Source organism: Echinops telfairi, unplaced genomic scaffold (assembly GCF_000313985.2).
Source record: "Echinops telfairi isolate 266 unplaced genomic scaffold, ASM31398v2 ScPeMD7_25;HRSCAF=90, whole genome shotgun sequence".
In the NCBI taxonomy this organism is placed as follows: Eukaryota; Metazoa; Chordata; class Mammalia; order Afrosoricida; family Tenrecidae; genus Echinops; species Echinops telfairi.
Window position 1 is genome coordinate 30,770,774 of NW_022103922.1, and position 71,878 is coordinate 30,842,651.

Here is a 71,878-nt window from a genome sequence, read left to right on the forward strand (position 1 = left end):
CCAGATGAGTTGTGGAATGGCATGAGACATCAAACATAAAGTCATTAAAGAGACAATAAAAGACCACAAAAAGAAGAGATTCTGAAATTTGCTCTTGAATATAGAGTATCTAAAGTGAAAAAAAAAAACAACAAATGATAAAGTAAAAGAGCTGAACAAAAAATCCCAAAGGGCAGCTCGAGAAGACAAACTAAGGCATTAAAATGAAATTTGCCTGGAGTTAGAAAATCAAAAGAGAAAAATACGCTTGGTATATATCAAACTGAAAGAACTAATGGAAAATTCAACCTTCAAATTGAAATATTGAAGCATTCCTTGGACCAACTATTGAATATTGCTGTGAAAAGCATCAAAATATGATGGAGAGAAGACACAGCACCACGGTTACAAAAAGAACTGGTTGCATTCATCCATTTCAAGAGGTAGCCTATGATCAAAACCCAGAGGCATTGAAAGAAGCCCTTAAGCTTCATGGGGAATCACTAGCTAAAAACAAGGCTCCAGGAATTAATGAATACCAATTGAAACGTTTCAACGACAAACTGATGAGGCACTAGTTTCACAAGCTTATCTATACTGAGAAATCTTGGAGACAGCTACCTGCATATTTGTGTCCATCAGAAAAAAGGTGACCCAACATAATGCACAAAATATTGAAAGCTATCATCAATATTATACAACAGGAAAATTTTGCTAGAGGTTATTCAAAAATAGCTGTAGCAGAAAGATGTTTACTTAGATTGAATTGACTATGCACAGGGATTTGATTGTGTGGATCATAACCAATGATGGATGACATTGCGCCAAATGGGAATTCGAGAACACTTACCTGTGCTCATGTGAACCCTACACATAAATAAACCAGGAGGCAGTTGTTTGAACAGAACAAGGGACTACCCCCTGGTTTATAATCAGCAAAGATGTGTGTGCTAAGGCTGTACCCTTTCACTGTACTTCTTCGATCTGGATGCCGAACAAATTAACCAAGAAGCTGGACGATGTAAAGAACACAGCACTGACTCTCTTTCGCGTCCTTACTTCTGAGCTGACAAAAAGAAGGAGAAACAATGGGCATGGCAAAATAGGCCACAGCCAAGGGCAGCCTATTCGCTGCCTGAACTGCGCCTGCTGTGGGTCCAAAGACAAGGCCAGTAGAAGTTCATAATTCTAAACACAGTGGAGGCTGCAGGCATCAAAGACATTTCTAAAGCAAGTGTCTTCGATGAATACATGCTTCCCCCACTGCATCTGAAGCTACATTATTGAATGAGTTGTGCCACTCACAGCAAGATGGTCAGGAACCGGTCATGTGAAGCCCAGAATTTAGACCTGCAGGTGCTACCCCACAACTTCCTCCAAAGCCTATGTAAAGATTAGAAGCTGAAGAAAATAAAATAAAATAAAATGGAAATTGTTCTTTAAAAAACAACACAGTATCAAGGGCTCATGAGGGAGGGGAGAACAGGGAGGGAGGGGAAAAATGAGGACCTAATGCCGGGGGTTTAAGTGGAGAGGAAATGTTTTGAGAATGATGAGGGCAATGAATGTACAAATGCGCTTTACACAATTGATGTGTGTATGGATTGTGATAAGAGTTATATGAGCCCCTAATAAAATGATTAAAAAAAAGAAACAAAAAACAACAGCACCAGGATTGGAACACGGCTCATTAACAAACTATAATATGTAAATGATGCAACTTTCCTCGCTCAAGTGAAGAGAACTTGAAGCACTGATGAAGATCAATGACTACAGCCTTCAGTATGGATTATAGATAAAAGAAAACAAAAATCCCCACAATTAGATGAACAAAATGACATCATGATAAATGGCAAAAAAGACTGACATTGTCAAGGATTTCACTTTACTCAGATCCACAATCAATGCTCATGGACGCAGCAGCCAAGAAACCTAATGCTGTATTGCATTGAGCAAATATGCACAAGGCCTTCTTTCAAGTGCTGAGGAACAAAGAAGTCGCTTGAGGAGGAAGGTGCCATGGTATTTTCAATCACCTCATATGCATGTGAAAGCTGAACAATGAACAGGGGAGGCCAGAGAAGAATAGATGCAACTGAATGATGGGGTTGGCAGAGAAAAGTGTAAGTACAATGGACTACCCACCCAAGAACAGAAAATCTGTCGCAGAGGAAGACTAGTTCCTGGAAAAGGGCACCAGGCTTGGTAAAGCAAAGGGTCAAAGAAGAAGAAGAAGACCCTCCACAAGCTGGGCCAGTGGACACAGTGGCTGCATCAATGGCTAAAACAGAACGAGTGGTGTGAGGAGGGCGCAGGACCGGGCAGTGTTTTGTTCTGTAGTACCCAGGGTTGCAGTGAGCCAGAGCAGACTTGATAGCCCCGAACAACAATTCTGAAGAAGAATCCAAATGGGATATAGATCCATTGGCATAACCATCATCACCCCCTGTGGCCAAATAAGCCATCTTTGTGGCCAGTGATACCAGAGCCCATTCTGCTAGTGGTCACAAACTCCAACAGAGCTCAGTGAAGGAAAAAGCCAGACTCACACACAAGTCAGACGCAATGGAAATTCTGCAGCCAAGGCATGCAAGCTTCTCTCACCTCTGATTTAAATCATTAGATGCCCTTGCCCACCTACTCACCCAGGATGTCCAGATGGCACTGAGCCATGTCAGTGCCTTCATCTGCAACGGAGGGGGCACTCAGAATCTGGTTAGCGACATCAGATCGGAATGCGTCCACCTGGCACTTCTGTGCTGGGAGGGTCTTCCCTGTCAGAGCCAGAGGGCACAATGCAGTTACCAAAAGGTGTTATTTTACATTAGACAGCCATCAAAAAAGTAACTTTCCCCTGGATCTAAAAGTAGCTATTCATTCGGACATGCTTCTAATACAGCAGGTCCCGTGTGTGATGTTGTTGTTACATGCCGTCCCTTCAGACTCACTGCCCAGTCCTGCGCCAACCTCACAACGGTTATGATCGAGCCCATGGCTGCAGTCACTGCTTCGATCCATCTCATCAAACATCTTCCTCTTTTTCGCTGCTGCTCGATGTTACCAAGCATGGTGTCCTTTTCCAGAGACTGGTCTCTCTTGAGAACATGTCCAAATATGTGAGAAGATGTCTTTCCGTTCTTGCTTCTAAGGAACATTCTGTCTGGATTTCTTCCAAGACAGATTTGTTCATGATGCTACTATGATAAGTTGTAGATATAAATTATTTCACAAGAACCAGAGGCAAAGAGCATCCTCTTATCCCCATTACAGATACAGAGATTACTTTGTATGATATCAAACAACTTGGATTGTCACCAGGCTGCTTAGGTTCAAATCTCAACTCTGGTTGTTATAGCAAACAGATTATACCAAGACAGATAGTGACTTTTCTGCAAAAATTTCAGTGGCCAACAGTAACCTGGCTATTTGTTTAGTAGTTCAGAGCTGACCAAACATTTTCACATCTCTTTATGGAGCTTCACAAGATCCTTGTAAGTCAATGGCTTAAGTATTATAATTTCTTTTCATAGATGAGGGCCCTGATAAGCTCTTTATCAGTAGAGTCAGGTCTTGCTCTAACTTGGGCCTCAAACTTTGTGCACTAGTTCTTCGGTGCCTGTCCTCCCCACACGTCTGTTCTTTAAGAATCATTCCCTGCTATAGGCGCAGGTTTGTGATTTACCTTTGTAATTCAAAGTCATAAGTAGCATTTATAATAGATCATTTGAACAGTGCCCAGGGCCTGCCAGAACAAACAAACAGATCTGCATTTGGAAAAAAGTCCTGCCAGAATGTTCCTTAGAAGTGAGGATGGTGAGCCTTAGCTCACCCACTTTGGACATGTTATCAGGAGAGCCCAGGGCCTAGAAAAAGACATCATACTTGGTAAAGTATAAGGGCAGTGAAAAAGAGGGAACCTTTCACAAAATGGATCGACACAGTGGCCATGGCAACGAGCTCCAACTTAACAACTGTGAAGAGGCGCAGAACCAGGCGTGGTTCATTCCGTGGTAGATAGGCTTGCTATGATGCGGAACTGACTCCAGGGCACCACATGATAATTGGTGCATGAGGTCATTACTTTATTGTGCCAACCTGACCGATAAACACACATGGGGTTAATTGAAGGGCAGAGGGATAAATGGCTCCGTGAGCCTTGCCCTTCAAGTTCTCAGGTCTCTTGCTTTGGGACGGTTGGTTGGTTTTCACACAGAGAATGCTTCTTGTCTGTGGGCTGGTGGCTCTCCTCTTGTGAGACATAGTGAAGGTCTTTGAGTTTAGAGCACTTAGTGCTGAGTCCCACGGAAACATCTCTTAGTTCCTGCGGATGTTCTGTAACAAGGAGTCATTTTATAAACGGATAGCGATGACCTTTCGCTACAGTAAAAACATTTACTCTCTAAGCCTTTGCCTAAGATTTTTGAGAAATAACCTTGAAAATAGTATAACACCAATTTAAATTGGCACAATTTTTGAAGGAAGGTAATTTGGAAATATCTATCAAAATTTAAATGCACACATTCTTTGATCCTGCAATTCAACATTTAGGAATTTAAGCTATAGTTATATTTAGAAAAGCAGGGAAAATCCCTCCAAAGATGTTCACCATACTATTGTTTGCAATATACAAGAAAAGTAGAAAACCACATAAGTAGCCAACAATAGGACAACAGTTCAATAAATCAAGAGCTAAGCAATTAATGTTAATATGACTTAAAAGTAATGGGGGGAGATGTTGGACAGTGTAAGACATGACAAAATAATAATAATTTATAAATTATCAAGGGTTCATAGGGGACAGTAGGGGGGGATGAGGAGCTGATACCAAGGGCTCAAGTAGAAAGAAAATGTTTTGAGAATGACGATGGCAACATATGTACTGTATAAATGTTCTTGACAATGTATGGATTGTGATAAGAGTTGTACGAGCCCCCAATAAAATGATTTTTTAAAAAGAAGTAATCCAGAATGTTCCCTAGAACCTAGGGGACTTTTTTTCACTTAATCCACTGTGCTACCATGACTTATTTGAATATGAATAGCAATGTAACTTATCAATGTGAAGAAAATTATAAAGCATATTACAATATAATTTTAAGTATATTAAAACCTATGCTAAAATATTTTTTAAAAGTAATGGGAAATACGTGCATATGTTTGGTAAGGTAAGATCTTTTTTTTTTTTTTTTAATTTTTAATTTTATTTTTATTTTTTTTAAAACATTTTATTAGGGGCTCATACAACTGTTATCCTAATCCATACACACATCAATTGTGTAAAGCGCATTTGTACATCATTTCTCAAAACATTTTCTCTCCATTTAAACCCCCGACATTAGGTCCTCATTTTCCCCTCCCTCCCCGCTCCCCACTCCCGCATGAGCCCTTGATAGTTTATAAATGGGTATTTTGTCATTTCTTGCCCTGTCCGACGTCTCCCTTCATCCACTTTTCGGTTGTCTGTCCCCCAGGGAGGAGGTCACACACAGTTCCATGTAATCGGTTCCCTCTTTCCTACCCATTCTCCCTTTACCCTCCCTGTTTTGCCACTCACACCACTGGTCCTATAGGGCTCATCCGTCCTGGATTCCCTGTATTTTCAGTTCCTATCTGTACCAGTGTACCTCCTCTGGTCTAGCCAGACTTGCAAGATCGAATTCGAGTCATGGTAGTGGGATCGGGGAGGAAACTAGAGGAAAGTTGTATTTCTCATCATTGTTACATCGCACCCTACTGGCTCATCTCCTCCCCGAGACCCCTCTGCAAGGGGATCTCCAGTGACCTACTAATGGGCTTTGGATCTCCACTCCGCACTCCCCCCATCATTCACTATGGTAAGAGTTTTTGTTCTGATGATGCCTTACACCTGATCCCTTTGACACCTCGTGGTTGCATAGGCTGCCCCAAGATCTTTTAAGTAAGAAAAACCAAGACCCAAGGAGGATGTTCAGTCTAATCCCATCATCATCAACACAGAGTTACAAAACAACAGTGTGCTACAGTCAGCTCCTACCAGGCTCTAAGAGCTGATTTAAATGTTCAAGAACTGTGTAAGCTGGTTTTAAACACAGCCATGATTTAAATTCAATTACATGTACACTTAAAATTAAATAGCTGATATTAAAGACAAATGTAAATCAGAACCACAGTAAAATACTTCTTCATACCCACTGAGGCAGTTGTTATTGGAAAAAAACAAAAAATAACAAGTGTTGGAACGAATATGGAGGAACCAGAACTCTCGTAAATTGGTGGTGGTAATGAAAATGGTGTAGCAGCTGTTAATATGGAATGTATCATTTACAAATCTTACTGTTCTCTCGTCTTCCAAATAGGAAATGGTTCCGAGGGAGGGGAAAATGAGGACCTCATGCCGGGGGCTTAAGTGGAGAGGAAATATTTTGAGAATGATGAGGGCAATGAATGTACAAATGCGCTTTACACAATTGATGTATGGATGGATTGTGATAAGAGTTGTATGAGCCCCTAATAAAATGATTAGGAAAAAAAGGAAATGGCATAGGTATAGGAAATGAAATAGCAGAAATTTCTCATAAGTATTATCTATCACTGAGACTAATTACCCCTACCGACTATAAAGTAGGGGGACAGGGAAGGAAACGGCACCATGGCTTCAACAATGGGTTCAGGCACAGGAACACTGGTGCAACACCAGGCAGGACCATGTTTTGTTCTGTTTTGTATAAGGTCGTTATTGGTTGGAATCGACTAGATGGCACCTAACAACATTGTATCTTCTTAAACCTAGGACAACTCCCTGAGCATGACCAAATGTATGCCTATTGAATACATACAAAATGTGGAATAGATTAGATAGATAGATAGATAGATAGATAGATAGATAGATAGATAGATAGATAGATAGATAGAGCGAGACTGAGAAGGGGCTGAGTGTAGTAACTTTTGGAGTTTATTTCATAAGAACTTCCTGGAAAAGCTTCCAAGCAAATTCTTGAAGACAGCATGGAAATTGTTTTCTCGATTACCACCGTGAAGCTTCCAGTACGTGCTGTGACCAAAATGTGCCTTTCACAAGCAGCCGCATCCCTGCAGATGCAAAGTATTCAAGGACAGAGCCTTACAAATCCTGTTCTCTTCATTTTGGTCTAGCATCTGAAACTGACTATGCATGCTCTCTGAACTGCAATCATCCATTGTTCATTATGCTGGCTCCCAAAGCTCCCATTCTGAATTTGAGATAAGTTTTCTGGGAAAACAAAAAGGGATTTCACTCTGTCATATGGTCAGTCATTGAAAGATTCCAAGGATACCTTGCCCTTCCGCTTTCTTTCTAACTCTCTGGGAAGAAGATTGCCATCAATCTTCTTTTGTTAGGTGAGCACGCGAACCATTTGCACTACTCAGGGATTCCATTATCTGCTGTCTCCCCGATAATCAGGTCATAGGGGATTAGATGGCAGACAGGTGGAAATCAACTAAAAGAGCTGCTGGAATCGGACCTGAATTAAACTGTGAAAGAAAAGAAGAGCTAAACACAAAACTTCACCAGGGACATGGTGGCTCCATTCACAGGAATAAGGACGCGGGAGGAAGTCTTCCTGAGATATCTCAGATATTACAAGCACAGGGTCTCTAAACTCATCCCTTACCTGCCAAAGCCGCTCCTTGTCCTGCAACCAGGATGAACCATCGGCATACAAACAGATGCCCAAGCCAGAAACCGAGGCAGAAGTCACCTGGCTGCTTCCTCTCTCACCCACACCCAAATCCGTTTGCGGCACCTTTAACATCCCACTTCCCCTCCCTACCCCACATTCATTGCCTCTGTTTGGTTCCTCTTCACTTATTAGTATCTTTATCAATTAGTTTAAACTCTTCTGTTGCTTCCCATCACTTCTATGATGAAATTCAAAGTCAGCTTGGCCAACTAGGCTCTTCATGATCTGTCCCCACCTCTCCCCTTAACCTCCCTCCTTCCCATTACTCACCCAGTAGAGTTGTCATGAAATGCTCCCAGTTCCTAAAACCCACTATGCTCTCTCTACCTTCTGTAACTACAGTCCTTGTGTGGTGTGGTAGTTACATAATCTGGTGTCAATTGGGGACTTGAGAGGATTAAGAATGAAGGGGTGGAGTCCATCTGTCAATCAGGTTATAGCCAATGAGGCCTCTGTGTAGGCATGGCCTTCCCCTGAGGATTCTAAAAACGCCTGTATTTCCTCCTTGGAGGTGGGAGACATACTCTCTCTCTTTGCTCACTCCCTGCGAGACATTTCTGAGAAGCCACATGGCACCACGCTGATAGACCCGTGCCCTGGGAACTGGAGGAGCCACATGGAGACCCCTGCCAGCATTGAGATGCTTCTATTGCCACTGAGTCCATAAGACTTTGCACCCACTGGCCTGTGATCTTCCTGCACTTGGTGTCATTGCATGTGTTTTGTGAGTCTGAAGAGGACCTTACAGATATATCAATATACTGTATATACTCGAGTAAAAGCCAACCCGAATGTCAGCCGAGGCACCTAATTTTACCACAAAAGTTGCATTAAAAATGAGCGGGAAAAACTCAACTTATACACGAGTATATACAGTAGGCATTGGATATATGGGCTAATATCAGATTTATGGACTTGATCTGGACTGGGCTGGGATGTTTTCTCAATATTCAATTGCTCTTGCAGCTTACATATTTATCTCTCCTTAATTTGACTGGCATCTTCAAGATTTGTCTTAGATACTACCTCCTCCAGGAGGTCCATCTCTACAACTCAGTCCAGGTCAATCTACCCTGTTTCCCCAAAAGTAAGACATCCCCGAAAAATAAGGCCCCCCGAGGCTACCGAAACTCTGGACTCTGGATCGTAGTGGCGGACGCCGCCTCACAGCCAGAGCAGACAGGAAGTGTGAGGTCTCTCTCTCTCTCTGTTTTTTGTTTTTTTTTTTGGCGAGGTCTCTTTTAATAAAACAATAAATGTGTACCGTATTCTTCTTCATGGAAAAATAAGACATCCCCTAAAAATAAGACCTAGTGTATCTTTGGGAGCAAAACATAAGACACTGTCTTATTTTGGGGGAAACAGGGTAAGTTCCCAAGTGCTCCCTGGCACCCTGTGTAACTCTACCCTTCTGCATGGAAATTATTCCCATCTGATTCTTGTCTGTTTGACTATCAATGTCCTGAGTTTAGGGACTATGTCTTTAATCTTGTCATTTCCATTTCCCAGTGCCTGGCATTTATAAATTCCATTTCTAGTGCCTGGCACTATAAATATGTGGTGAATAAGCAAATAAATAGGGAAAGAATAAAGCTTGTGGGTGCACAAATTTCAAAAGAATCAAAGATCACCCCTAAATTTGACTCGAAGCCACCAGGGAAATGGTGATTCCATTCACAGTAATATGAACATCAGGATGAAGTCCATTGGGGAGGTCAAGAAAGTAATGAACTGATTTGAATATTATATTTATGAAGCAAGTATGGGTCCAGATGGATTCAATTTGGATAGAAAGGGTTGGGGGTGGGAAGCTCGATGGAATAAGGAGGACTACACTTGATCTTAGCCCAGAAGGTGAAGAAGCGATTAGAACAAGGACTTATAAAGTTCCAAGAATCCCTGATGCCATGTGGGGGTAGGTCTTTTCTCCAACAGACCCACCGGTGGGTTTGAGCAGTGCTGAGCATTGCCCCACAAGGTCATTGATAACAGTGGATGTGAACTCATTCAGGTGACGAGGGAAGAAAAGAGAGCTTACAGAAAACTCACTGCCCTCCGGTGGATTCCGCCTCAGAGCGACCCTGTCCAAGTGCAGTGCTCCACAGGGTTTCTAAGACTGTCTACCTTTAGGGGAGCAGAGGATCTCACCTCTCTCCTGTGGGTTTGAACTGCCAACCTTACAGTTAGCAGCCCCGTCAATGCCGAACCCACGGTGTCCCCAGGGCTCCTTGCTTCAAGAGAAGAGTAATATTAAATGAGCTATAAAGTTAGATGTGCCAGTGCATGTCAAATGTCTGGCTGAAGAAGTCAGTTAGGCGCTCTGCAGGGCACTCTGTAGGGCAGTTTAGAATTTCTGGGTCTATGTACAGAAGACTTGACTCCAGGAAGGGATCACATGTAAATTACTTTAAAATTAATTCTAAGTTTTTCCTCATGATTTCTTTCAAAACGCAAACCAAAAGCATGGATGCTTCATGAAGTTAGATGAAGAAAAGTTGGACCACCCATTATAGCTCCCCATGTCATTCAAAATACTTTGAGAACACGGATTTCTGCTGTTCATGTACTGGGTTTCGGACAGCCCGCCACCCATCTGCCCCTTTTGTCCTTGTGCAACTCTGAACAGAGGATGTTCCCATATAAGCATGGACACGCAAGGTTTTCGTAGACCCTTTTAACACGGGAGGGGGTCAGTGCTCCTCACAGATGGCATTACGATTGGGCTCCCCAACACCACTGGAAAGCGCTAGCAAGAGCGGCAGTTTACCACGTGACCAAACTGCATGCACCCCAACAGCCCGCAGCAGACTAATGATCCCTTCAAGGACAATGGTACACACCTGGCCACAAACATCATCATCCGAGAACATTGTAGCCTCCCCCCACCCTGCATTTGGATAAAGCGCCTTTAACATGAGTTGCCCAATCACAACCCGTTCTCGTGCTGCCCCCTTCCCACCGCCTTCATGATTTACTCCCCAAATCCCCTTTCCTCCAACTGTCCAGCCCCCACCCCTACAGGACCTTTCATTCCCCTTCCATGTTCCTTAAAACCCCTAAAAATCATTATTAATTCAAGTAATTCACAGATGTTTAATAGTTCACTCACCATGGATTCAAACACGATTCGTATTATATTGAGCATCTATGTGCCATAGATGCTCCTGTTTTCTCCTTTTCATTGCAGGCATAGTGGGCCTTGTGACGCCTCTCGAAGTTGGGATCTCCAAAAGGTTGAAACGCTGAAGGAGCAGAGATTTCTTGTCAGACATTTACACCCAGGACTTAAAACCAGAATCAGTCCAGTAGAAATCCCTCCTGGAGCGTCCTAATGCTTAATTAATCAGGAATGTAAGCAAGTCATACAGGTAAGTTAATGAACATAAAACTACTAATATTTAGGAAAATACCTTGAAAATAGCAAGTATCTTCTATATTGCTATATTTCTATATTGCTAGAGACCTGAGAAATTGAAATGAAATTCACAAAACTTCTCAAATTCAAGGCATGACTATCAAATAGTACTTTTAATGTGAATTTAGTAATTTTTATATCACTTTTCCCCCAGATTTGCCTCTTTATTACTTTTTTGAGAAATGTTGATGCCAATTTTAATAAAATTGAGATGTTCAGCAAATAAAGAGATTAAAAGCAAGAAAGCTGTAAATCTGCTAGTTGTCACGCACTCAGGCTCTGGGGTCGGAGCCTGCCGACGAGTCCAACGGTCCTGAAAGGGGGAGTGAGGATTAAGGAAAAAAAGAGAGACAAAAAGTATTGGGAGGGCAACAGTGAATACTGAAGCCCGAGTTTATTCTACATCTTCCTTTTATACATGCAGAAACAACCCGGGGTTATAATTAGTCTATTATGACAATACATCAGCAACTCTATATTCTGCCACGTCAAGCACTCTTTGATAAAAATTAAGCATTCTGTTTTCCCAGAACTTGCATATGTCCTTGTTCTTTTTCTTAGTCTCAAGGTCAAACTGCAGAAGCAAACAGCAGATATCCTGGGTCAGGATATCTCAGCTATTTCAAGGCTGAGTCTTAATGGCCTTCACCACTCTGGACATAAAATTGTATGAGAATCCTAGCTTAACAACTTACTAGTGGTGTGATCTTGGGCAAATTAGTTAGCGTCTCTAGGCCTCTGTTTCCTCATGTGTAAATGGGAATAATATTAGTGCCTTAAAATTATATTTTCTGTTTTGAGAATGATGGTGGCAACAAATGTACAAATGTGCTTGATACAATGGATGGATGTATGGATTGTGATAAGAGTTGTATGAGCCCCCAATAAAATGATGTGTAAAATTATATTTTCATGAGGATTAAATGATATATGTAAAGTACTTACATGTGCTTGGCACACAGGAACAAGTACTTAATCATTAATTATGATAAATAGTAGCAGTTATGTAAACCCCTTACCCCCCAAAAAAAACATTAGTTAATATTTTGTTAGGTTCTTACAGACCTTATGCCAATAAACCCATATTCTGAGTGGTCAGTGAATGGATCCAGCAGTTCTCAACCTGTGGGTCGCGGATCACCCGATCCATAACAGTAGCAAAATTACAGTGATGAAGTAGCAATGAAAATAATTATATGGTTGGAGGGGGGGTCACCACAACCTGAGGAACTGTAGTAAAGGGTCACGGCATTAGGAAGGTTGAGAACCACTGGATTAGACTCAAGAGACTGTGTTGGATGATGTAAAAATGGTCATGAATAAGACCTACTGAATCATAGTATACAATGAATTTTAATTCAGATACTAATTTAACAGGTAGCTCAGCAGTGACAATTCACGAAAGGAAAAAAGAATGAAAAGATTGATCAACAAACTTCAGTTGGCATGATTAGGTTTCTTGCACTGAGGGGAACAGAGAAACTGACTGAAGGGCTTGTTATATCAGACAAGGAGAGTTACCCCAGCTTTGTGACTTGCTGTGGGAAAAGAGGAGACAGATATCAAGTTTAAAAAATAAATAAATAAAGATGTCAAGTTTTCCTATAAAGCTATAGTCATTGAGACAATGTAGTGTTTGGTCTGGAATCAAGAAATTGACCAATGACTGTAACAGAGAGCCTTCTATTAGACACGTGTTTATGAACACCTGGAAAGGGTGAGTGGCAGGGGTCATATAAACAGGGTGACAAATAGGATAATGCTTAAAGCCAAACAAATCCTAATTGTTTTTACAGGCAAATTTGTATCCTTGAACCGTGGTCTGTAGCGGCAGGGAGGAGCTCTGCAAGGGAAAATGGAAGGTCTGAAAACATGTTCTCCCTCATTCCTACCTGTTTTTCACTCCCTGTTAGGCAATTTTCTCTTCAAATTCTTATGATGACATCCTTAGTCAGAGACCAAAATGAAGTGCAGTTCTGATAGGCAGGGGACTACTTGCCTACAGCAGTTTGGTTATATCTAACCTCTACAAAAAGACCAGAATAGACCGCTCTCCTGCACTAACCCAGCTTGTCCAAAGCACATGGAGAAGCAACAAGCCCACATGGAAGAAGCACACCAGCCTGTGTGATCACGTGATGCCAACAGGATCAGGTATCAGGCATCAGAAGACCCAAAACAAACAATCATATTGATGTGAACGACGGTCGGAGTGGAGACCCAAATCCCATCTGTAGACAATTGGACATCCCCTCACAGAAGGGTCACAAGGAAGGGATGAGCCAGCCAGGGTTCAGTAGAGCACTGATAAAACACACAACATTCCTCTAGTTCTCCCTTCCCCCAACTATCATGACCTCAGTTCTACCTTACAAATCGGGCTAGACCGGAGCATGTACACTGATACAGATAAGAGCTCTCAACACATGGAATCCAGGACAGATAAACCCCTCAGGACCAATAACGGGAATAGTGATACCATGAGGGTAGGGGGGAAGTGGAGGGAGAAGTGGAAGAAGGGGAACCCATTGTAATAATCAACGTATAATATGACACCCCCCCACCCCCGCCAAGACCAGGGGGATGAGCAACAGAAATGTGGGTGAAGGGAGACAACAGTGTAAGATATGAAAATAATAATAATTTATAATTTATCAAGGGGTCATGAGGGTGGAAGGGGAGGGGGGAGGGAAAAAAGAGGAGCTGATACCAAGGGTTCAAGTAGAAAGAAAATGTTTTGAAAAGGATGATGGTAACATATACACAAATGTGCTTGATAAAAGGGATGTACGGATTTTTACAAGAGCTGTAAGAAGAGGGGACTAGAACTATGTTAAGAATTAAGGTTGTAGATGGACGTTGGGCCTCGACTCAAGCACTCCCTTAACCCAAGAATACATTGTTCTACTAACCTGGCATTCTGTGATGCTCACCTTCCCGACATGATCACTGAAGACAAAATGGGTGCATAAGCAAATGTGGTGGAAAAAGCTGATGGTGCCCCGCTATTAAAAGATAGAGTGTCTGGGGTCTTAAAGGCTTGAAGATAAACAAGCAGTCATCTAACTGAGAAGCAACAAAGCCCACATGGACGAAGCACACCAGCCCATATGATCATGAAGTGTTGATGGGATCATATATCAGCCATCTAAGACCCAGAACAAAACCATACCCAAGATGAACATGGGTGGGGGCGGCATGGAGTGGAGACCCAAAGCCCATCTGTAGACATTTGGACATCCCCTCACAGAGGGGTCACAGGGAAGAGATGAGCCATTCAGGGTGCAGTATAGCACCAATGAAACATACAACTTTCCTCTAGTTCTTTGGTGCTTTCTTCCCCACACTATCATGACCTTAATTCCACTTTACAATTTGGATTAGACCAGAGCATGCACACTGCTACAGATAAAAGCCCACAACAGAGGGAATCCAGGGTAGATAAACCCCTCAGGGCCAACTAGGAGAATAGAGATACCAGGAGGATTAGGGGAGGGTGGGTGGAGAAAGGGAGAACTGATCACAAGGATCAATCTAGAACCCCCTCCCAAGGGGACGAATAACAGAAAAGTGGGTGAGGAGCGATGCAGGACTGTGTAAGATATGGAAATAATCTATAACTTATCAAGGGTTCGTGAGAGAGGGTGGGCGCGGGAGGGAGGGGGAAGATATGGGGAGCTGATATTAGGGGCTCAAGTGGGAAGAGAATGCTTTGAAAATGATGATGGCAGCATATGTGCAAATGTGCTTGACACGCTGAAGGAATGTATGGATTGTGATAAGTGATGTAAGAGCCACCAAGAAAAGTATTTAAAAAAAAAGAGCTGTAAGAGCCCCCAATAAAACAATTTATAAAAAGGCAATAATAAATAAATTGTGTTAGTCTGGGTTGATTAGAGAAACAAATCCAGGGAAACTTGTATGTGTACAAGAGAGAGCTTTATATCAAAGAGTGAGTGATTGTATATTAAGAAAACATCCCAGTCCAGATCAAGTCCATAAATCCAGTATTAGCCAATAGGTCTGATGCCGTCTATAAATTCCTCTTCAGAGTCACACAACATATGCAATAATATGCCAAATTCAGGAAGATCACAGGCTTGCGGGTGGAAAGTCTTGTGGATCCAGCCACGGTGGAAGCATCTCAGCACTGGCATGGGTTTCCATGTGGCTCCTCCAGCTCCGGGGCTCTGGCTGGGATCAGCATGGCTCCATGTGTCTTGTCAGCAGGAAGAAGCAGAGAGTGTGTCTGCCTCCAGGGAGGAGTACAGGAGTTCCCAGAATCCTCAGGAGAAGGCCATGCCTACACAAAGGTCTCACTGACAGTCTAGATTTCACCCCTTCATTTATTGATGTCAACAGATTATATAACTGCCACATAAATAAAATAAAATGTCCTTCCTTGGCTCTATTATTTCTATTTATGTAAACATCTACTTTGTCTGATATTAGGATAGCCACTACAGTTTTTTAATGCTTGCTGTTTGCATGATAGATCTTTTTCCATCCTTACAACATCCAAAAGTATTTGTATTTTTTGACCTGTTGCTGTCATTCAGTGCCATTCAGTCAATTCCGACGGGTAGGGACTCTGAGTCAGAACCAAGTGGACAGCACCCAACGACAACCGAACAAGCACTGCCCAGTGCTGCACCGTCCTCCTCGTGTTTCTTGTTGGAGCCCATTGTTGTGGGCACTGTGCCAATCCACCGTGTTGAAGCCTTCCCCCTTTTCGCTGCCATCTTTGGATCTGAAGTGTGTCAATTTCATGCATTCTAAGGATTTCCCCAAAAGCCTTCTTGCATGAGTTCACATGCTTCAGTGATCCAAGATAGTGTGGTCATTGAAATGCCATTTTATAACTTTGCTGTGGGCACAACTAGAAAAGCAGAGGTCTGTCCCTGTCACCCCCCAGCTGCCCCTTGTGGAATTCTTTCAGTCCTTACTCCACAATCTGTGGTTTGGTTTCTATAAAACCATTAATGCCCTAGTTACCTGTTTGCTTTAATGTAATTTCCCCAAACTTCCTAATACTGTATTAGAAAACATAGAGAGGCACTTGGAGACTGAAAAGAAATTGCTAGACACCCCCCACCCACACACACTAGGATTATTGGTGGTTTGGTGGTGGAGGCCCCTCTCCATGATGTGCTCTAACACAAGGTAATCAACTCCCAGATGTGATCTTCTGTGAGCAGCAAAGCAGTGTACATTAAAAATTGGTCGATCGCGCAGCAAAGTAGAACCTGGAATTGTTTGTACTGTTCTTGCTAGTTTTCTTTAAGTTTGAAGTCATTTCAAAACAAAAAGCAAAATAATTTTTAAATTAAAAATTGAGCCCATCAAACCTGCAAGTTTGCCTGCCTAAGGGTGTCAGTGAGTTCTCTATCAGCAGTGTAGAGTCAAGGAAAAGGGATCACAAAGACAAGCTAAACTCAAGTCCCTTTCTCTAAGAGGCATAGTCACTGGACAAGCACGCAAGTCCCATTTGTAAGGCCGGGCCTGTAGACATAAAGTTCTTAGACTGAGACCATGCAGTTGACTAACCACCATCCTTGATCCATGTTCACGATTTTGACTTAGCTTCCCATATCGGTGACACTGGAAATACACAGGACATAGCTACATATCCTCTTGTCTCAACGACCACATGATCATGGTAAAATAATCCATGAAGATTTCCATTGTACCTCGGTTTAGTGGGCTTCATGTTAGAAATGGAGACACCCTCTGAACTGATGAAATCACATTTTGAGCCTGTATGACAGGAAGGAACCCCCACTCCCACCGGTCTCTTCTTCCCGCCTCTCCCATCCCCCTCTTATACATTCATGCCCTTATATTCAACATCACCCCCACCAACCCCCAGCTCAAGTCATGCAAGAATTCCTCAATCCTTTCTGAACATTTTTCCAAGTCCAGAGGTGTTGTGCTGGCTTGCTCTGCCTACCCTGTGCTGGCAGGGGACTGCAGTGATTCCCGATGAAGGAACATCTAGGACTTAGTCTGTTTTCCCTAGTACACTTTGCCCACCACGACTAGAAAACAAAACAAAAAAACTCAAGTCAATTCTGACTCACAGCAACCCTGCCTCTGTGTTTCCGAAACAATCATTCTGTATGGGAGTAGAAAGGCCCATCTTTCTCTCATGAAACTGGCTGGTGGTTTCAAACTATTGACCTATGGTTAGCAGCCTATTGCATAACCACTATGCCACAGGGCTCCTAGTACTAGGTGCTGTGCTTTAGTGAGGTGGAATTTGACTAGTTGACGTGAAACAGGTCATGTGAACTGGCCTTGTGTGTGAGATGCAGGAGAGGCACTGCAGGACTGTCAGAACTTGGGCTCTGCGGCCACTCCTGTGTGGCTGCTCCCAGATCGTAAGGCCCGGTTGGCCCTCCTGAGCTGCAACCAGCTCTTTTCCTGCCATGCACTGTGAGCTTTAAACTCTTCCAGCCTTACCACTCTTCCTCCTTGGCCCTCCACCTACAGAGGCCACTATGATGAAAGCTGTGGCCTCGCATGCACTGAATGCCCAAGGTACCTGTCTGAGGTGAGTGTAGTGGTACGCTGTGGATGGGTGTCAGGATCCTGTGCCCTGTCCACCCACAGCCAAGCAGTTAAGGGATCAGGAAGTTAGTACTTCCCACATGTACACTTCCCCAATTGGGATTTTCTGTATTCTAGGAGGAGTTCAAAACATTCATGGAAAAATACCATTATCTTTTGTCTTCCACAAATTTTTTGAAGCCTCCTTGTCTAGGTCTATGATTTATATTTTTAATAGTTTTTCAAAGAGCAAATGTTTAACATTTTGTATTCCAACTTAGGAATTGTATTTGTACAACTTTATAGGGAACACTGAAGGTGTAGTGTGTTATGAGTGGACTGCTAAGTCTAACATGGGCAGTTCAAATTCACCAGCCTCGGAGGGAGAAAGATGAGGCGTCCTGATTCCCTAAAGATTTACAGCCTCAGAAACTCACAGGGGCAGTTCTACTCTGTCCTATAGGGTCACTGAGTCAGAATCAACAGTGGCAATCAGATTTTTGGTTTTAAGATCAGAGATAATGTATGATTGGACATTGCCTGAACAGATGTTAAGTGGCGCATACACTGTACCCCATTGCCTTTGACTCCAACTCAGTGACCAGCTCAGAGTTGTCATCTTTACAAGAGGAAAACCTGGTGGCATCGTGGGTTACTTACCCAAAAGTCAACAGTTGGAAACCACAGCTGCTCCATAGGAGAAATATGAGGCATTCTACTTCCATAAAGACTTTGTCCTGGAAACCCACAGGGACAGTTCTATTCTGCTGATCTTGCAGTTAACCGTTAAGGTTCGCTGATAATCATCTTACATTATTCCTGCAGAGCACCTGGTGGGTTTGAACCACCAACTGAAAGTGGTTAGCTATCAACTACTACTCCATCAGGGCTCCGCACCATTATATGCACTCTTTCCATTTAAACTCATAGTGAAGCTAGGCTGTTGTGGGGAGAGGAGGGTTCCCAACAAATCAACACAGGTCCGGTAGGTGCAACTGTACAGCGATAAGAAGTAAAGATTACAGTAAAGTCAAAGAGAGCATGAGATACAGAGGAGAGACTGAATTAATGGAGTCAGACACAATTCATGGTAGCATGCTCACCTCAGCCCCGCTTGGTGGTCCTCGTGGGGGAAGCCCGGCTGTGACTTTGCTAACCAAGGGTTATATCTCCTTCAGGGGCATCATTACAGGTAACCACACGTCACAGGAAGGGGCAGTACAATAGGCATACACATTGTAGGCAGGGGACCTATGATAGGCATAAGCGTGACAGGAAGGGGATGAGCTAGGGGTGTGCCCATAGGAATGGGAAGGTCTAGGGGTATACACGTGACGAGATGGGCGGGCCCTGGATTCATGATGGCAGCCTAACCTTGGTCATCCCAGGGCAGGTTTGACCTCTCTGGCATCTCCTACAAGGAAACAGACAACTACTATCCTATCAGAAGCGAGTGGGCCTTATTTGTTGTGGGATAAACAGTGGTGTCTGCTTGGTCTAGATGGCTGATAGCTGAGGGAGAATAACCCCTGATCTACTTCTGTTGGCCTCCAAGTCCATAGTCATTCGCAAGCAGCTAAGTTTGGCATATATTTGGGGGAGACAACTTGGGAGAAACCCTTGTTTCCCACAGGCTGTCAATCTACGGGAACAGAGAGCCTCATCTTTCTCCAGAGTGGCAGGTAGGTTTGCACTACTAACCTTGTGACTAACAGCCCAGCATATAACCCACCATGGCCCCTGGGTTCCTCTACTCCTAGGAAGGAAAAATCTTAAGATTTCACTGAGCCTTAATGAGCATGGCTGCATTTCCTTTCCACGTGTCTTAAGGCTCAAAAACCTGAAAATTGAAGTAAAATAGAACATCTTAATGGCATTGAATTCAAATGAAAAGAATTTGTTAAAAAAAAATTATAGTGGCGCTACCTGAAAACAAAAAGCAAGGTTTGGTCAATCTCTTAAATCCTTAGTACTTATTCGGCCAATGAGTGTTTTAAAACACTTCCTATGTGTAAGGGAATAGCGAATGGGGATGTTTCAGAGTACTGACTGGCCCAGAGGTGTGACGCAACTACCAGACTGGTGAGGGATATTTAATAAGCAATTCAAATTGTGCTGAGAGCGCTGAACCCCATTTTACTCAGCAACAAAAGGGGAAATAACGGAACAGGCACACAAAAACCTTGTTTAGCCAGGTGGACTTCAGTTCCCAGGAAACGTTCTGTTGATGGTTCTGTAGGAGGAAGTAGCTCCCCTGTAGCATGGCTAGAGATGGTGAGCGCTGGACTTGGTGATTTACAGACCCCATCAAGTTGCTGGATTGTGTACGTGTTTAAGATTGGGGAGAAAGGGGAAACCAACTACAAGGATCTACCCCCTCTGTGGGGGATGGTCAACAGAGTGTGAGACATGACAAAATAATTTATAAATTATCAAAGGTTCATGAGGGGGAAAAATGAGGAACTGATACCAAAGGCTCAAGGAGAAAGCAAATGTTTTGTGAATGATGACAACAAATGTACAAATGTGCTTTTCACAATGGATGGATGTATGGATTGTGATGAGCTGTACAAGCCCCCAATAAAATGATTAAAAAATAATATAAAAAGATTGGGAAGGTACTTACATATGTAAAGTCAGAAAATGAAAGGTTATCATATTTCCCAATTGTTCTTTTAAAATTTCTTCTGATTTCCTCTAAATAGGAGAAAGGGCCAGGTGTAAAGCAATGGATGTTGCCAGTCTAGCCAGGGTTACAGCAGACACAGTGAAAAGATTTAAAAACAGTGAATGGCCAGGATCTGATGACAGAATGAAGGGACTGAAGGGGAAGAGAAACAAGGCATGGACATTTTTGGTTTGAACACTTACACACTTACATGTTAAAACCTGGTCGTGGAATGAGATGGCAGTCTCAAGTTTCAATATTAAAAAAATTATAAATACATAGTATTTACACTTGATAAGTGTATTCCTTAATCAATTGCTCCTCCTACAATAGCTCAGCATCTGAGTTTACTAAAATCTTGGCTACATTTCCTATTTCCCCAAGGTATGTGCAAACACTAACCAGGGTTTACCAGTTGGTGGCACACTCCTTGTCCTTTGGCTAACTCTGCTTTCCTTTGGGTCTTTGCACATCCTCTCCTCTAGGCAGCAGCTCTACTTCTAGAAATAGCACTTTGATGTCTAGACTTTCTGAAATTTTTGGTTGATACCATTATTCTTCAGTAATGGAAGTATTGGAAACCAAGGGGAGAAATGTTTTGAGGTAGTATGAATTTTTATAGAATTGTGTAAGGGCACATGGCCTACGAGAACTCTGGTGACAGGATTGGTAGGGTGAAGCTTCTTCACATTCACAATTATAGGTCCCTGCTAGGAGCCCTGGTGACATAGTGGTTAGAGATTGGGCTAAACGCCAAGCCAGCAGCTCAAAACCACCTGTCATTCCATGGGTGAAAGATGAGGCTTTCTACTCCTGTGGAAAGCCACTGGGGCAGTTCTACCCTGTCTTGTAGGATCCTTATGAGTTGGAATACTCAATGGCAGTGAAAATGCTGGTGGGCAATTCCCTGTATTCCACAGGTCTCAAATGGTCTACTTAACTTGATTCCAAGTTCAACCATCACTTTAACTGGAGACTGAGCCAGAGTTGGCTTCATATCCTTTCTCCCCAGATACAGGAGTTATGTTTTACTCAACATCTGTAAACTCCATGAGGGCAGGGACCATAGCTACTTTGTCCTTTTAATTCTTGAAAATGTAGTATAGAACCTGCCCAATAGGCTATTCCAATATTTGAATACCACATAGATAATGGTAGTAGGTACATCAAATTAAATTTAGATTTCATTCAAGCTTGCCTGTTCACTGGTGATGTTATATCAGGGTTGACGTAACACAATTTTATCATCTCCAAGGTAAGGTAAAACATGAACACAGCCCACTTTACGTAACAGAACTACTGATGTAAAAGAAGTATAACAAGTTTTTTTGGTATGTCACTAGTTCGCCTAAAAAGAAGTATAACAAGTTTTTTTGGTATGTCACTAGTTCGCCTAACCTGCATTTTGCTAAAAAGCAAATAAGATATTCTTGCTAAGCAGACTGAAGAACTAAAACACAAAATTCAGATCACCTTAAATTCAGTATTTATGACACAACTATAGAATTTGCTATTTTCAAGGTTTTAACTTCACTAAATGTAGCTGATTACAAATTAAAAACTACATTGAAAGATTTTGGGTTCTTGTTTTAAAATGTTGCTGTTTTTATTTCTTTCTTGAAATGAGTACACATTTGTTTTACTGGCAGTCCAGATAAGCAAGTATATAAATGAAATGTTTCCTTTTTTCTTTTGGTAGATGCCACAAAAAAATGTGCAAGATTAAAATGCCTCAATTTAACCAGAAGAAATGGTTTGGGATTCATACAAAGTTTTAAGAAGAAAAATAAAGACTGTCCAAAGGGAGTCCCCAAGCTTATAACACATTTCCAGATTAACTCTCAGGAAAAAAAGAAAATTCAAAAATACTCGACTACTTGAAAAATATGTCAATACCATATGGCTTTATGAAATAACTTCTAAAATTTACATTTTTTATTTAAAAAGGAGTCCAAGTTTTAAATAAATGGCTAGCAATATCATTTTCTTCACTTAAAAGTGCTTATCTCTGAGTGGACTTACAGATCTTTCAAACAATAAGATGCTTTCTTACAAACTCTTAACAAAAAACAAAACAAAACAAACAATCCCCCCGCACACACAATATTTTAAGGAGAAAGTAGTTTTCATCAAGAGTCAATAGACTGCAGTAGATGACCCTGTTCCTTGTCTTTCCTTCGTTTGATACCATCAAGATTCTCAATGAGCTGCTTTGGCAATTTTAAGACATAGCATGTTCTCGACCGAGAGACACTGACATTAATGATGTCCGCGAAGAGGGCAGTTGCCTGGAGGGTTCAGTTGGAACAGACAGGTTACTGCGCTGGTTCTCCAAGACAGAGGCAAAAGTGCTCTCTTCTCTCACATCAAGAGTTTGTTCAGTGGAAGATACTTGTAGTGTATTATTTACAGTTTTGTTGGCATTGTCCAAGTTGTTAGTGATAATATCACAATCCTTATCCAAGGTACCAAATTCGTCTTCTACGGTAACTACATCTTTATTTTCAAATGGGTCCAAGGAGGGAGTCAAAAGCTCACTGTGTACGGAGTCCTGAGGACCACTATTGTCATAGTCTGGATCTTCCTTTACTTCAGAATCCTTATCACTATCACTGTCGATGGTAATTACAACTGGGGAACGGGAAGCATTCTCTCCATGGTGTTTTCGATGCTTCTTCTTGTGTTTCTTCTTTTTCTTTTTATGATGTCTGTTTGTATCAGTAGGTTTCCCTTCATACACTATCTCTACACTTAGACTTCGGGCCCTCCTTTTTCTCCTCTTGTGCTTTGTTTCTCTGTCTGATGATCGGCTGTCAGAAAAGCTGTCACTCTCATTTTTGTAGTTTCCATCCAATTTTGAAGATTTGGGGCAAGGACCATCCTTTACTTTAGAAGCAAATTCACGCGACGGCTGAGCCACTTCATTAGAACCCTCCAAATGGCGTGTCTTATATTTTCGTTTCCCTCCAGGCTTTTCACTTCTCCCCCGATCAGGACCTGTGGATGCAGTCCTTGATCTAGTACTAGAGAGGCTCCTTGACCTGTGCCTTTCGTAGTAGTAAAACTTCCTTTCACTGTGATTTTTTTTCCTACCATTTGTCCTTTCAGAAAAGGACTGAACTCTGAATTCTGGACTTGAAGATTGTCTTGAATAACGAGCCCTGGACAGAGTCCTTCTTCTATAAGATGATTCATAACCATCTCTTTCTTTATTTCTACTGTAGTAGGTGTATTCCCACTTATATCTTCCATAATTATTTCTTAAATAATAACGATCTCTATTTCTGCTTCGTGATCTTCTTTTACTATGATCACTGCTACGAGACCTTGATCTACTTGTGCTTTCACTACTTACAGACAAGGTTTGGCTCCTTCTCGACCAACTGCGATCTCTGGTTCCTGATCTCTTTTTGTCCCTTCTGCCTCTTGGTCTGCTACTCTCTCTGCTTCTGGACTGTTTGCTTCTCATTCTTTTCTTACCATGATGCTTTCTACGATTCTTCTGATCATGCCCACTTCTCTGAGAACATGAATCAGAACTTCTTGATCTCCCCCTTCTTCTGTGTCTGTGGTTGTGCGGGGAGCATGCTCTGTCTCCTCTCATAGATGAGGTCAGGTCTCTAGGAGATGATGATGTGGATCGTTTCTCTTCCTTCTGTGACTGGATCTTCGCATCAGAATCACAAAGACCCTTATTTGTGTGCTCATCCTTCCCCAGGACAGAGCGTGGGGATGAACATCTACTAATATCACTATCACCAGAACTGTACGAGTGCTCTGGCTCTTGTGTCTTGACTGTCTCTATTTTCTCATAAGAGCCTAACTCCTCAGAGTCAGATGATAGTTCAACAAGTTCTGGGGTCCTCTCAGCTAGGGGTTTAACAAACCCAACAATGACGCAATTGTCTGAAGAAGAATCACTGTCATTATTTAGGTCCTCATTGGTTTGTGCTCCTTGTATCTGAGGTGGGGTTCCTCTTGTTACAAGTTCGTCATCAGAACTATCAGATGTATTTAAAAGGGAAGACATGGAGGCATGTACCTGTTCTGAGCTGGAATATGATGGCCCTGGAGTTTCATCATCCCATGGTGCTTGACTAACAGTGGCTACATTAATGTCCAACTCGTGGGTCTCAGTCTCATCTGGAGATATTGTTATGACTGAAGAATCGGAATGGCTGCCTTCTTCATAGGAAGGCGCAGGGCAATCATAATTAGCATGCTGGTCAAAGGCTGCCATGTTAAATGGAGATCTAGCAAAGCTGATGAATTCGTGTATAAAATGCTCAGTCCGGTTAAGTAAAAATGGTCTTAAATCAGACACAAAGGCCTGACTTTCCAAGTCATAGCGAGTAACATTACTCATGATGATGTGCTGGACAATATTCACTAAAGATCCATGAGCTCCAAAAAGAACGGTAAGTTCACGCTTTAACCAGGGGACTAATCTGTGAAGGCAAGCTGGATTTCTGCGGAAGAATTCAGCTGAAATGTCCCTGTAGCGGCCACCATCTTCAATATTTCTAACACGAGCACCAGCACGATACAGAGTCCTTCTAAAGTTAATAATATCCTGCTCTTGAATTTTACGTAAAGATCTTTCATCTGTGGTGGCTGGCCTCCTTATTGCAATCTGCCTCATAAGTTGAGGAATTTCACTGTCTCTAGGTCTTGTTGAAATGCCCAATCCTTCAAATAGCACACCACTATCTGGTGGCGATGATGTTCTTCTGTTCACAGTACTAGTCGGTGAATAGACAGAAGTATTTCGGTCTCTTGTCATAGTTGTCCGGTAGCGGAATCGTCGAACATCAGGGGTGGAAAAATTATATGAAGGTCTTAGGACATACTCCTTGAAGTCATCTTCTGCCCTCACAGAATGGAAAATCGAATCAAAGGGCTGTTTACACAGTGGACATTCAGCTTTGTTCTTTGACCACTCCTGCACACAGCGAAAACAGAACTTATGTAGGCAGCGATCTAAGTAAGACACGTTATCAAATCTATCCAAGCATATAGGGCACTTGGAATCAGGAGATGCATCAGCTGGTACTGTCTGTTGCAATTTGCTAGTGCCTGCTTTAGGTGAAAAGTTGTCCATTTTAAATTCCTTAGCTGCTGATGCCATTATCTGTAAAAGAAAGATATATATCAGTAACCTGATCAAAGACGAACAACTATATAGCATGATAGTTTGTGAAACTTTAAAAAACCCTTAGAAAATGTACAGAAAAAATAGTAAGGGCTCAAATATAATAACCTATTATTCTTTAAAAGAATATTTTAATTAAGAAACATTACAAATACAAACATGCTCAAAAGAAAACATAGAGGTTATTCATGTCCCTACCACTCTGACTTAATGTTAGTGTTATTCTTATTTGTGATTTTATACCTTTCATACATACAAGGGGGTTTAAACTAGTAGAAAATAGAACAAAAAGATAATGGCATTTTCCCACAAACTTTTTGAAGCCCCCTTGAATATGTCCCCAACAACATAGACCACTAATGTGTTTCCTGAGATACCATTTATATACATTTAAAAGTTCACTGGTTTAATACAATGCTGTGGTTTTAATGAAAAGTGTTTTTTTCATTAAAAGATCTTAGTTAAGATTAAGTGAAATAATAAATGTAAAAGCACTCAAGCAGTAAAACTTATAGTAAAATTGCCATTGTCATTACTGTTATTATTATTATAGTATTATCAGCTCATCGCTTATTCTTTTCGGCATCCTAAGAAGACTTCCTTAGCCTTTTAAATTTATTGTCAAAAACTCAAACCATAAAACATCTTGAAATTATGATCTGTCTCCTATCTCAACACCTTAACCAATTAGGACCACAAGAGGCTAACAGTGTTCCTTTCTTTAAATTTATCAGTTTATAGGGCACAAAATGAATCTGCCAGGGCTGAAACAGAATGTGCATCAATTACATTTGAGCCTTGAGGAGTTTCTCGTTGGTACACACAATTAAGCAAATCTCAGCTGAAAAGCTGGTGGTTTAAGCCATCATCTAGGAGCACCTGACAGGTCTGGTCCCCCGTTTCTGAAAGTTTCTGAAAACCCTAAGGGGCAGTCCTAGTCTGCATGCCTAGGCAGTGGCTGGAAATGCAAAAATCATCTATGCCTTACATACCGAACAGTTCTGAAAAGCCATTTGCCACCTATCTGATTTCTATGTTTGGAGATCCCCTTGTTTCAGCGTAAAACTGTGTTCAGTAGGGGTTTCAATGGCTGTAATCTTTCAGAATCGACTACCAAGATTATAAGCATACATTACTAAAGGTTTCTGACTAACATATTTAAACTCTGAAACCTTTATATAGTGTGAAAATTTCCCAACATTATTGCCTTTCTAAATTTTCTAATCTCCTGGCTCAGTAAAAATACACATATAAATAAATACACTATTATAACATGTTTGTTGGGAAACTATAGTCAACATCCATAAAGTAGTTATCAAGAACAAAAAAGAAGTATTGGGCAAACTTGCAGCACAAGACCTTTTTTAAGTATGAAAAAGCACAGATGTCACTTTGAGCACTAAGGTGTACCTGACCCAAGCCATAGCACTTTCAATCACCCAATAGGCATGTGAAAGCTGGATAATAAAAATAAAGAAGATCAAAGAACTGATGTTTTTGAATTAGGACACTCAATGAGAGAGATTGACAATATCGTTTAAATAATGGATTCAAAAAAATAATAATGGATTCAAAAACAGGAGCGACTGCTTGAAGATTGGGCAGTACTTTCTTTTTTGGTACACAGTATCCCTGTGAGTTGGAACAACTCAACAGCACCTGACAATTGTACAAGCTTTTAGTATCAGAGATTGTGTGTGTGTGTGTGTGTGTGGTGGGAAAGGGTAAAGAGGTGGGGGGAGGAGAAAGGGAATACTGAACAATTATCAGAAGTCCTGGACTAAAGACCAGGCTTCACTTAAAACTAGCTCTGTAAACCATAAAGACTACAATTTAAAATCTTTAAGTTTCCTACTAGGTTATGTTCTTGTTAGATGCTGTTGAGTTGTTGGCGACTCACAGCGACCCTATGTATAACAGAATGAAACACTGCCAGGTGCTTTGCCATCCTCAAATCGTTATGTTTGAACCACTGTTTAGAGCCACTGTGTCAACCCTTCTTTCAAGGGGGCTTTCTCTTTTATCACTGACTCTACTAAGTGTGGTCTATTCATACAATGGAATATTATTACTATTTATCATGTTGTTGGGAGGAATCTTATTTAACAATAAAAATGAATTTACTATTACCAATTTATTTTAGGTAATTTGTTCCGTTTGTAAGGTGGTTAAATCAGGATTTGAATCCAGGTCTGCATAGCTAACTGAAAGGTTGGCGGTTCAAGTCTACCAAACGCATCTCAGAAGAAAAAGTAGCTCACCCCACCCCACCCCCCCACCCAGGCACACGGGGCTGAGGCGCTGCGGACCCGGGACCAGGAGCAGCTAGGAGGCTGTGGCTTTCTTGCTGTCTCTTGCTCTCCTGGCTGGAGTTGGCTGTGCTCCAGATGCCACATGTACTCCAGGGGCCCCACCCCGACTCGTGGATCCCGCCCTTGCTCGCTGGACCTAGTCGGGATCTGGCAGAAAGGCGTGGAGGGGCAAGTGGAGGCCCGTGTAATAGCTCTTCAGGTCTGCAATAAAAAATGGTCTCCAATAGAACTACACTGCAAAAAATGGAGAAAAAATAGAATGGAAAGAGTAAAAAAGTTGAAGAGGCTGAACCTGAAGAATTTGTGGTAGAAAAAGTACTGGACCAACGTGTTGTGGATAGAAAGGTGGAATATTTCCTAAAATGGAAAGGATTTATACAGATGCTGATAATACATGGGAACCTAAAGAAAATTTAGATAGTCCGGAATTAATTGAAGCAATTCTCAACTCTCAAAAAGCTGGTGAAGAAACAGATGGTACAAAAAGAAAGTCTTTATCTAACAGTGAATCCGACGACGACAGCAAATCAAAGCAAAGAGATGCTGCTGACAAACCAAGGGGCTTTGCCAGAGGTCTTGATCCTGAATGAATACTTGGTGTCACAGAAACATTTCATGTTTCTCATGAAATGGAAAGATTGAGATGAGGCAGACTTGGTGCTGGCAAAAGAGTCAAGCATGTAGTGCCCTCAAATTGTCATTGCGTTTTATGAAGAGAGACTAACTTTGCATTCTTGTCCAGAAGATGAAGCTCAATAACTGTTTGCATTGCTTCTGGGTCTTGGGATTTTTTGTTTGTTTTGAATTATTAGTGAGAAGAATAACTGCATTCTAATGGAAATCAAGTTTGATGTTTGTTTTATAGTAGTACTAGGGGAGTTGTTGGGGTTATTTTTTGTTGTATAAATAGCACTGGTTACTTTGAACAAATAAAGTTTTCGGTAGTTGCTTCATTTATCAGAAAAGAACATTTAATACCTTGGTATATTATTTATTCTGCATTACAAAATAGCTTTTCTAAATATTGGAAGTTCTACTTAGTTATTACTGAATCAGAAATTGTTTAACCCATAATGTACGCCTAAGGACCATTCTGGATGCTTGGATCTTTGTGTGTGTGTGTATGCATAAATATGTACGTACATTTTATTTTGTTTTACATTCACCAAAAACTGTTCTAAACAAAAATGGCATTTAACAACCATGGGTATTTCCGTGTTGTTACAGGGATAGATGCTATCCTTCTGAGAAACTCAAGTAGATCACATCAAGTAAAATGGGGGAGGGGGGAGCTTTTAAATCAAATAAATGATCCAGTAATTAAACAACTTTTAAAAATCCACACCTATAGGATCATATAAATGAAACTTTATTTTCAAAGTCCCCTGAGTGCACAAAAACTCCGGACACTACTCAAAACGTCCCCACCCAAATAAAGGCAAGACTAATATTGGTATGTCTTAAAGGTTCTTAGGCGGTATTCCTTTTAGACAACCATTGTCTTACAGAAAGCTAAAATCTGTGTTACGTAAAGGTGCTTCACAGAATGTCTTAAGACCTTGTTGGTGAAAACCTATTAAGCTGGTTAGTGATGCTGCCGCTTAAGACCTGCTGCATAAATGGGTGAACAAACTTGTCATCTCGACTCCTGACCTGCATGGTTTGTTTTACTCCCAACGTAGTCTTCACAGGGAGGTCCAACCTTCTCAGTATCAGGGTGACTCTAGCTCAGCTAAAGCCAGGAAAAACAACTTTGTAGTCTCAAAATGCTAACCCAATTGTATATTGTTTACTTTATTGTAAATACTGGTGAACTGTGATCAATAGTTTTAGATTTAAAAAAAGAAAAGAAAAAGTACCAAAACCTACAATATAAATCAACCTTTTCATTATGCTAACTGGAAGAAACCAGCCACTGAAGACCAGACTATATGTTCTCATGAATGTTCATAATAAGCAAATTTATATCCTCATCTAGGGGCCCTGGTGGTACTATTGGTTAAGCTTTAGACTGCTAACAACAAGGTCAGCAGTTCAAATACACCAGCTCCCCAGGTGACAGATGAGGCTGCCTGCTCCGGTAAAGACTTATAGCCTTAGAAATCCTACACAGAATCACTATAACTCAATTATCAACTTGATAGCAGTGGGTTGAGTTTGGTTTTTTGGTTATAGCCTTATTAGAAAGGCTACAGAAACTAGATTGATGGCTGTCCAGGGCAGACTGTCTAAGGGGTTGAAGACGAGTAAAAAGTTTCCTTCTGGGATGATGAAAGTGTTTTACATTAGATTATGCCTATAGTTTGCACAACTCTGTATATATACCTAAAACCACTAAATTATAAACCCTAAACAAGTGAACTTAATGGAATTCAAATTATATCTTGAAGCTGTTTAAAAAAACAAACAAATACATAAACACAAACTAAGGCGCAACAGGATGACTACAAATCAGATTCAGAGGAACAGTTTTGCAGGAAAGGCAGATCTGATGGTAGACAAATTTGTGCTTCAGCTTCCAGAAGAGCCTGTGATAAAGTTTCTCTAACCCATTGAATCCACAGCCAGAGTCCGTTCTGACTCAGAACAACCTTGGTAGCCTAAGAATTAAGACCACAAATTAATTTCCCTGCAGGTGAGATTAAACCATTTTTCTGATTGAATTTCTTAAAAGGGTTCCCAAGCCCTCCCTTCCCAAATCTTCATATGTGCTGGCTTACACAAGAATGAGCACCCTTCAATGCTAAGATGCAGGAGGAAATAAGGGAATCGATAAGTACATGTACCTAAGGTAAAATAGAAGGGGGAGGACAAAGGCATAAATTGGGCCTTAAGAACAAAACAGAAAAACCTTGAAAGGAAAAAACTAAAGAGTCTGATAGGAAAGATTGTCTTGCAGTCTTTTAATAAAAATTGAAAGTCATCTCCCATGGCATTCCTTAAGAGTATCATTGTGTATAAAATGTAACCACTTGACTGTATTTGGAAGGGGGAGAGGGTGTATTCATTCTAATGTCCAGCCAGAGGTGAGACTCACGAGCACTTAGTAATATGACCCGTTAGGAAATTATTTAAAGTTATTTAAATTAACCATAAAACCCTGACATTTTCTCCATTTTAAAGTGAAGCAATTAACAGTACCTACTTGAAAAAGTGGTCGTGTGAAGAGATATTCCCGTTAACAGGGAGTAGTACAGTGCCTGTGGCACAGCAAGAACTGAACCCTGGGCCCTGTGTTATGCATGCAAAAGTGAATTTTGATAGCATCCAGCACCCATACCTGAATTGATTTCATTGACTGGGCCAAGATGATAGTGCATAATAACTCAATAATCTTCGTACATTATATAGTTACTGTCATTAGTAATAGCTAGACAAAGCAGACTTAAAAAAAAGCAAATAGAGTCCAAAAGTAAATGTAACAGAAAGACACCTCCAAGTATAAAAACTAATCTGGGTCCCCTTCCAACTGCAGATTACGAATTCCAAAAGATGATATGGTTATTCAGGGGTTTGCTGCCAAATCCCAATTCCTGCAACAAAAAGAAATGTTTGGGGACCATTTCCCTCCAAAGCCATACATTCCAGATAGCATAACAGTTCTGGTTTTGCACTGATTAAAAAAAAAAAAAGGCAGCTCATCAACTGAAATCTTGGATAGCTGTTTCCTAATTTATCTTAAATAATCTTGAAAATTATCTACCATAAACTTTATATCTGGGTTTAAAGCAGTGGTTCTCAACCTTCCCTAATGCTGCGACCCTTTCATACAGTTCCGCATGTTGTGGTGACCCCCAACCATAAAATTATTTCTTGTTACTTCATCACTGTAATTTTGCTACTGTTATGAGTCGTAATGTAAACATCTGATATGCAGGATGTATTTTCATTGTTACAAATTGAACATAATTAAAGCATACTAATTCATCACAAAAATAACATAATTATATATTGTGAAATACTTATTTCGAATTACAAATAAATGAAATTTTGTCTTGGAGCATGATGTAGCATAGGTAAGTCCACGCCGGGTAGGGGTAGGCGTATGAAGGCGTGTCTGCATGTGGGCGGACCCGCCTGGAGACAGAGAGAGGAGCCGTGTCTTGGTTCCTAAGACCATCGGAAATGTGTTTTTCGATGGTCTTAGGCGACCCCTGTGAAAGGGTCTCTCGAGCCCCTCGCCCCCAAAAGGGTCGGGACCCACAGGTTGAGAACCGCTGAAAGTTTCTCATTAAACTTTAAGGGAAAAGCCATCTCAGGGTTGTCCTCTTCCGCCCACGAGGAAGGCTGCGCGGCCTAGTCAGTGGCAGGCCAGTTCGGTGAGGAATGCCCAACACTGGACAACCCAGTCGCTGAAGGGGCAGCTCCCTCTGAATGAGGCTTACCTGGGCCGACATCACAGGTAAGCACCGCTTGCATTACATAATTCACAACTCCCTGCAATACAGTTGATTCCAATGCACGCCTTACAGGGCAGAGAAGAACTGCTCCATAGGGTTCCCGAGGCTGTCAGCTTTATAGCAGCGCGCTGCCACGTCTTTCTCCCGTGGAGCAGCTGGTGGTGGGTTCGAACCACCTACCTTTCAGTCAGGGCTGGGAAACTATACTACCAGGGCTCCTGCGCATAATCACAACGAACCAAAATCGTTATCCCCATTTTACAGTCCGGTTCAGAGAGGTTGGGTGACTGGCCAAGGTCACACCCCTGTCCGTGGTGAAGTCACGAACCAGAGTCAGCGGTTATTTTCCCAGAGACCAGGATGTTTCCGGGAGCGCGTCTTTCGAAACGCAGCCCTCACCCGCCCGCCGGCCGGCCGGCACCAATCCACAGGTGCAGCGCCGAGTCGTCGCCCAGCCCCGTCACCCCCGCCCCGCCGGTCCCGGCGGCCCCTCAGGCCGAGACCACGGTCCCCAGGCCCTGGGCCTCGCTCCGGGAGGGCCCTCGGCCCGCCCAGCCCCTTCCGACCCCCGTGCCCCATTGTTTCCGACTGCATTTACCTCCGAAGATGCCGGCGCAGGCCCGTCCGGGGCGCTGGCGGTCAGCTCCCGACGGCCCAGCAAGGTGGGTCGGTGGCGGCAGGATCCGCGAAGGCGTACCCGGCGACTTCTCCGCCTACCCTCCGGAGCCAGGGCGGGCGGGGGCGCCTCACCCTCCTCGCGAGACAGCGGCGCCCCTGGCGGCTGCTGCGACCCCTGTGACGTAAAACGCCGGTCACCAATGGCAGCTTGGGGGCGGTGCCAGGAAGCAAGACCCCACCCCCAGGGCGGCAAAACACTTCCCCGCCCCCCTGACGCAGGCGCACTGGAAAGGCGCCGATACAGAGGCGGGGCTTAGCGCGCGCAGGCCAGAGACTGGGCCCTTCCCCCACTGGCTCCCCCTGGTCCTGGCTAGAGAGTAATCGACCACCCGGGACTAAATAAGTAAACAAATCACTAAGATCATCGTCTTTCTCGTTATCATTAATTGCTGAGGCAACAGCTTGTATTTGTTCCTAATTTATTGGACCCGATAACTAGACAACATTAGCTTAGTTTACTATTATCGCTATTGTACACATTGTGCTAACGTGGAAGTTAGGTGACGACCACCGGTTGCACAGGTACAAAGCAACACCAGGATTCGACAGAGATCTACAGGCGAAGTCGAGTACTGGTTCCACAAAGATCTACTGCAATGTGGCTGACAGAAGTGCCCAGACCTCAAAGGACAGGCCCTGAACTCCCCCTCCCCCCACCAGATGTTCTCCCCTCCAAGAACTCTTCTCCCCCGCCTGTTCCCCCAAAATGGGATTAAAATCTAAAGTCATGCCTGAGATTGAGAGAGAAATAACGTCAGCCTCAAAACCCTGACCAGGCCAGACGACCAGTCAGGCCTCCGAGCCAAGCCTGCTGGCTCACGATCCGACCAGCACTTGTTGCCTGGCCGGCGCTCTGTGCTGGATGACTTTTGCCCCGTAGTGTCTTTGTCAGATTAACGTTATGACAAGCGACGGCGGTCTCAAAGACCCCACGTTTCCGAGGGCGCAATTAACAGGAATAGCCACAGCACGCCTGTCAGTTACAGCGCGGCCCGGTGACGTGCATCCGTCGCCACTAGGGAAGAACAGATGTGGGGAAAACGTTTTCTTTCGGCATTCGACCTCCGCGCGGTGTTTCAAAGTGCAGTTTGCATCTGTTCAAGGAAACGTGCGACGCACACGACAGTGCGCTGGGCCGCCGCGGCAACATGCAGCTCAGCTGGAGAGACAACCGGCTGGCGACGAGCCCAACCTCGTCGGGGGCACAAAGCCATTTCCAGTGCCTCGCCTCACGGCCTCCCTTGGCGGCGCGGGCGCCCAGGCCCGTCACGTGACCGGCGGCGGCGGGCGGAAGACGCCGGGCGGGCGGGCGGACGGACGCACGGACCAGCTCCGGAGCAGGGGGGCGAGCGCGCCCGGCTGGAAGATGGCCGCGGTCGCTCGGCAGCCACCGCCCCGCAGGCTAGCGGAGGGCCCGCGCCGCCGCCGGTCCCCGAGCCCGGGGCTGACTCACCATGGGGCCGGTGGGTCGCCGCAGCCTGGACTGGCTCTACTCGACGGTAAGTCCCGGGCCTGGCCGGGCTCCACGGCGTCGGCGGGCCGGGCCTCAGGCGGGAGCCCCTCCACTGCCAGCACGCTCGAACTCGAAATCCATTCCCGATTTGAGCTTTTGACTCCCTCGCCTCGACTCCGCCTCTTCCTGGAGGACACGATCTTCCGTTTCTTACGTAGGGACACCCGACTGGGTGCATTTCTCTCTGCAACCCTTTTCCCTGAAGTTTGCCACTCCTAGAGCCCCAGGTTTGCAAACGGCGCGGGGTAACTTGAGACGGGAAGGGGGAGGGCCACCTGCAGTCATTTTTTTCCTTCCCTCTTCTAGTTGTGCCTGGCGACAGTCTTACTCTCCTGGGGATACGTCATGTATGCATCAACGGTGGCCGCACAGCGACAGTTGGCGAAGGAATTCCCGGAAAAGATCCTCGGGATGAATGCAAATTTGTAATTTCCTTAGATTTCATTCTCTGCGAATTGAACTCTCTGCCTCGTGCTTATCGGACCTGTTTAGATTTTAAAATAAAAACCCTAATGTAAAGTTTACAAATTGATTTTTGCAGCCCTTTAGGATAACCAATAAACTAAAAAAAAAAACCTTATTGCCATCGAGTCGACTCCAAATCACAGTGGCCCTGTATAATATACCCTAGTTTTACAAAAAATTTTAAGTGTTGTTTCTATAACTTAATTTGAAAACAACAAAAAAACCCAGATCAGCAACCAAAATCTGACAGCCCTTGGCAATTAGATCATGGAGGGGATTCATGCCTCCACATCCCGACTTTCTGAATACTTTAGAAATGCCTCGAAAAATTTCTTTTTAACTGTAATGTGTGTGTGGAGGGGTGTTCCTATACTTATTTACTGCAGTATTTCACTCTGTTGCATTCCCTCAGACCAAAGTACTCTATAAGGAAAATTCTATCACATGACTAAATACTATTCTACAACCTATGTTCCAGTTCAAGAATAAGCAAAACAAGTACCCAGTCACTCGTATCCTTAGTTTTGCATGTTGTTTTTACTGTTAAATGATTCAAACAGTCTCAAGTTGTACGTGTTAGAAAAGATAGGAAAACACATTTCCAAGAGTAAACGCATAGTTTACTTTATTAAAGTTACTTTTCCAGAAAATATATTCAGTAAGCATGGTAATGTGGAACAACTTAGGCTCAAAAGCCACGAAATGTTTAAGTAACCTTCAGTGATGCTTATCAGGAAAGTCTTTCATTGGTGGAATTACTTCTCCAGTCTCCAGAATTATATCACCCTAGGGATACAAATAAGCATTAGTAAAAAAACCGGGTAGGGGTGACAGTACCACTCTGTTCTTTATGTTGGTCATGCATCCTGTGGAAAGTCTAGTTCAACTATGGCATTCATACTTCTAGGGGGAATTAAAATATAAGCTGTTTAAAGGTGAATATCCAGGATTCAAAATCTTAAAGTACAACTTAAATAAAGAGTTTTTTATTCAGAAGCAAACCAGAGGGACATGAAAGTTTTTATCAAGTAAAAATGATCCTTATTTTGAATGGCCTAAAGAAATAGAAGTCCTAAAGAGAAGCTACAAGAAAACATACTCAATTTTACAATGCAATAAATATATTTAATGCTTGACTTAGATATTAGAAACAAAATGCAAACACTGGCTAGACAGCTGGCCCAGGGGTCTTTTCAAGCTTGGAGGCAGTGCGGGCGCAATAAAAACCATGGGGCTTTGGCGCTAGAACCCAGTGTCTAAGAATCATTGCCCTTCCACTGATAATTACTCAGTTTCTCATAGATTCTGTTCAGTTCATCTGAATAATGGAGATAACAATCTCTACCTCATAAAGAACTGACTGATATAATACTTCGAATATTCTGGACAATCAACAAATAGGAGCTGTTAATATATTTTTATACCTTCTCCCCACAAGAGTGACTTAACTATTTTACAGGAACACGCTTTAGTCATACAAAAGCTAAGACAAGTCACTGAGAGAGAAGAGAGAGTAAGGGAAGCACTCTGTAACCTGGGTTATTTCACTCCACACTGGGAAAGGTCTGGTTTTGAAGGGATGAAAAGGATTTTTCCAAAAGGACACTGGGCATTTCTTACAGAATTGAATTTCCATGACATTTAGTCAGAAAAGATCATTTACCTGAGGAGTATAGCTGGTTCAACTCTGTTATTTTTCAAAGACTCAATAATGAAAGCTCTAGAATTGCACGTTTTTATGTTGTCATCTGTGTTATCAATGAGTTTGTAGGACAGCAGAAGTCCTCCTCGAGCATTTCTGGCTGTAAGTAGGCTGTGAGAACTGCATTGTTTGCGTGCTGGAGAGGAGACCTCATGGTTTCACTGGCTGACCTTGGGTAAGTTCCTCAACTTTGCTACATACACTCCATCTTCTGTAAATTGGCTATAATAGCACTAGGGTTGTTGAAAAGATTAAGTAAAGGAATACAAAATACTTATAATAGTAACTGGCACACAGAGCTTAATACACGTTAGCTCTTTGGTAGCTGTAATCAAGGAGAGCAAAATGAGTTACTCCCTTCGTCTTCTCAATGAATTAGAAATAAAAACCTGCCCTCAAAATATAAATTCAGAGCACATAATTCCACTCCACGGCCATCGAGTTGATTCTGACCCTTAACAACCCTGTATAGGGGTTCTGAGGCTGTGAATCTCTACAAGAACACCTCATCTTTCTCTGTGAAGTGGCTGGAGAATTTAACCACTGACCTCAGTCCAACTCATTACCCAGTAGCGACACCTGGGCTCAACACACATGCTTGAAAGAATCGTTAAGCGCTTCAAACATTTGGTTAGTGTTAACATCTAAAACCAGAACATGTCAAAAAGAGGGTTGTGGAACAAAGCATGCGTGAAGGAAACAGTTTTTACTGGAAGACGACACCAGAGCCTGCCCTGGTGAGGGGGAGCTGGGGGAGGGGCAACCATCCTCTTCACTGAGGTTTACAGTCCCTCGGTTAGTAGAGGTGGGCAGGCCTGGCAGGCAGCACCCTCCGTTAGGGTTTAGTCAGGCCACACAGACAGCAGAGGGGGCACCAGAAGCCAGAGAAGTCACTGAGAGAGGACACGGAAGAGCAGCAGGCTGGCTCCCCAACAAACCAACCCAGAGGGGATGATCTTTCAGAATAAAATGGGGCAGTGTTTTTTCCTTTTTCTCTGCAATGCTCAGCCATGTGTACTGGAGATTAAAAACGAGAGTCTGAGAGTAGAGAAGGAAATAAAGGCTGAATAGAAAGCACAAGTTAAAAACAGAAACCCAAACCACCCATTGCCAACAGGTTGATTCCAATCCATAGCAATCCCATCGAGTAGAGCTGAGCTGGCCTGGAAGGCTTCAGGGCGAAGTAGGATTGGCCTGTAGGGCTTCCAAAGTATAATCTTGCTAGAAACAGACCGCAACAGGTTCAAGCCACCGAGCTTTTGGTGAGCAGCCACCATATAAGCACTGCACCACACCGGGGCTCCTTTCTGAACCAATTAGCCAGTTTGAACTCATGTATCCCAGAGGAAGGGAAACCCATCAAGGGCCTTTTACGTTGGGTTTTGTAAGACAGGGCTGTGGCAGACATGTTAGGCTGCTCACCAAAATCTAGGTTCTCTTTCCTGTACCTACAGCTAGGCAACAGTTTTCGGTTTCCTCTGAGGTTAGATTTGACAGGGTGAGGGAGTTCTACCCTCACTGAAATGTGAGTGGGAATGACAGGTGACACTCAGGTTTGGAGACCTTGGAAGTGCCATGCTTAAAGTTGCATGTTTTGTCAGCCTGGACCCCTAAAACGACTCCTTCCCTAGCTCCCCATTCTCTGATTTGGAACTGGTCTAGACTGTTCCCTGATGAAGACATGAATGTCGCTTATGTTTAAGCCATAGCCCTTTGGAGGCAGTTAGCCATCATAACTAGCATTAATCTAATGCAGAAATTAGTGCCTTGAAGTGAGTACTCAGGATGCCATAATAAAAACCGAACTGTGGCGCATTCATTATCCTAGCATCTGGCAGTAAAGGCAATGGCAGTGGGGCTTAAAAGGTACAGCAAAATGTTGAGAGACAGGAGATAGCCCACAGGCAGAGTGAGGGAAGAAGCCAGGAGGCCCAGAAGCATAGGGGGCATCAGGATGTCCTAAAGAATGATCCCAACTGCTTAAGACAATTTCAATATTACACATGCAGGCATTAGACTCCTCGGCTGATTCTAAACTCTTTGCTCACCCACTCATTGCACGCTTACTTCCCTGTCCATGCCGGTGCAAGACCCAGCCTAGGGAAGAGCATAACCAGGTTTATGATCGGACCTGAGAAATAAGGCCAGACCCAGGACTGGTACGTTCATAACCTGGAAAAGGTCAAGTACCCTACACCTAAACCTAATAAAATCCCTTAGGCATAGTTCACTCGGAGTCTCCACCTTCCCAAATAAGATGCTTTCTGCTCATTTTGTACTCCCTGAGTCCATTCTTCAGTTGGGAGACCAAGGGCCCCTGGACACATCATAGCCCTTCCAACAATGTCTCTCAGAATAACTTGGAAGCAGGCTTCCGAATGCACATAAGGCTCTAAACTAGTAACTGGGGAAAAAGAGTTCTGCTCTGTGCTTGGCTACTACTGGCTGCCTTGGCAATGCACTTCAGGAAAGACGAGCTCAAGCAAGAAGTGGCTGACTTGAAAGCAGAAATTAAAATGGAGAGGATCCAAAATTCATCAGTATTGAAACACCAAATTGCTTCTGAATCCATAAACAGTAGGAGTTAAACTCTAAAAATATTCTGGACAAAAGGTCCAATAAAAATCAGTCCACAAAGGGGCTCAGAAAAAAAGGAAAAAATGGGACTCAGCTCCATGACAGAGAACAAAGGGGTAGAGACACCCATAAGGGTAAACCGGAAAATAAGCCAACTTAACAATGATGCACAGAGAGAGCCAATACTAGCACATGGAACTGACCAGAAGTAAACATATTAGATGCCTACCAGCTGTGGCAAGGCCCCCACCCCACCCTTCTCTGCAAGGAGGCCATGCTTCTCAGTGTCTCCTACTTCTAGTCTAGGTTTGTAACTACAAAGAAAGAACCTCTAAGACAGACACAGAGGTCAGAGAAGAATAGAGCAAAGGTCTGTCTTTCAAAAAACAAAAACCAGTGCCCATTCAAGTAACTTCCCACACAGAGGTTAGGGGGGTCTTTAAATCTTTGACCCCTGGGGTTTCAGGATTGCCAAGAACCAGTGTCTACTACACTGTTTGTCCCATCACGGAAAATGGAATACCTTCATTATCGATCCTCAAATCAAGAGAAGTCATATCTAAACCTGACAGATACAGCTGTGCATCATCTGGAGATATGGATTGGGGCTGGTTGCAGTGATAGAATGGGGCTTTAGGGAGGCACTGAGTGTGTTACATGTGGAGAAAGGCCAGCGAAGAGCTACTTGTGATTAGAAGGAAGAACTGTGACAGTTAGTATTCACTAAATATCCCTGCATAGAACGCTGGGGAGTGGGGGAGTTGGGGGGAGGAAACCAGGCAAGGAACTACGTGCAAACACTATTAAAAGTGGGCCTTTCGAACCTTGAGTCTTAGTTCTGGCCAATAGGATTTCAGGAGAGTGCTAAAAGCAACTTCCAAGCCTAAATCTTAAAATCATCCCTGAGACATCCACCTTCTCTTCCTCTAACCTGGTCATCTTGGTCGCCTCCTACTCCAGAAAGCAAGGCTGGAGGACCAAGGAGGGTCACCTGACCCACACCAGTCTGCCATCTCAGTACAATTTAAATCTTTGTTCTGTTTTGTTAAGTAACTGGGATTTGGAGGGTTCTTTTGTTACTGCCAATCCTATGCTAACCAACCTATGGTCAAATGAGTACTCTTCAAGACCCCCAAAGGTGGGGCAGGGCCCCCCCCCCCCCCAGGGCAGGGGAAGTCCTCAGAGGGGCCCACAGCAGGAATCACAGTGGCAAACAGAAGAGATGCTATGGAATCAATGATGTAGTCTTTGGAAGTAATGGGAAAATAAATAAACAAGCAAACAATCATCTGGAAGAGTAAACTGCATTCACATGCTGTCACTACTGAGAACGGGGTCTGCTCAGGCGAGTTCCTGATTGGTGAGACAGCAAAAGAATGTTCTATTTTGAAGCTACTTAGGTCCTGCCCACACAATTACACAGGAGAAATCCTTTTCTCTTTCCTAAAGCTCAGTTCCTGATGGGGAAGATTTGCCAATTTGGTAGTTCTCCTGCTAAAATGCTATGCTAATGCAATAAATGGTGGATTGTTGTGACTGTCTTACTTTATTGAAGCAGAAATCAACACTGAGTTTTTAGAATGTTTTGTTTTTAATTGTAGAATTTAGAGATTGATGATAGTTAAATTGTCTACGGCTAGAATTAGGACAAGAGCATAACACGTATATTACTGTGTGAGACAATCACCTCAACATCAACTGACTACTGAATAAATTTTTTCCCTCTAAATTTCATTTATTTTGTTGTTAAGAATATACACAGCAAACCCCTAATAAAATGATTATATAAAAAAAGAATACACAGCAAAGCATATAGCAATTTAGTAGCCTCTACAGGTACCCTTTAGCGACAGTGATCAGTCTTCCAGTTGTGCAACCACTCGCATCCTCTTTTCTGAGAGCTTCTTCCCTCCGTTAACACACACTCACTGCCCACAAAGGCTCTGATCTAATGTTGATTTCTGGTGTCACTTGGATCCCATAGATGGTTCTTTCAAAAGCATATGCTCAAAGCTGACCAATTTTGCTTATTTTTAATGCTGAAATCCAAACAAAAAAATCAAACTCACTGCCATCGAGTGAATTCTGGCTCATAGCAACCCTATAGGACAGGGTAGAACTGCCCCTGTAGGTTTCCAAGACTAACTCTTTAGAGGAGTAGAGAGCCTCATCTTTCTTCAAACGAGCAGCTGGTGGTTTCAAACTGCTGACCTTATGGTTAAAAGCACTCATATTAAATTTGCCTTATATATTTCATGGTATCAAGTTTAAAATGTACATGAACAAATTTGAAAAATCACACATGGAGGGGTGAGGGCCAAACCTTTAGAATGAGGCAAAAAACCATAGGGAAGGAGGGCTTGGAAATAAAGAGAATTTACATGCTGTCATGATGTTGCGGGTGGTGGTGCAGCGGGGGGAGGGTTTGCTCAGGCTAGTTTTCTAGCACCATGATAAAGTCCTTTAGCACACATGAAACTGTGTATCAGTGAACAAAAGTTTGGTACTTCCAATTAACTTTAGGACTATCAAAGTCATACAAATTTTAAAATCAGGTTGGGAAGAAACTTACACATCTCCCATTTTCAACTGTAATTAATACCACACCCAATCTCTTCGTTTTTTAAACAAGAATACACAAAATAGGCACTTAGATTGCCAGTGAAAGAAAGGAATGTGATCGCTTGGAGGGAGAATGGGAGGAGAGAAAAATAATGAAGAAAAACCAGGAAAGTTTCAAAGACTTACTGGGAACAATCTGGGCTTCGTCTCAACAATGCCATATGGTTTTGCCTGCAATTAAAGTGATGTTGTGTTATTTATGGCTTTAGAATTTCTTCCAAAAGAACAGAGAACATTCCCCAAATTTTTAACTTAAGCATCAAACTCACTGTACATTAAACCCCAGATGAACCAGATATCTAGCTGTTTATTCCACATCTCTACTTGTTTATCAAATAGCCATCTCAAATTAAGCAGGTCCAACACTGAACGTCCTCAGCCCCAAATTGCTCCTCCATTAGTCCCTAGCTCAGTAACTGGCACTTTCGTTTCCCCTGATACAAAGACCCAAATATTGACTCTTCACTAAATCCTGTTGGCTCTACTTTGGGATATTTTGAATCCCACTGATTTTTACTGCCATGTGATGTAGTCAATTAATATGGCACTCCTGGCTATAATCTCATTTTGGAAGGAATTTTCCATTGAGCTAATGAGCAGGATTAAAACTCCCCCTTAATAGAGTGTGTGAACCATGTTATCACCCTTTGTTTCCCTGGGATGGGGTTGCCTGAAAGACATCAAATTCACCTCCATCAAAGCCATTCCTCTGTGTATAAGAGCCATCTCAGGACCACAGGAAGAACCACTGGTGGAACTTAACTGAAGTGGTGTGGCAGGGAGACTGGAGACCACGATTATAGCAGAGAGGAACTAAACGACTGTGAGGCAAAGCACTGGGCTGGCTTCCTGCTCACTGAGGCAGAGAGTAGGGGTCATGTGACTGAAATGTGGGAGACTAGAGACTTGCCACTGGCTGAAGAGAGAGGCTGCTCTGGACCAATGACTGTATCCTTACTATTTATTGATCTCGATTTCTGAGAACCTTTAGTTTCTGTAATAAACCCTCATAACTGTGAGCGTTGTCTGTGAGTTCTGTATGGCCCTTGCAACTAATTCATGAACACAGCAGATAGGTCAGAGTGTTCTGGGAGGAATGGTTGGTGTGGGAATAAGTAGAGAAAGATGGAGGGTGGAGGCATGTCTGGCCTCTGCATCAAGGCCACAGGGAAGCCCAAGGAAGCCAGATAGGGCCCTCTTGCCATTTGCTCACACCCACAGTACAGCCACCCTTGTGCAAGTCCGTTTTTCACCGGGACAACCGAGCATCTCAAGCCTCTCTGCTTTCAACTCTCGTGTTACTACAACCAGTCTATTTCCATACAGCACGCAAAGTAGAGTGATCCTTTTAGACAAATTACTCCTTTGATCCAAGTGCCATACCTCTTACAGAAAAAGCCAAAGTCTTACTGTGATTTCGTGGTCCCAATGTGACTACTTCTTTGATCTCCTACCATTCACTCCCTCCCTCACTACAGTGTAGCCACAGTGCCTTCTTTGCTATTAGTCTAATTAGTCAAACCTGCTGGAGCTTCAGGATCTCTGTTCTTAGTGATTCCTTCACCTGAAATGTTTTTCTCCTGGATATCTGTCCACATTCTCATTTTATCAAATATCACCTTCTCATAGAGGTCTAAGTAAAATAGCAGTTCCGATGATTCCTTAAGGAGGTCTGGTGGTAGTGTAGTGGGTTACACACTGAGTTGTTAATAACAACAGTTGGAACTTTTAGCTTCTGGTCTTGGTCAGGCACCTTTGCTCTGGACCATGCCTCCGGCACGCCACTTCAGATGAGCTCCACTAGTGGTTCTCCTTCCTGTGGTCCTGGGAGTCTCTGTTTCAGAGGTGGCTCTTATACACAGAGGAATGGCTTTGATGGAGGTGTGTTTTCTGTCTTTCAGCACACCATAATCCCATGGAAACAAAGGGTGATAACATGATTCACACCCCCTATTACCGTGGAGACTTAATCCTACCTTAATTCTGCCCATTAGCTTTACGGAGAACTCCTTCCAAAAGGGGCTTGCAGCTACTGACATAGGGGCCAGAATTTACATCTCATAAGGGATTATGGCCAGAAATGCCATATTAATTAACTACATCTCATAGCAGTAAAGGATCAGTTGGATTCAAAATATCCCAAACAACAGTTCAAACCTACCACCTGCTCCATGGGACAAGATCTATAAAGATCAAAAGTCTCAGAACACCACAGGGGTACACAAAAGAAAGGATTTCTAGGAGGCACAAATACGGAGCCCTGGTGGTGTAGTGGTTTGAGTTGGGCTTCGATCTGCAAGTCAGCAGTTCAAAACCACCAGCCACTCCTCGGGAGAAAGACTGGGCTTTCTACTCCAGTAAACAGCTATAGTCTCAGAAACCCACAGGGGGTCACTATGAGTCAGCAATGACTCAATGGCAGTGAGTTTGGTTTTTGGTGAGGAGGCACAGATGGTTAAATGCCTGTCTACGAACCAAACGGCTGGCTTCAAATCCACCCAGAGGCACCTAAGAAGGGCCCAGTGTTCTACTCCCTAAAGGTAACAACAAGTGAGAAGCCTGTGGGGCTCAGGCTCACCATGAGGTGAAATCAAGTAGAGGGCACCTGGTTTCATTTGGTGTGCATATATATAAAAAGTTAATGAGTTCATACCAGTATTTCCGATTCCTCTGAGACACCCATTTTCCATATGTGCACCTACCTTCTTGGACAGTGAATATCCTGGCCCCGATGACCTTTTATGTGTTCTTATTTGAGCAGCCACCCAGCATATAACCGCCATGATACCCCATATAAAAACCTTCCTCATCTCAGTTCTGACATCCTAATCTGGGTTGTCGCCTCCTTCACTATCTCACTCCATCCCTCCCTTCCGATACCTTCCTCCTCCGGCTCAGGCTCCTACATCCTACATCAGGTCACCAGCACTGCTGAAGGCACCTGCCCCCGCAAAAGGTGCACTCTCTCACAACCACTAAGGATCTTACATTCCTCACAGGGTCACACAAGTGCCCTCTTCGCCCTGTGCATTCACGCTCTAGAATGGATGTTTTATTCACCCTGCTTGGACTGCAACACCCAACCCCAGTCTGAGCTACCCCTAGTTTTAAAAAGATGGCACCTGGCTCAGCTGAATCAATACCTTCAAGATCTTACAGTATAAAAAGCACAAGCTTCTTGGAAACACTCTAGATTCTAAAGAAAGTTCTGAAATATCAGAAAGAATGTATTAAAGAGAAATAAGACAACACTAAAGATAATTTTTATCTTTTTAGAATTTTATGCCAAATCATGCTTTAAAAAAGGAGCAGAAATTTATTTTTCCCTCCTGCTGAAGACCTTGAGTTCGGATGAGTACTATTAGATTAACCACATCCTGATCATTTAAACACAATTTCCTAGGGAAATTAATTCTAAGATGTAAACAACTAATATGAATATTAACTTCTTAAACAACCATAGTCTATTTTCATTTAGCTAAAAGAATTCAAAGCCTTTAAAACCAGTTTATAAGTGGTACTTCCTTTTCACTACATAAAGCAGGGCAGGGCACACCCACACAATAAAATTCTTTTTTTTTTTTTTACAATAAAATTCTTAACAATGAAAAATAAATTCTTTAAAATATACTTACAGACACATGATATTTGAGATAATAATGAATAATCCAGGCAGGTATAAGTACATGAGTAAAAGCAAGGACACTGTGTCGGTATACCTTATGCAGCTGGAAAAACACAACAACACAAATATCTCACTTTTATGTTAGTGGCAGGAAAGAATTATGTAAAAATTATCCTTTTACAAGTCTGTGCATTTCCTTATAGTCCATCGTTAGCTTTACCTACCTGAATAGTTAAGACTAACTAAAGGTAGGGCATGCTCAGGGATACCTACAGTTTAGACAATTGGGTAGCCCTTACTTTGCAAGATATTTACAGATCTTGTGAATTTGTGGGATGTTTTCAATCAGTGGCTGTCAAAAATCAATTAGTAATGTCAGTGATACGAAGAGTTAGGGGAGATTCGAATTTTTATAAAAATCATCTAACACCCCTTTTCTCAGAAAATTTGCACCAATTCTCATGCACCGGTTTTTGTAGAGCCCAATAGGAAAGTCAGTACAAGTGGATTTCACTGTGCGCTTCTCTAATTCCCAGCCATGCAACCAGCTGTAAATCACTGAATTTTTGGTCAAATCATTTCAACTGAGGCTTAGAAATAGTTGCTGGACATACAGTAAGCACCTGATTTTTGCTTATTGGTATTATTATTAGCCCACATAACTGAATTAACCAAGTAATTTAGAGCAATTTTGAGGTGCAATGTAGAGCAATTTTGAGGTGCAATGTTTATCATCTATAATAGATGCAATGGGATTACAGACAATAAAATATTCCAAGGCCCTGAAAACACAGTACTGAAATGTATGATTTTCCAAAGAGCAAAATTTAGGAATATGTATATTTATATATACACATACACTTAAAAACTCAATCTTTGTATCTTGAGTTTTTATTTATAATTTTTAAGGCAACGGTGAGTTAGAAGTACATAAGCGGTCAGTTGGACACACCGCCCTTGATCATACATAATTCACTGAGAATACCAACAGGGCACCGCGCTGGCTGTGATCACATGGGGCTGCTGCACCAGCTGGACTCACTGCCGCCCACTAGACAGATACTGTGTCTGTCTCTATCATCTCAACATTAAAAGTTTGACAAGTATCGTCCAATCCTAAAACGACAGGATTTTATCTCTAGAGTCCTTGGTGATCATTCTGAGGAGGAGAACGGGACGGGTAAAAACCGTAGCGAAGATTCTGGTCCCACTCTGACACTTGGCAGCACTAGGACACGGCTCTCCAAGCGCCCCCGGCGACCATCTCGGCCGAACCCTCGATCCTCCTTTGAGGGACGCGAGAGGCAGCGGTGTCCGCCCCCGGAGTGGCTGCAGCCACGGCGTCCGGTGGCCTGGCTGGGGCCGCAGGAGGCGCCGTGGGGAGGGGAGGGGGCTGTCTGTCACTCACCGCTTTCCTCCAGGGGGTCGGGTGCAGCAAAAACTTATTCCAGAACGTCTCCAGGGGCCCCAACCTCTGCGGCGGCAGCACGGGCTCCCGAGGACTCAGCTCTTGGTCCTTCAGCCACCGCCTCCTGAGCTCGCGCACCTGCTGCAGCCGCAGTTTCTCGTCTGGAGTGTACCCCGCCATGTCTCCCCTAGTCCCGAGGCAAGAAGAGAGCGCGTCCCCGGCCCCAGGGCCTGTGCTTCAAGCGCGTTCCCGCTCCGGAAAGCGACCTTGCAAGGACGCCTGGGAGCGGCGCGTGGTTATGACGTCACAACCCGACCTCGCCTCTGCGACAGCGCCACGCTCGGAAGCCGGGGCAGCCAGTGGCTGGGCATGCGCAACAGCCTCCCTCGGGCCCCGCCCAACGCCCCGCCCCCTGCTTGACTTCATTAGGTTACGCGCGGGTGGGCCCTTGAGGTACCGAGTGTGACCGGAAGGGATCGGTCAGTAGGAAGAACGAGCTGTCAGAGAACTGATAAGGGAGAACTGTAGTCTGAAAGCTGGAAGAATGGCAATATAGACCCCAGTGCAAAATTCTTGACTTTCCTCTTCAAGGCATTCCTTTTCTTCTGACGTAGTCTCAGAGGTCGGTTAGACACAGGTTCAAATCCGAGGCTTGGCAGTACCTGGTCATGTGTCCGTGGGCAGTTTTTATGGTAATACATATGGTTGCATCTACACAGTATTACACATACGGTCACCCCCACTGCCAAGACTATCTCCAAAAATTGTAGTGGTAAAAATAGAAAGGGAATGTATGTAGCTGTTTTTACCCTATAATAACAAAATACTGAATGTTACCCCCACATCCTTGAATGGTTGAATGAATTATGGTACACCATCGAAACGGAGTATGAATGCGGCTGTAAAAATGTAGTGTTGAATTCTACATACAACTATAGAGTCAAACTAAGTGGTAAGAAGTGCCTATACCAGCTCAAGGAGCGTGACATGTCTGATCAGAGCACACGGGAGCAAATAAATGAGAGGAAGAGAGAGTGGAGCACATCCTAGCCCACCAAGCCTTGAAGAAGAGATTCCCACTTAGAGCAGCCAATCCACAGATAAGACCATATGGCCGGCCTCACTATGAGACATGACATCCCTCACTGACCTATAGCCCCACAGGGGACAACACTGGAGACACTGTGGGAATTGTGCCCGATCTGATCCCACCACACCGAGGCAAAACACTCAGGTTGTGCAACAAAGAGCAAGGGGAACAGAGCAACGAAGTCCCCAGGGAATACCAAAAGTAGACTTTGGAGCCAGGGCTTGGCACTCCATCAGACTCCCCTGGAAAACACTCCTAAAGACCAACAAACAAACAAACAAACAAACAAAAGACCAACAAACAGTCCTTGAACTACAAGCTTTTCTTTTTTGTTGTTGTTGTGTTGTGGATTTTTTTGTTGTTGATGTTTTTTGTTGTTATTGCTTGGTTTTGCTCTGTCATGTTTTTGTGCATGTTATTATCTCCGCAATAAGATAGACTGGATGAACAATCTGGAGGAGAAAACAATGGGACCGACAGTTCCGGGGGGACACGGGAGAGGGGAAGTTGGGGGAAAGGAAGCAGTGTTAACCTCAGGGACAAGGGAACAACAAGTGATCCAAATCGGTGGTGAGGAGGGTGTAGGAGGCCTGGTAGGGCGTGATCAAGGGTAATGTAACCGAGAGAATTACTGTAACCCAAATGAAGGCTGAGCATATTAGTGGGACAAGAGGAAAGTCAAAGGAAAGAGCGAGGAGGCAAAGGGCATTTATGGAGGTCTAAATAAAGGCGTGTACATATGTAAACATGTTTATATATGAGGCTGGGGAAATAGATCTATGTGCATATATTTATAGGTTTAGTATTAAGGTAGCAGATGGTCATTGGGCCTCCACTCAAGTACTCCCTCAATGCAAGAATACTTTGTTCTATTAAACTATCATTCCATGATGCTCACCTTCCCAACATGATTGCTGAAGACAGTGCCAGCCGGTGCATAAGCAAATGTTGTGAAGAAACCGGATGGTGGCTGGCTATCAAAAGATATAGCGTCTGGGGTCTTAAAGGCAAACAAGTGGCCATCTAGCTCAGAAGCAACAAAGCCCACATGGAAGAAGCACACCAACCTGTGTGATTACGAGGTGCCAAAGGGAGCAGTTATCAGGCATCAAAGAACAAAAATATCATTGTGTGTTCACCTTCCTGATAAGATCGCTGACGACAAGGGGGTGCATAAGGAAATGTGGTGAAGAAAGCTGATGGTGCTCAGCTATCAAAAGATATAGCGTCTGGGGTCTTAAAGACTTGAAGGTAAATAAGTGGCCATCTAGCTTGGAAGCAACAAAGCCCACATGAAAGAAGCACACCAGCCTGTGTGATCACAAGGTGTCGATGGGATCAGGTATCAGGCATCATAGAACAAAATATCATTGTGAATGAGGGGGAGTGTTGGGGTAGGGACCCAAAGCCCATCTGTAGGCAACTGGACATCCTCTTAGGGAAGGGTCATGGGGCGAGACAACCCAGTCAGGGTGCAGTGATGAAACATACAACTTTCCTCTAATTTCTGAATGCTTCCTCCCCACCCACTATCATGATCCCAATTCTACCTTACAAATCTGGCTAGACCAGAGGATGTACACTGGTACAGATAGGACCTGGAAACAGGGAATCCAAGACAGATGATCCCTCTGGACCAGTGGTCAGAGTGGTGATACTGGGAGGGTAGAGGAAGGGAGGGGTAGAGAGGGGGAACCAATTATAAGGATCTACATATAACCTCCTCCCGGGGGGCAGACAACAGAAAAGTGGGTAAAGGGAGACATCAGATAGTGTAAGATATGACAAAATAATAATAATTTATATATTATCAAGGGTTTATGAAGCGGGGAGGGGGGAGGGAGGGGGGAAAGTGAATGAGCTGATGCAGGGGCTTACGTGGAGAGCAAATGTTTTGAGAATGATCAGGGTAACAAATATACAAATGTGCTTTATACAATTGATCTATGTATGGATTGTGATAAGAGTTTTATGAGCCCCTAATAAAATGATTTTTTTAAAATCCTATATACAACAGAATGGGGAAAAAAAGTGCCCATACTAGTATGGTGTCTTTTGTCCAAAAAGGGCTGATGATGATGGTAATAAAATAGGAGGACAGCAGAAAATAGGAAGACCCTCGTATAAATGGATTGGCACAGCGCTGTGCCATTGGCACAGCAAACATCACAATTGTGAGGACGGCATGAGGTCTGGCAGTGTTTTGTTCTGTCACAGTGGGGCCACTGTGAGTCAGAGCGGACTCAACCCCACCTAACAACAATAACATAACATACATGGCGACAAGGAAAAATATCGCTACAAATAGAAGTCTTATTTTAAAAAACAAAATGTGAAGCTGCAGTTCCTCTGGTATGTTTCTGGGATGGTTTTCCCGGGTTCTTGCTTCTCGACGCTGAAAGCATTCATGCTGCAGAAGCACTTTTGTATTCCAAGCAGCTTTGATGAGGGAAGAGGAAGTTTCGGGTAATACAGTCTCAGATAGTACACAAAAGCATACACGGTCGTGCAAGGCACTGCGCAGGAGTTCGAAACCGAAATGGCTTCAGGGGAATATGAAAGACCTCATGGAAAGGCAGCTCACTTTAAGGCAGCATAACTGTTAGGGGAGAATCTGTGAAAATGGCATTTAAAGCAGGATAATGTGCTTGGACTTTACCTCTAACTTTCCAGATCCCTCTGTTATAAGTTAGGGAATATCGTCCTGGTCATATTTCCCTCAGTGTTAGCTTTCCCCAGCAAGAGACTGAAACTGTGTTCCTTTTCCATGCTCTTTGAGTTTGGAGAACAAAAAGAAGTCTGAAAGTGCTCATTCATCTATGCTAAGAAATTTGGAAGATGCTACCTGGGCAACCAATTGGTCCATTCCAAAGGAAGATGACCCAACAGAATGCTAAAAATTTGAACACTATCATAATATCACATGCAAGTAAAATTCTGCTGAAGGTAATGGAAAAATGATTGTAGCTGTATATTGAGTGTGAGCTGCCAGATATTAGAACCAGATTCAGAAGAGGACATGGCCTGGAGCACATCATTGCTGAAGTCAGATGGATCCTGGCTGAAAGAAGAAAATACCAGAAGGATATTTACTTGTATGTATTGACTATGCAGAAGCATTCAACTGTGTGGATCACAACAGAACACTTCCTTTGCTCACGAGGGACCTATACATACACAGAGCAAGGGGCAGGGGACACTGAGTGGTTCAAAATCAGGAAAGGCGTAATTCGGGGGCATATCCTTTCACCATACCTATTTTCTGAATAAATAATTAAAGAAGCTGGGCTTTATGAAGAAGACCGTGTCCCTGGGATCGGGGAAGACTCATGAACATCCTGTGGTATGCAGTGGACATAGCTTGATGAAAGTACAGCAGACTTGAGATACTTACTGATGAAGATCCTAGACTACAGTCTTCAGTATGGATTAGAAAGCAATGTAAAGAAAACAAAATCACTCACAGGTGGACCAATAGATAACATGCTAAACAGAAAAGATTGAAGCTGTCAAGTGTTTCATTTTACTCAGTCCAGTAATTGAAGTTCATGGAAGCAACAATTAAGATGTGAAACAATATATTGTATTGGGTAATTTGGCAGTGCAAGACCACTTTAAAGCATTAAAGACCATATATGTCACTTTAGGGACTACGGTATACCTGACCCACACCATGGTATTTTCATTCACCTCATATACATGTAAAAGCTGGACAAGAAAACAAATAAGGAAGACCCGAGAAAAATTGGTGCATTTGAATTATGGTGTTAGTGGAAAAAGTAACTTACTACCATTGAGTTAATTCCAACTCAAAATGACCCTATAGGACAGAGTAGGATTGCTCCCATGGGTTTCTGAGACTGTAAATCTCGAAGGGAGTAGAAAGCCTTATATCTTTACTCCACAGATCAGCTGATGTTCCGAACACTGGCCTTGCAGTCAGCATCCAAAGGCATAACCCACTAGTCACCATTTTCCTGGCGTTGGTAAAGAACATTGAGAATAACATGGACTGCTAGAACAAATACATCTCTTTTCTACAGAAAGGATGTTCCTTGGAAGCGAGGAGGGTGAGACTTCATCCCACGAACTAGTCATCAGGAGAGAGAGTCCCCGAAGAAGGACATCATGTTTGGTAGCATAGCAAAGAAGAGGACGACCAACAAGATGGATTGACATTATGGTGGCAACAATGGGCTCGAACATAACAATTGTGAGACTGATTCAGGACCTGTTCTGTTACACATAGTAGGCTCATTATGAATCAGAAAGTGCTCAGCAGCAGCTAGCCACAACACACACACACATATATAGGTTGTTATTGGTTTCTTTAGTTGGCGTGGAAGTTCCGAAGAACCCTGCCCACCATAGGTGCCTCTGCTAGTATTTGCATATCAGTGACATAGCTTTCAGCAGCATAGTAATTACAGACTACCACAGCATGGTACACTGACAGACGCTCCCATCTTTTTTAAGTAATGGAAAGAAATTTTTTGTTGTTGTTTTTTTAAGGTACCTGTAGAAGAAGGTTCCCTCCCGGAACTCTGGTGGCACGATGGGTTAACCATTGGGATACTCACCAAATGGTTGGTTGTTTAAACCTGTCAGCCGCTCTGCAGGATAAAGAAGAGACAGTTGCTTCCAGAAGGACTGACAGCCTGGATAACCCTAGGAGGTCGTCTCATTCTGCTCTGTGTGGATGCTAAGGAGCTCTGGTGGCTTTGGTTTGGGGTCTGTGGTTATGAGTTGGAATTGATTTGGCAGCAATGGGCTTATAAGGGAAACTAAAACAAACCCAACTCACTGCCATCAAGTGGATTCCGACTCATAGCAACCCTGTAGGCACGCTAGAACTTCCCCTGGGGCTTTCCAACACTGTAACTTTGACACAAGTGGAAAGTCTCACCTTTGTCCTAAGGAGCGGCTGGTAGTTTTGAACTGGGAGAAGCTAGACTTCTCTAAATATGGCTGCTTCATAGATATGACTTTAAAACCATGTAAATATTCCATACCATTACAAGACAAAATTAAATTGATAAAAAGTAGTCCCTAAAAGTCAAAAGTAAAATAAAAACATGGATGTTACAGTCCATTTCTGACATAATCTTACAGAGGGACACCATTCCAAAATAAGAGATCATCAAATTATTGTACATTCAGGTATACCTCAAGGGCAAAAGAACTGTACAACAAACAAGCAAAAAAACTTTAAACTGCCTTTAGTAATCATGTTGTTGATAGTAGTGGGCTGTGTTAATCTGAGAAAATTAATTTTTGTAGTGTATTGTCAAGAGCTTTAATGTTTGGTATGAGAGAAAGGGAAAAAAAAGTACATTGTATGAGTGAGTACAAACTTTGTGGTCCAGCATTTGAGTTGGAAGAATCAGATCCATTTTACTTGAAAATATATATATTCATTTTGTCTTTGTGTGCTCACTGAAATGATCTAAAAACAACAGCCCACCTAGTAGGCATTAGCTGAGCATCCCTAACTCCTGGATTGTGATTTCTAAATACATTTTTCATTAGAAAGAGCCAGGACTCCTTGAGGTATCTTCTAAGACTCCTTTATTCCCTGAAAAATTGTTGAAGACCTCAAAGAGCTTTGCTTATGTAGATTATACTGATTAATATTTCCTATATTCAAAATATAAACAGAAATAGAAAAATAACATGACGCCACAGACATATTAATAAATGACATGTTGATAAAAATATAGTTCACATCACCAGAACTATTTGGTGGGGAAGGTACGGCTATTTTACATTTTTTTTAAATCTCTTGCATGTCTGCCACAATGGCAGCAACAAGATTGCTTCCGCTTTCCACCAACCTGGAACGTTCCATGTCCATCGGCAAGAGGACGATATTTTAGAAGGGCACTTAGTATCTTTGTATAATTTTGAAAATCATGTTTACCTTGGAGAGAAAATGTTTTGAGAAACGATGTACAAATGCGCTTTACACAATTGATGTGTGTATGGATTGGGATAACAGTTGTATGAGCCCCTAATAAAATGTTAAAGAAAAAAAAATCATGTTTACCTCACGAACTCCAAAGAGTCCCCAGGCCCTACTTCAAGAACTGCTCCGTTCTGTGGTCCTGGGATTCTCTGATTCAGAGATGGCTCTTATACACAGAGGGATGGAGAGATGACCACGTCTCAGTTAGGAAGCGCAATGGCGAGGAAATGTAAAAGATAAACCTAGGACATCTTGCCAGGCCTGAAATCATGAACATTTTCAAAGACTATGCTATATCCAAAGAATTCAGGAGCTCCCGGCAAAGATGTCCACAATGGGACAATCTAAGCATCCATAGCGTAATGGCTTCAGTGGAGTGAAAATGTCAGATGTGCTTCCATACACGAGCTCATAATAATTAAAAAAGAAAAATCCATGCGTCAGTTTGGGAGGGTGGCAAGGAACTAACATTTTGAACACTGGTCCAAACACCAAACATACAAACCACACCCACTGAGATGATTTAGATTCAAAATGACCCTATAGGACAGAGGAGAACTGCCCCTGTGGGTTTCTTCAGGGGAGCAACAAGCGTCCTCTTGCTTTGATGGAGCTGCTGGCTAGGCCCTCAAGGCTTTCCTTCGGACACTGGTCCAAACTCACCGCATGGAGTCAATTCCCACGCAGAGCGACTCTGTAGTACAGGGGAGAATTGCACCTGTGAGTTTCCAAGAGTTAACTTTTCACAGGAGTAGAAAGCCCCGTCTTTCTACTGCGGGGCGACTACTGGTTTCGAACTGCTGACCTTACATTTAGCAGCCCAAAATGTAACCACTACGCCCCCAGGGGTCCTTTTGAACACTGTTGAGTAAAGGAAAAGCCGAGTGTTTTTCTGATCTCTACACAAATAACATCTTAGAAGAACATAATAGGAGATATTACTTCAAAGAAGTATAAAAAGCTAACCAAAGGAAAGGGATGACAGAGTTAGAATTGCACCCTTTATGCAACTATGAATTCAGTCGACGGCCGCTGACTTCTCAAACAAGAGCAACTGCGTCCTCTGATGGAAGGTTGTCTCGCTGCCTGTGAATTCGCCTGGCCTAATAAAAATATGATCCCAAATCTGATTCAGGTTTCTAAGTCTACTAATTTAAAAGAAACACAAGGGACAGAGGAAATCCTTAAGCGACATCAAAAATACACATTTCCCAAAATCCTGATTGTAGGAATTGCAAGCAAGACTCACTTTCTGCAGCAAAATTATTGATTGGGGGGGGGGGGGAAAAAAGGGAGGGCCCATGGATTAAACGCGACAATCAGGGAAACAAGCGGTGTCCAGATATTTATGATAATCAGGATTTATTTTTGTTTTTGTGTGTGTTTGTATAATGGTTGTATTTTGAATGGGGAGTTCTTATCTTTTAGAAATAGATTCTGAATTATTTATAGATGAAAGGATATGGGACCTGGAATTTCCTTATAAATAATTAGGGGTGGGGTGGCGTAGAAGAAGCAGGCTGTAGAAAAAAAGTAAGATTTTCAAAAGTTGATTACTAAAGCTGACTGATAGGGTGGGGGGGGGGGCTGTCAAACTCTTTTCCCATCTACAAGGGGGCTGCAAAAGGTTTGTGGGAAAATTCACTCTCTTTTCATCCCATTTTCTACAAACTTTCTGAAGTCCTCTCATAGTATTTTGAACACGAGTGTGTCTGAGATTCTTCCAAAAAGTTTTTGAAAACACATGTGTCTAGAAAGAGTAAGGGAACTATCCTCTTGGCTGTTCCACCTGATGGTGTCTGACAACAACAGCAACGGAAGCTGTATTCCCACTTCCACCCGCTTACCGAGGGCCGACTTGATAGCACAGTCGCGGTGTCCAAACCGATTAGCTTCTCAGGAAACAGTGACGAAAATGCAGATCGTGGTTTGCTGGCACCTGTCTTACTACGGAATGCCCCACAAGAGGGCACTCGCGCATGCGGAAACCTTGCTTGAAATTAAATGTATTTTATAAAAGGCCTCAGTGACGAGCTCACAAAACTTGGAAGTCTATTACCGTTGTGCTTGGAACATGGGTACTTTTGTTCAGGGAAGAGAAGGGGCCAGAAGATGAGACAAGAGCGTGTCTTCTGATAGCAAACTTTTCTCTTAAAAGGTCCACACTCCTGACTTTGGTTTTAAAAGCCAGGTGGGCAGACAGGAGATTGCGACCACAGAACTGCGGGCAGGAACCCCCAACCAGATGGAGTGTGCAAACAGAACCTGAGCCGGGGGTTCTCACCAAAATTCCTTTCCCTCTTTCATCACCGACCCCCACCCACCCCCTCACCCCCAAGCCATTGTCAGTGTGCTTCATCTTAAGCACTTCTTAAACCAAATAATTGAAAAATATAAAATGTCCCTAAACATTGTTTTATCTTCCTGTTTAAGGCTTTTTTCAGCTTGTTCTATTTTTACAACAATGGCATCAATCCACCACGTTGTACCAGGACTTCAGATGACCTTGTAACCAAGCAAGGGCACACAGGGGGCAAGGAGCCTGCTCGTCTGGCTCAGAAAAAACAAGCTTCAGAAAAAGATGCTTAAGAGAAGGCATCTTCCTACCCACCCATATGTTGAAACGGTTTTTGTGAGATAGTTGGTACTGTGCAGTTGATTTTTCATGAGTGTTTTAGCTTTTCTCCAGAAATCAATATGATTGCAACTTCAAGGAGATATTCATTACTTATAGAAATGGAATTTTAGATAGGTGAAACCAATCACAATGATCTACATGTAATCTCCTCCCAGGAGGACAGACAAGAGAAAAGTGGGTGAAGGGAGACACTGGTCAGTGTAAGACATGAAAAAAAATAATAATTCATAAATTATCAAGGGTTTATGAGGGAGGGAGGGGGAAAACGAGAAGCTGATACCAAGGGCTCAAGTAGAAAGAAAATGTTTTGAAAACGATGATGGCAACAAATGTACAAATGTGCTTGACACCATGGATGGATGGATGGATTGTGATAAGAGTTGTATGAGCCCCCAATAAAGTGATTTTTTTCATGGAATTTTGAACTGAACCTTCAGTTGAACATTTAAATCCCATCAAAGGCATACAGTTGGGACGAACTCGATGGCACCTAACAATAACGACAACAAGGACCACGGTTGGCATGACTGGCAACTGTCCTACGAATGTCTTCCTGGGATTCGTAGAAGGACCCTTGGCGGTGCTGTGGATTAGCATCGGACTGCCAACCACAGGGTGGGCAATTCAGCGCCACTCGCTGCTTCTTGGGAGAAAGATAAGAGTCCGCTGCTCCTGTGAACATTCCAGCCTCAGACCCCTTCGGAGGGCTGCAGGAGCCAGCCCTGCCTCAAGGGCGGTGGGTAGGGTTATGGACATGCAATTTACCGGTTTCCTTAAGAACCTCGAGGTATGTATCACCTATTTAATGAATTCATCTCACCCCCACAATTATTCATAAGTAAATTCCAGGCACCAGTCTCTTGAGTCTGTGTTTTTGTTGAATTTGAAGAGATAAGGGTGGGAGGCAATGGCCCATTTCACTTGCTTCTGGGCAGCTCATCAAAGGAACCGCCAAGACCTTCACAAGGAAGGCGGGGTCTATGGATGTGCTTCACCAAGAATGAAAAGAAACCAGGTTCCCAGACTTTTCCCACTGTCCTTGGGTGCAGTTGGCTCCCCACGACTGGGCGGAAGGCGAAGGTCACAGTGACAAATTGGGTATCAAGGTATCTGAACTAGTGGAATGCTCAGCGCACCTGATCCTGTCTCTCAGAGGGAGGCACCCCAATAATCCAGCTTCCCTGAGACTGCAACAGCAGAAACAATAGCTCGCCCGTCATTGGCCTATTTATTCACAGTACTCCTCAGAGAATCAGGAGCCCAATTATGATTTGCTCAGTTTGGTTTATCTTCTTTAGGGAGAACCTGTTTTCATGACAAACCCCAAACGATTCCTGTGGACAAGGTAAAGTTTTCTGTCGTTCTGTGTTCGGTTGGTAACTGCAAGGTCAGCCATTGGAACCTGCCAACAGATCTAAGGGATAAAGATGGGGCTTTATGCTCCTGTAAAGATTTACAGCCTGGGAAACCCACAGGGGCAGGTCTGCTCTGTCCTATAGGGTGGCTGTGAGTGGCAGTGAATGAGGGAGAGACCCTACTTCTGCTCTCAAGGGTGTGTTATATGTGAATCTGTAGGCATTCTCCTAGCAACTGCCTGCTTACATCATTGTCATTTACCACATTCCCACCAAGCTCACACCACCAAGTCTTAGCAATTGTGAGTTCTCCATCTCCCATGATGTTAGGGTGAGCCAGCCTCTAACCACACGCGGGGTCCGTAAATGCAACTGCACGGCTTTAATATATAAAGAGCATAGTAAAGGCAGAGAGAGTAGAAGGGAAGATACATTTTAAGGAGTCAGACACATTTTATGGTCGCATGCTCACCTCCAGGACGGCCATGATCTCAGCAGCCAGGTCCATGCAGAGAGAGGTTTGAGGAGAATGAGTATATTTCTAACCAAGGTTTATATATCCTTAGGGGCATGCAGCAGCCCCCATGATAACAGGTAACCACATACATCACAGAAAGGGGCTGTACAATAGGCATACACATCACAGGAAGAGGCTGAGCTAGAGGTGTACACGCAATAGAAAGGGGAGGGATTAGAAGTACACGTGACAGGATGGGTGAACCCCAGACTCAAGATGGCACCCTAACCTTGGTCGTCCATGAGTGGGTTTGACCTAAACTCTACGCTCTCCATCAAGGAAACAGTCCACTACTGTACCCTTATCAGAAGGGAGTGGGCCCTACTTGGGTGGGACAGACTATACAGTCTGAATGCTCTGGCTGCATGCCCTCAGGGAAAACGCCTCTAAGCTTCTGACTACACAACGAGCTAGCCAGTAGGTGACCGCCTGGGGAAAAGCCTTTCTGTAAACCACACCATAAAATGCTGACGATCTTGCCCATACATGAAGCATTTTCATTGGTGTTTTATACCTGTCAGGAACTGGCATGCATTGTGAATAAACTCATGAACAAGACTCCAAGGGCCTGATAATCTAATAAAAGGAACAAATATATAGACACATGGGTGTCGCTATAATGGCTACGAATACCTCCTCAGAAGAAAACAAACCTATCTGCTTTTCACTTACCCCTCCCTCTGTGCATTAGCCTTGAAGGCCTCCATGTGCTGGGCACGGTGTGAGGGATAGAGAGCTAGGTGGGGCATTGTCCTTGCTTGCCCCCAAGGAATCCCCAGCTCCGTGTGGGAGCCAGGTGAAGAGCAAGTACTTGCCACAGGCAGAGGCGAATGGTGGTTTGACAGGTGGCTGCACAAGGGAGGGAGTGAGGAGCATGGGCCTTGGGGGAGGCTTCGGAGTAGAGAAGTCGATAGACCTGGATCTTGAGGGTGAGACAGGGATGGTGACATGCCAGCCACGCAAGGAGAAGTGTTTACAGCAAGAAACACAGACAGGTGCTTTTAATCCTCTCTGAACTTTTAGCTTCAGGAGCAGGGTGATCAGTCATACCCTCTCCCAGCTTTAAATGCCCATGAGTATGCCACGGGGAAGAGGGAATGATGGCTGGTACCAGAACAAATGATTGTGCAGGTCTTGTTGGTCTATTTGTTCATCATTTTGGGTTGGTTTGAGCTCTGGCTTGTCAGGATGGTTTTCAAGGCTCTTGGTAACCTGCCTTCATCTTGCCTACACTACTTTTTTAAAAAAATCATTTTACTGGGGGCTCATACAGCTCTTATCACAATCCATCCATCCATCCATTGTGTCCAGCACATTTGTACATTTGTTACCATCATAATTTCAAAACATTTTCTTTCTACTTAAGCCCTTGGTATCAAGAGCATTTTCCCCTCCCTCCTCCACCCTCCCACCCTCCCTCACCTTTGAAAATTTATAAAAATTTTTTTTCTCATGTCTTACACTGACCAATGTCTCCCTTCAACCACTTTTCTATTGTCCATCCCCCTGGGAGGGGGTTATATGTAAATCATTGTGAGCTGCTCCTCCTTTCTCCCCCCACCTTCCCCTTACCTTCCTGGTATTGCTACTATCAATATTCCCAAGGGGTGGACCTAATGTCGGGGGGTTTAAATGGAGAGAAAATGTTTTGAGAAATGATGTACAAATGCGCTTTACACAATTGATGTGTGTATGGATTGGGATAACAGTTGTATGAGCCCCTAATAAAATGTTCAAAAAATAAAAATAAAAAAAATAAAAATTTATTTTCTTAAAAAAAAAAAAAATTCCCAAGGGGTTTATCTGTCTGAGTTCCCTATGTTTCCCGCTTTTATCTGTACCCGTGTACATGCTCTGGTCTAGCCGGATTTGTAAGGTAGAATTGGGGTCATGTACCAAAAAAAAAAAAAGATAGTGGAGGGGAGGAAGCATTAAAGAACTAGAGGAAAGTTGTATGTTTCATCGGTGCTATACTGCACCCTGACTGGCTTGTTTCTTCTTTGTGACCCTTCTGCAAGAGTCAATTGTCTATAGATGGGCTTTGGGTCTCCACTCCACACTCCCCCTCATTCACATTGATATGATTTTTTATCCTGGGTCTAGAATCTGGGGCCTTAAAGGCTTGAAGATAAACAAGCGGCCATCTAGCTGAGAAGCAACAAAGTCTACATGGAAGAAGCACATCAGCCTGTGTGATCATGAGGTGTCGATGGGATCGGGTATCAGGCCTACATTACTTAATCTCACTCTCATCTCCTACCTGAACCCTATGATTCCAATGTCTTCCCCCTACCAGGGTCACCGTCCTCACTCCTCTCGCTTTGCCTGCTGACACCAGCCATGCCTGCCTTCTTCCTCTCTGCCAATCGACAGGTTAGCCCAAGTCCCACCTTCTTTGCCAACCATTGACCTCCACTGCCCAGTGATTTCCATTTCTCCTGTCTGTCTAAAGAAAAGTGTCTTAAACTGTGGCTCTCGACCCTGTCTGGGGTAACTGAAGGTGAGGTTCGTGAAAAGTTTGGCAACAGTAAAAGGTTTCTGAACGCACAACAACCAAAAATTCATTCCAATCAAACACGCGATGAGTCCGAGGCATTTCTGGCAGCTGTTGCCCACGTTGTAAATTTCAACACATCTCTAGTGGAAAAAATGTAAGAAGCCCTGGTCCCAAGTACTCCTGGTGTGTAACACCTTCTGTACCAAGCATCACTTCCACAAATGGCTCCGATAAAATATTTACTAACACTCATTCTCTGTAAGTGGAATACACCCAAAATGTTCATATGAAATAGGCATGTACCAAATTATGCACAGCATCTTGCAATAGATTTAGTTAAGCTTTGATGTGCATGAAATAATACAGAATAACATTAGTGAATGTCTGGTGGCCAAAGCTGACAAGACCTTGTCCCCAAATCTCTCATTTCATAGACACCCCACACACACACACACACACACACACACACACACACACACACACGTCTACAGCTGTGGGCAGCCTCTCCCTCTAAGCTTCATCTCCCCAAGCCTGCCTGCCTGTCAGAAAGCACTTGTGGTTCCACTTCCAGCTCTTCCGGGATCTGCTGCACGTTTTCAGTATTTCCCAGCCACGTGCCCACTCTGCTCACGTTGAACTCTGCAGAAAAAGTAGGAATGTTCACTGAATGCAACTATCTCTGAAGAAAATCCAGACCTTGTTATCCTTCTCCCACATCCACCTCTTTCCCGTCTTCCTGCTGTTTCCTCCCTCCAGTCATTCTCTGGCGATAACAACTCCCACCTCCCAGTGGCTAAAAATGATAAAAGCGTTATTTCATGACATCCCAGTCCACTGCAGGTTGAGGAGACCCAGGGGTGGGAGCGGGCTCCACACAGGTCCCTGGCTGGTCGGTGGTCCTGTGTCCCACCTGGGCAAATACTTGCCATCAGTAAACGCCTGACATCCATGGGATGTTTGGGAAGGGAAGACCAAAAAAATTTTTTTAAATCCAACCCTGAAAGAAGCTACAAAGTGTTTTAGGAGCCAGTACCAAAATGAGTGTTTGTCTCTTCCATTCAATTTCATTTGCCAAAATGCAATCAGAGGGTCCCATTGACTGCAGGGGGTGCTGGGAAATATAATTTAGCTCTGTTGCCAGGAGGACAATGAAATGCACTCTGTAAGCATACTCTCCATCCTGTTTGGCTGGAGAGTCACCTGTACCGTTCCTTAGAGACCTGTCCTCTCCAGTCAGCCCCTGCGAACACCCTTGGACACCGAGGATGCGTGCCACCAGTGGGTTTAGGTGTCATGTGCAGGCTAGTTACATCTATAACATACACCTGGATCCTGTGGCATACGATTCCTTTTGTTTTAATAGATCAATTTATTGGGGCTCTTAAGCATAAAATTCTTGTATCATTCACAGTGCGTCTCACATATGCAATTCTTAATTCTCCAGGAAGGTTTAATGCTGGAGAGGGAAGCAAGTGGGAAAGGGCTGTTTCTCACAGGAAAGGGAAAAAGCAAATACCTTAGAACTTCTAGAAACTGAATAGTCTACTCACAACATAAGATATTACCAAATAAATCAGCGCAGGAATTTAAGTGGAAAGATCTTTACTTCTTACCACTATGTACATCAGGGAGAGTTCATTTGGATTGAGAAGAACTAAAAAGGATAATTTTAAATACTTGAATGGAAGGAGGCGCTTACGGGAGCGCTCTGGCTTCATACTTAGGGGATTCCAGTAGATGGCTCTGTTTCAAAGTCTTACAAAGCTAGAGAGGAGCAGACTTTCTGAGGAACAGAACCCTCAGACCTTTTCAAGGATCCAGGGCACTTCGTTATCCATTGTAGCTGGTTTTCAGAAAATAGTATTGAGGTGGCGAGTGTCTGGTTTTAGGTTGACAGGGGAGCTGTTTGGGTTAAAGGATTGAGCTCCAAATTTTCTTACCAGAGACCAGTTTGTTCGGAACAGATCGTTGAAAACGAACAAGCTGGAAACGCGGACATGACAGCCCCAGAGTGCAGAATCAGCAGTGATGTCGTGCGGGAGTCCAGAAAGCAGCCCACGCTGTAAGTCTCCCTTTTGCTCCGAGTGGATTTTAAGCCAACACAGATTCTCTCCCTCATTTTTTTCAGCTCTATTTTAAGACACACATTTCAAAATCCCTAAGAAGTTAATTCTGCTATGCTATCTGAATTATGACAACTCCAAACAAGTCAGAACCACCCAATTAAAACAGTCTCTGTAACTAAGATGAGATGATTATAATAACTGCAAAAAAAATAGTATTTAGAAACCAGAGCGGGGTGGTTGCCATTATCAGGCCTCTCCAGAATTGCTGATGAAGGAGACTAGGAGACATCGGTGCCTGCCTTTTCCTGGCCCGCGCATCCATGGTAAGTTTGATCATGAAAGGCGGGTTCAGTGGCACCATATTGTGGTGTTCAAAGAATCCTGAATGAAGGGGGGCAGCCCGGAGGTATGAACACATAAAACCTTTGGCTTTTGTACAGTGAAGTCAGCCTTGTAAAATACACGTCTATGTACATTTTCCTGTGTCTTTGTCAGTTGTGTTTTGGGGTGGCGATGCACTTTGCAAGTGAAGAACGTATTTTCAGGTCCAATACCGCATCTTTACCCAACTCACCTGCTCCTCCTATGGAGGTTACCAGCCGCTACCCCACCCCCTCTCTCCACGGGTCTAAATAAGCCTTGTTTGATTTTTTGTTTACAGGACCATGTACTTCCATGGGGCAGATGTGCCCAGGTCTCCTTCTGATTGGCTCCCTTTGGGTAGTACGGTGGCCGGTGGCTGGGAAATCTAAAGACAAGGCAGACTTTCATGTCTTGTGCAGAATGAGCCAGGAGAAAACAGGGTGCCAAGTGACCCGCAAAGGTACAAAGCACTACCGGTCCAGGGATCTAGTAGGTGATGCAGGAAAGCAGTGGTCGGAAGGAGACCCAAATTGCCAGTGCAGAATGCTTTTAGGTGTTAATTCATTTTCTAAAAACTTCACACAATAAAATAAACATTTTCTAAGAATATGTTTTTTTAATGGGATGCTTCATGAATTTGCTTGTCATCCTTGCACAGGGGCCACACTAATCTCTGTATCTTTCCAATTTTAGTCTATGTGCTGCTGAAGCGAGCAGAAGAATGGTTTTTTTCTTCCAATTTAGTCTGCCTCCAAAGTCCAGGGGACACATGCCTCCCCCATACTATTTTTTACCTCACAAAATTTTAACGTTACTCTGTTATTCAGCATGCATTCCATTACCGAAAAATAAAAAACAAACACCTGTGTCAACTAAATGTAACAAACAAAATAATTCGGGCATGAAAAGGTTAAGTCAAGCAGAAAACTAACTTCTTGCAAGAGTATATGGCTCATAGAACTGACGGTCATGTCGAAGCTCTGAGGCAGGAAGCAAGTGGCTTCTACACCCAAGTGTCTGCTACAGGAACTAAGACCTGCCCTGATAGGGGGGTCTCACCACTGAGTACTGACCAGCATCATTCCACCCCTGGATACTTGCTACCATGACATCAGACTCTCAACCTTGCTGTAGCCCAAAATAGGTTCTAATCTACCCTGTGATCTTGCAACATTCGTTCAAGATGTGTTTGCTTGTCTACATTTAAGCCATGCGTTTGCTTGGGTGTGGGGAGAGGCGATAGCTTCCCTTTCCCTTTGCTTCGTGTGGTAGGAAGCAGGGTTTGGTTAGCCAAGTGAAGATGAGAACACAGACGTTTCCAAACAGAAAAACCTATCTGTCTCCAGCTCCCACAGTAGGGCGAAGTCCAGTGTGATTGAACGATGAGCCATGCAGTACCCTGAAGTATTTCTACTCTAGCCATGATAAGGTGTTGAACTGGGAGCCCTGGTGGCGTAGCGGTTACACGTTGGGCTGCTAACTGCAAGGTCAGTAGTTCAAAACCACCAACCGGTCCTCAGAAGAAAAATGAGGCTTTCTACTACCATAAAGAGTAACTGTCTCAGAAACAGGGCAGCTCTATCCTGTCCTATAGGGTCGCTAGTCTGAGAACATAATTGAATTTGTGTGGGAAACAGAAGACTGTGCCCTCTGGAGAACAGATCGGAAGGAAGGCAAAATGGAAGTAGGGAGGTCAACCACGGTGCTATTGCACTAGTTAAGGGAAGCGTTCAATGGTATCTTTGACCAAGGTGGTGGCAGTGGAAGTGGAGAGAATTACACAAAGAGCCAACAGCTATTGAGAAGGTAATGAGGCTACTCTGATATGAGGGTATAAAATGACAGGTGAGAAGGTGGTGGGTCTAGCACGATCCCTAGGTTTCTGACTTGTATCACTGGTAGCTGGACGGTGGTGCCAGTCACAGGGATAAGGAACACGGCATGAGGGCCAGTTTGGGCAGAGAAGAAAGACAGTGAGTTTTCATTTGGGATTTGTTAACTTGAGATGGTTTTTAGGTTGTCAGATATATGAAACTGGAACTTGGAAGCAAAGTCTGTCTCAGGGATGTAAATTTGTGGATCCTATGTGTGTTAACTATGCTTGCTGCCCTGATATGGGTGACACTGCCTAGGAAACAGTATATCGCTTTGACATGGCAGGGCCCAAGACAGCGCATTGAGGAGCTCCAGAATTGGGGTACCTGGACATATCAGAGTAGCAAATCGATAGTGAGATTGGAGTTATGAGTAACTGTCCAGATGGAGAAGGAAGGAGAGAGGATCAATAGGAGAAAGGCCTAAAGCCGGAATGTTCTGGGCAAAATGTGCTGCTCAGTGAGGATGGGGGCTGCCTGAGAGTGGCGGATGCTGGCACTGATGTAGCAGACACTATTATCAGATGTTAGGGTTCTGCTCTGATTCCCTTGGCAACCGATCCATACATGGTAGTTATCCTTGAATGTGTGTGCATTCCATACCAAGGAGTTCTTATTTTGCTATAAGCATCTCCTGAAGCTTTATAATCAGAGGAGTAATCAGATTTATCTGGAGAGAGAAGAGGATGGAGGCAGGCAAACAGTCTAGTACAACCATCTAGCCCCAAGGCAGTTAGGACTCCTCTAAGCCAGTAAATGGCAGGGGACCTATGTGTGTGATATTACAGTTAAGGAGGGGGAGGACTTAAGAATGAATCCAGGGTTCTAAAAAGCCAGACATTCAAGGATAAGTATCAGTTATGAATAGGCTTCCAGAGGAGTCAGCGGAGAATCATGACCTCTCCTTAGATGAGGTCACCACAGAAAACTAGCTTATAGGAAAGTCCCAACCTGTGGTCCTTTGAAGTTCATTTTGCACCTGTGTTAAACCATAGGTGACTCGGTGGATAGATGGTCAAATCATTAAAGGACACAGGGAACACCAATCACGCTACCAACCAGGGCGTCTGTAAACCCTGATCTCCTTACTCGCAGCCCAGGAAGCTGGTGCTCACTGCACATGAACACTGCCACTAAGGAATATAGGAGGGCCACAGCTTCAAAAGCCATGCATAAGAAGTCTTGAGGGATTGAGAGGGAGCACACAGGCATTTAGGGATGGAAGACAGTGCCCCTCAGGGAAGGAGTAAGCTAGGGCCTTGGTTAGCAGGGAACTCAGAGTGGACTCTGGCACTTCCAAATGGAGATCTTGGATTCATAAGCAACACAGGCCTGGCCTGGTTCTGATATTGATGGGAGCTGGGTGGCAGAGGACGTCTGCCTTAAGATGCTGGCAAATGCCGGTCTGCTCCCTGTACTCTGACTTTTCTGCTATTGTGGAAAGAACCTTTCAGATTTCTATAACCTGAGAGACTTCATATCTACCTAGACTTGAGGCTTCCTGGAAAAAAAAAAAAAAAAAAGGACAGATGGCAAATATCTGTGAAAGTCCACACAACATCCAGATAGCGCTCTCCCTGAGTCCTGCAATTCTTGTGTCAGCTCACATGACTGGATGCTGCAGCATCAACCTGGAAGCAAAACCGAGCCCCTCCTTTGGGTCCCCTGCCTCACCACCAAACCCAATCACACAAAAATCATGAATGAGCAACGTCTAGTCTACCTCTGAAGTATATATATATATATATATACATATATATATATGTATTTGAGCAACGTCTAGTCTACCTCTGAAGTATATATATATATATATGTATTTGTCCCAGAGTGGGCAAAAAGGGCAGTGAAGTGAAGACCTCACAGAAAAGCAATGTAAAAATTCATATTCTCCCCGTTGCCTTCAAAATCCCTTCTTAGCTGGGTCCCCTCCGGGGTCCCCTCCGGGGTCCTCCCAGATGCCCTTGTTTCCCTTGCTAGGATTCTTGGCCCCTGAGCCCTCCCTCTATTTTCCTTCCCTTTCACAGGTTAGCAATTTGGCTCCTGCAGCTCCAATCTCAAGTCGACAAACCCAAATACATCATGGAACCCCACAAAGCAAGGTGCCGTACAATGGACAAGAGCTCCACCCCAACAGTTGGGGGTTTAACAATCAAGATTGCTACTGTGTCATAGAAGCATTAAAACCCCCCAAAGTAAAACGATCCCCATCCATGTCACTTCCTGGTGCGCCCCTTTTGAGTCAGGCACTTCATCTTACGGGGGTACTCAACTTTATTGCACCTTTGGTAAAGGCTTGCCCAGCAGCTCAGTTTCCCATTCAATAATTACTACCCAAAGCGTTCTGTGACATGGGTTACATTCTTCACAAGGCGTGAACATTCTCATTTTTTCTGACCCGGTGATTCTGTTTGAGCCAGGCACTTGATAGGACCAAGTAGAGCAAATTTAGGATGATTAATACTGTTCAGCAAAGAAGGGAGCCAAACTCAAAGAGATTCATATATAATTGCCTAAAATCACTGAGTCAGTCCCGAATGGAAATCTAGTTTTAATGCAAAAAAGTATAATGTTCCCGATGCAGCTGTACATTTTAAAGAACAGGTTGCTAGCAAATATTGAGCTTTAAGCCATAAATTACTCAACCTGAAAAACCACAGTGGCATGAGAATATAAAGTGAGCCCGAGGCAAACAAACCAATCAAATAAACAAAAGTACCCAGGGCTGTGTGCAAGGGATGGGGCTGGAGGAGCGATGATAGTTCTGGAAGAGAATAGATCAGGTTCTGGGGGGCAGCCTTGGCCTACTTTTTCTCTCTGACTCCTCTGTCAATGAGCACAAAGAGGGGTTCGCCTGATGCCAAAGTGTCAACTTAATCAAGTTTTATTTTCACCCTTGTTTCATTTTCCCACTCACTTGTCCCCAACCTTTCAATGCCGTCAAGCAGGTAGGGTCTTCTGAAATCTAAGTCTGATTCTTGACAATCTCAGAAAAAGAAGTTGATGGGGAAATTAGATGGCTTCCATTCATCTCTTGACTGCCTGGTGTCAAGGAATGGAGTGTGCATGTTGAAGACATTCACGGGTTTGACTTCTCTCTTTTCCGCCCGCCTGCCTTGCTTCCCATCTGCCTTCCTCCTCTTCCCCTTTTATTTCCTTTACTTTTCTAGCTTTTCCCCCTTTCTTACTAGTTATTTTGCTGTTGTGTATTAAAAAGACCTGCCTTTTGACTTCCAGCTGCAATGACAATCTGACTTGATAGGATGACATTTGGTGCCACTTGCTCCCTTCAGAACGTGGGAGATCCCATTTTCTTGTGTTCTGCACAGAAGTAGCAGGCCAGCCTGACCACTGCCCCTTGTAGGCGGCTTCCTGTTTCTGCCTGGATGTCTCAAGAAATCCTCTTTATACCTAAAGTTAAATAACTTCATCATGTCTATTCTTTTATGTTAAAAGGATTCTTGGTATATGGCACACCCTTTCAATGGAAGGCTTTGCCCTTCATTTCAGTGAAACAATTTTATTATATGCCTGGATAATTTCTATCTTCTATTGTTGAATATGCTGTTGAAGGGACAATGAACGATATTTTCTATCATGTTGATATGTTCACCTTATTGGCTCTATACTTGTCTTAAGTCTTTGTAGATTTTGCTGTGTTCATGGTGATTGTTTTGTTTTAAGTCTTTCCTTAATGCCAGGAACCCCTCTATTGTGTCTACAGTGCTTTTTCATTTCTAATTTATTTGCTAGGTCTGCAGCAGTATTATTTGGTTCCAATCCATTTCCTCAACCTTACAATTTCTCTTTTCATCTCTTCCTATTGTTGTAATGAGTACTTTGGATATTTCCCCAACTCAGCAAGGACCTTAGAGAACAGCCAGCCCTGTCCACCCCTGATGCGTTAGCAAGGCTCTGCAGGAGGCCAGAGAGTGGGCTCTCTGCTCAGCGATATTACCCGCCTGCTCACCCTTCACCCCACTGTTCTTCAAGTTGGGGTGGGGGAGGGCGCGGGTCATCAATGAGAAGTATCAGCATTTTGTTAACTCACCTTCTCTCAGTTCTCATTCTGGAGAGCGGATGTGGCGGGCGGTCAGGGTAAGGATTCACTCTGCACCATGAAGCTGGATGTCCTTTCGATCTTGATTGCTGCTGTTGAGTTTGGAGCACTTTGAAAAATTAGATTTCTGTCCATTTCCTTAGGTACTGGGGGAAGGGGGGAGTGCGGGGCGACAGATGCTCAGTGATCTGACTTCTTTCACCCCAAACTTTCAGAATAACTTTTAACAAGCTCTACTGGTGAATGCTAGGCAGGTTCCTGGAGCACACTTTGTTTTAAAAAAGCACAATGTTCAGAGGCAAGATAAAAAGAAAATTAAGATGCAGTGGGAAGCAGTTGTTAAGTTTTGCTGAGTGGGTTTCAACTCACAGCGACCGGATGTATCTGCCATCCTCACAGTTGTTCAGTGTGCGAGCCTGTTGGCGCAGCCGCTGTGCAGCAGGGAGCCTTATCTCATGTGGATGTAAAGACCAGGATGCTGCTGCTCCATTTTATTATTTACTTAAATCATATCCTTAAACCTCCCGTCTTTCCCAATGTTAAAAAAAAACCCAACAACATCCAGGGAGACATTTCAGTATAAAAACATCACATATTAATCAGATGGAAGAAACACAACCCAAAGCACCCCCATGGTCACACCAAGATCATCAGTGGGACCTTCACTCGGGCCCCAACCACGCACTCCCTTTCCCCGAGAGCTCTCCTTCTGAAAGCACCTGAGCCAAACCCCTCTGGCTTCCCATCCTCCACGTTTATTTATCTTACAGAGGGAGACTAATTATTTCATTACTCCTGGAGATTAATTCGGGGTGCTGACTTCAACAAGACTTGATGCTTTCCGTTTGTGCTCAGCTACATTTTAAGCAGCCCCCCCAGAGATGAGTTCATGCTGTGTACAGGGATTTAGCTGCACATTTCACATCGAGATCAGCAAAAGGGTGGATAAATCCCTAGGTGCAGTTTTAATTTTGTTGCCAGGGAGGCAGGGGGCTGGGGGCTGGGAGGGCCAAAAAACGCACACACACAAGTGTTGAGTCCATCAGGCTTAATGTCTCTGATGTGCTCGTGCGAAGCACAACGGGCAGGAAACAAGCCTCCCGGCGCCTGGCCCTGCTGGCCTGGCAGCTGCCAGCCAAGCTCACAAGGCTCGGTCCTCCGAGTCCAGCAATCACGCTGTTCAGTGTTGTTGGGTCACAAGGCTCTTGGGAGCTGTTTCTCTGGCTTTTCAGCAGTTAGCAGGTGTGCTTCACCATTAGCTTCATTCTCCCGTGTCCCTCCGATGACTCACAAAGGGTGCTCCCATGTCACCTTAACCTGGAGAGCAAATCTGGAAGACTCGCTTGTTCTAGAAGATACTAATGACTCCTAAGCACCACGACGCTAGAGGCCATCTGGGTTGGTGGCTGTTAGAGGGTTTCCTTCACAATGTTCGGCTTGGGGACAGGGTAATGGGGATGGCCACGTGGGCTCTGCGCTCCTAAGTTTCAGTTCTGGCTCTACCACTGACTAACTGGATGAGAAGGCAAAGTACATAACCTAAGCTTCAAGTTCCTTGTCTGCTTTATAGTTCGTGTGGTTCCCCCACCACACCCTCATCTATTTCTCAGCCCATGGAAGCAAACCAAGAAGGAAAAAGAGAGAGTGAGGGACTTGACCACATACTGACACACCAAGCCCTGAGGCTGATGCCTCTGCATGGAGCTGCTAAGGCACAGAGAGGACTGTAGGGCCGACAACAGCTGAGACAGAATGTCCCTCGCTGCAGCCCACCAGGACTGGAGACCCTGCCCCCCACACACACACAGTGTGGCGAACCAAGAAGGGAACATAGCAGATTAGCAACGGGAGTAAAGCAAAGCCATAAAGTCCCTGAGGAGCCCCCAAAATAGACTTCAGGCTAGGAAGGGCAGTTCCCAGAACCTCCCAGGACCGGTGGGGAGATAGTCATAAAGGTCAGCAGACAGACCTATAATTATCTGTGCTTTTTCTTTCTTTTTTTATGTTTGCTAGCCCCCCCTCCCCATCTTTTTAGTCAGTCTTCTGTTTTGTCTCCATTATTGTTGTTTTTCCTCCTTAGCTAAGACAGGCATGGGAAGCAAGCTCATGGAGAAAGCTATGGGACCGAAGGTTCCAGAGGGACTGGGGGTGGGGGGTGGGTGGGAAGGGAGCAGTTAGCACACCACGCCATAGACAGGGGAACAATTGGGAATTAAAGCAACACGAGGAGGACGTAGAGATCCTGGGTGTTGGAGCCACAGCAATCTAGCTGAGAGGAATTGCTAAGAGGCAGGTTGAGCATGATGGTGGGACAGGAAGAAGGTAAAAGGAAACAGAGGAAAGATCTAGGAAGTAAAGCTATGGATAGAGGTATAAACCCAGGTGTGTACACATGTAAATATATTAATTTATAAACACAGAGGTATTGGCCTATGTACACATAGTATTTATATGGCAATACACCGAGGAAGTGGACGGACTTTGGGCTTATTTCTGCTCAAGCCCTCCCTCAATGCAAGAACACTTTGTCCTAGGTATTCTGTGATGCTCACCCTCCCATCAGGATCACTGAAGACAAAATGGGTGCATAAGCAAATGTGGTGAAGAAAGCTGATGGTGCCCAGCTATCAAAACATATAGTGTCTGGGGTTTTAAAGGCTTAAAGTTAAACAAGCAGCCATCTAGCAGAGA

General features: G+C 43.6%; 3 protein-coding genes, 1 non-coding gene and 1 pseudogene across 4 annotated transcripts; 2 read left to right on the top strand and 3 right to left on the bottom strand.

Moving 5' to 3' along the window:
• Positions 1-22,194: 22,194 nt before the first annotated feature.
• On the bottom strand, positions 22,195-34,354 carry TOPORS (TOP1 binding arginine/serine rich protein, E3 ubiquitin ligase). Its single transcript, XM_030885340.2, has 3 exons — positions 34,307-34,354; positions 32,774-32,968; positions 22,195-25,442 (listed from the first exon to the last, which is right to left on the bottom strand). The coding sequence occupies exons 1-3, from the start codon at positions 34,307-34,309 to the stop codon at positions 22,533-22,535; spliced, it is 3,108 nt and encodes a 1,035-aa protein (XP_030741200.2). The 5' UTR covers positions 34,310-34,354; the 3' UTR covers positions 22,195-22,532.
• LOC105979513 lies at positions 27,989-28,534 on the top strand (annotated as a pseudogene).
• On the top strand, positions 34,241-34,946 carry SMIM27 (small integral membrane protein 27). The gene is made up of 2 exons (XM_030885331.2): positions 34,241-34,352; positions 34,673-34,946. The coding sequence occupies exons 1-2, from the start codon at positions 34,308-34,310 to the stop codon at positions 34,793-34,795; spliced, it is 168 nt and encodes a 55-aa protein (XP_030741191.1). The 5' UTR covers positions 34,241-34,307; the 3' UTR covers positions 34,796-34,946.
• A 483-nt stretch (positions 34,947-35,429) lies between these two features.
• On the bottom strand, positions 35,430-47,054 carry NDUFB6 (NADH:ubiquinone oxidoreductase subunit B6). The gene is made up of 4 exons (XM_004712359.2): positions 46,766-47,054; positions 45,368-45,460; positions 41,859-41,903; positions 35,430-35,617 (listed from the first exon to the last, which is right to left on the bottom strand). The coding sequence occupies exons 1-4, from the start codon at positions 46,943-46,945 to the stop codon at positions 35,549-35,551; spliced, it is 387 nt and encodes a 128-aa protein (XP_004712416.1). The 5' UTR covers positions 46,946-47,054; the 3' UTR covers positions 35,430-35,548.
• A 16,815-nt stretch (positions 47,055-63,869) lies between these two features.
• Positions 63,870-63,973, bottom strand: LOC115869419. Its single transcript, XR_004046170.1, has one exon. It is a non-coding gene; the product is annotated as a U6 spliceosomal RNA (small nuclear RNA).
• Positions 63,974-71,878: the final 7,905 nt, after the last annotated feature.

Excerpts from the sequence above, each read along its gene's own strand:
- NDUFB6 (XM_004712359.2), bottom strand. The coding sequence starts at position 46,945 with ATGGCGGGGTACACTCCAGACGAGAAACTGCGGCTGCAGCAGGTGCGC. Across the intron at positions 45,461-46,765 it reads CGACCCCCTGGAGGAAAGCG|CTGCATAAGGTATACCGACA; the intron begins GTGAGTGACAGA and ends GTGTTTTTCCAG. Across the intron at positions 41,904-45,367 it reads ATCTCAAATATCATGTGTCT|GCAAAACCATATGGCATTGT; the intron begins GTAAGTATATTT and ends CTTTAATTGCAG.
- SMIM27 (XM_030885331.2), top strand. The coding sequence starts at position 34,308 with ATGGGGCCGGTGGGTCGCCGCAGCCTGGACTGGCTCTACTCGACG. Across the intron at positions 34,353-34,672 it reads TGGACTGGCTCTACTCGACG|TTGTGCCTGGCGACAGTCTT; the intron begins GTAAGTCCCGGG and ends TCCCTCTTCTAG.
- TOPORS (XM_030885340.2), bottom strand. Across the intron at positions 25,443-32,773 it reads CTGCGCCGGCATCTTCGGAG|ATAATGGCATCAGCAGCTAA; the intron begins GTAAATGCAGTC and ends TTTCTTTTACAG.